This window comes from Dama dama, chromosome 31, assembly GCF_033118175.1.
Source record: "Dama dama isolate Ldn47 chromosome 31, ASM3311817v1, whole genome shotgun sequence".
NCBI lineage: Eukaryota > Metazoa > Chordata > Mammalia > Artiodactyla > Cervidae > Dama > Dama dama.
In genome coordinates this window covers 8,669,995-8,736,403 of record NC_083711.1, presented here as the reverse complement: position 1 = coordinate 8,736,403, position 66,409 = coordinate 8,669,995, and the positions used below count along the sequence as shown (strand labels likewise).

Genomic DNA, 66,409 nt, shown 5'->3' with positions numbered 1-66,409 from the left:
ATGACCAACAGAGACAGCATATTAAAAAGCAGAGACATTACTTTGCAAACAAATGTCCGTCTAGTCAAGGTTATGGTTTTTCCAGTGGTCAGGTATGGATGTGAAAGTTGGATGGTGAAGAAAGCTGAGGGCTGAAGAATTGATGCTTTTGAACTGTGGTGTTGGAGAAGACTCTTGGGAGTCCCTTGGACTGCAAGGAGATCCAACCACTCCATCCTAAAGGAAATCAGTCCTGGGTGTTCATTGGAAGGACTGATACTGAGGCTGAAACTCCAATACTTTGGCCACCTCATGCAAAGAGTTGACTTGGAAAAGATCCTGATGCTGGGAGGGACTGGGGGCAGGAGGAGAAGGGGACGACGGGGGATGAGATGGCTGGATGGCATCACCAACTCAATGGACATAGGTTTGGGTAAACTCCAGGAGTTGGTGATGGACAGACAGGCCTGGTGTGCTGCGATTCATGGGGTCGCAAAGAGTCAGACACGACCGAGCAAATGAACTGAGAGAAACTGAATTCCAACAACAACCTGTGATCTTAAAAGTGGACTTTTTCATATTACACAGGGAATAGGGGCTTCTCTTATAGCTCAGTCGGTAAAGAATCTGCCAGCAATGTAGGAGACCTGGGTTTGATTCCTGGGTCAGGAAGATACCCGGAGAAGGAAATGGCAACCCATTCCAGTATTCTTGCCTGGAGAATTCCATGGACAGAGGAGCCTGGTAGGTTCCCAACCCACGGGACTGCAAGACTGGGACACGATTTAGCGACTAAACCACCACCACCACAGAGGGAATATAGCCAATATTTTATAACTGTAAGCGCCATCTAACCTTTAAAAATTATGAATCATTGTATTGTACACTTGTAATTTATATAATATATAATTAATAATATTGTTTATATAATATATGCATTTATATAATTAATATATATAATTATATATTTTATGGATTATATCTCAATAGAAAATTTTAAATTATATGAAATACATTTTATATAATTATATAATAATTTACATAATATATAATATTGTACATCAGGTATACTTCGATATAAAGTAAATCAAAGAAAAGTGGGTTCTCTAGTGGACCCTCTTCCTGGCTGGCACATTGAGAGACCCTGAACTGAGGATCCAGCCAAGCTCTTCCTGGATTCCTGACTCACAGAACTGAGAAAGTAGGGTTTTGCTTTCTGCTTGTTTGTTTGCTTTTGGTCTTACCGTGCAGCATGCAGGATCTTCGTTCTCCAGCCAGGAATGGAACCCGTGCCCCCTGCATTGGGAGGGCAGAATTTTAACCACTGGGCCTTCAGGGAAGTCTCATAATGTTGTTTTAAGCTGTTATATTGGGGTTACTCGGTATGCCATAGATAACTGACATGGCCCCTGGTGTTTCCACTGCAGCCACAAGCCCGCTGACCATGCACCATGCCAGGCCTCGAGTTCCTCCTCATCTTAGTGAGTGACGGTTCGTTTCATTCATCCACCCGACAGCTATTTACTGAGCATATACGCATATAAAAATACATATGCACTATATATATATATATATATACACACACATACATGTGTATATATGCACATAAACATGCATTTGTGTGTATATAGATGTATGTGTGTGTATATCACATCCTGTGAGTTCTGTTTCTTTGGAGAAATGCAGCAGCAATGGCAGACACGTAAATGAGTCATATGGCAGGTTGCAAGAAGTGCTCTGGAGGGGGAATAAAACTGAGGATTGTGGATAAGGAATGCTGGGAGGTAGGAGGGAGATCACAGACGGCCTCAGTGAAGATAAGACATCTGAACAAGAGACCTGAAGGCAGTGAAGATGCAAGAGCAGAAGGCAAAGGTGGGACAATTTGAGAGAACAGCATTGAAACATGTATATTACCGTATGTGAAATAGATGCCCAGTCCAAGTTCGATGCATGAGACAGGGCACTCAAAGCCGGTGCCCTGGGGCAACCCAGAGGGATGGGATGGGGAGGGAGGTGGGGGGGTGGGTCCGGGATGGGGGACACGTGTACACCCCTGGCTGATTCATGTCAGTGTAGGGCAGAAACCATCACAATATTGTAAAATAATTAGCCTCCAATTAAAATAAATGAATTAATTTTTTTGAAAAAGAGCTGCAGCTATCTGGGGAAGAGCACTCGCATCAAAGGGAGCAGCAAGTATTCCCTTTTGCTGAGCCAGGACGGGCAAGGGGGCCAGTGTGACTACAGTGGAGGGAGGGAGTGATAGGGGACGCAGGAAGTCCTCCAGGTCCCACAGCCGACAGGTAATGGACTGAGACTGGGCAAGCCTGAGTCCAGAGACTGTCTTCATCACCACTGTTCCCTGCTTCTCCTCTGTTGCAATACCCTGCAGATAAGAGGTGTGTGATGATTATACTGCAGGGGTGGGGGAAGATTCCAGTCTTTCTTTACACATATACACAGACACTCTCTTCTCTGCCCTCCACTTAAGCCTCTGTTAACTGATTTGCCCAGGTCCAATGTACAGCTTATTTGCAGTGTCTGCTGGCCAGTTCAGAGCCAGTGGGGGGACCTTGAATTTTAAAACAAGAGTCAGTTGTTTGGTGCCAAGTTGCCTCACAGGTACCTTGATGTTTTTGCTCCATTTGAAAGAGACAAACCTGGCCATCAAAAGTGATGTCTAGGGACTTCCCTCTCTGCCCAGGGTCTAAGACTCCCAGCTCCCAATGCGGGGAGCTAGACTCCACATGCCACAACTAAAACTCCCGCATGCTGCAACTAAGACCCAGCACAGCCAAATAAATAACTATTTTTAAAGTATTTATTTAACTATGTTTGTTTTTGCCTGTGCGTGGGCTCTCACTAACTGTGGTGAGCAGAGGCTACTCTTCCTCGCGGTGCACAGGCTTCTCATCGCGGTGGCCTCTCTAGAGCACAGGTTTTAGTACTTGTGGCACTCGGGCTCAGTTGCCCCGCAGCATGCGGAATCTTCCCTGGCTAGGAATCAAACCTGTGTCCCTTGCATTGCAAGGCAGACTTTTAACCACTGGATCACCAAGGAAGCCCCTAAATATTTTTTTAAGAGATTTCTAGTATGGTGAGTTTGTGCAAGAATAACAATGTAAAACTCCCCTCAAGAATTTCATAGTCAATAGAAAGCCCTGAGCCCCTCGTCATGAAACGCAGCCCACTGGACCCATTTATCTCTAATCTTCCCCTAGGAGGGCAAACAGACCTCCACTCTAATTCTGGATCATTTTCTAAACAACCACCTTGAGGACTTAAGGTGTCGAGTCTGCCTCCAAGTACAGAAAACTTCAACCCAAGTGACATTAACTGAATAAAAAAGCAGAAACCCACATGTACAATAGTAAAGAAGAGCAAGAAGAGTCGAGAGATATTGACACATATTTGGAACCTGACAATTCAATAAAAGAACAGCACTTAGCAGACTGGAAAAACCTGGAAATCATGTATCTAAGCAAGGGGCTGCCCGCGAGAAGCCCCCAGAAAGGCTCTGGAAAGAGATGTGCCAAGTGTCCCAGGAGGCAGGGCCAGAGGACGAAGTTGGAAATGGGGGAGGTGGAGGTGTGTCAAGCAGTTTTTGGTCCTTCCAAGTCCCCTCCCAACTTTTACACAGTCAGCTGTGTGCGTGTGTGCTCAGAGGCTTCAGTTTGTGACCCCATGGACTGTAGCCCACCAGGCTCCTCTGTCCATGCGATTCTCCAGGCAAGAATACTGGAGTGGGTTACCATGCCCTCCTCCAGGGGATCTTCCCAACCCAGGGATCAAACTTGTGTTTCCCGCATCTCCTGCTTTGCCAGTAGATTTTTTACCACTGAGCCACCAGGGAAGCCTGCCCCCACTCAGCTGCACTTCTTCAAATCCCACACTGGTTTATTCTCTTCAAAACAAATTGAGAAGCTGAGAACATCCCATTCTGGGAAGTGGGAGTGAGATACTATATTTAGAGAACTCCTTCACCCAACCCCCCTCCCCCATCACAGCTTTTCTCTCCCTGCAGCACTTAACTTGGCTCAGTGTATATCGATAGAATACATCACTGTGCAGAGGTGCTCTTGAACCTGGGTATCCCCTCTCTGGTGGTCTCTGCTCCCTGACCCTGGCTCTCATGAAATTCCTTCTCCTTGGGCTGAAATACAGAGACCAAAACAAACCAACAGCTACAGACCAAGGAACAGGGCACAACGGCAAACCAACTACAAGGAGAGGAGTGGGGGGAAGGCAGAGGGCAGGAACGAGGAGAGAAAGAGGAGAAAGGGGATGGAAGGAGGAGGAGCAATTGTGTTTGATCCATCCATTTTCCCAGGTTGAAATTTCTGGAACTGTGGAGATTAGAACAGGGGAAATATCATTAAAAATCAATGACCTAATAATCACACTCTTTGGTTTTTACCCAAAGGAGTTGAAAACTTACGTCCACACAAAACCCTGCGCACCTAATGTTAATAGCAGCTTTATTCAGGACTGCCCAAACCTAGAAGCAAATAAAATGTCCTTCAGTAGGTAAACCAGACAAACAAACAAAACCAGACAATGGGATATTATTCAGCACTGAAGAAATGAGCCATCAAGCCATGAAAAGGTGTGGAGGAAACTTAACCACACATTACTTAGTGAAAGAAGCCAGTTTGAAAGGCTACAGGCTGCATAATTCCAACTATATGACATTCTGGAAAAGACAAAACCAAGGAGACAGTAAACGGATTGGTGGTTGCCAGAGGCTGGGGGCTGGGGGAGGGCGTGAGGACAGCAGAGCCCAGAGGGTTTGGGCAGTGAAGCTATTCTACCTGATACAATGATGGTGGATGCCTATCACTCTACATTTGCCAAAACCTGTATGTGCCCAATACTGAGAGTGAACTCTAATGTAAACTATGAACTTTGGGTAATAATGTTGCATCTTTGCAGGCTCATCGATTGTTTCGAATGGATCCCTCTGGTGTGGGACCTTGGTAGTGAGGGATGCTGGGCAACTGTGGGGTCAGAGGGTACACAGGAACTTGGTCCTTTCCACTCGGCTTTGATGTGGATCTAATACTGCTCTAAACATAAAATTCATACTGCAGAAATTAACATACCATTGTAAACCAACTATACTTCAACTTTTTAAAGTTCATCAATTTTTCAAAAGAATCAATGAACATTGGGAAATGACTTTAAGGGAAAAAGGTAAATGCGGAGATGGTTAGATAGCATCACCAACTTAACGGACATGAATTTGAGCAAACTCTGGGAGATAGTGGAGGACAGGGGAACCTGGTGTGCTACAGTCCTTGGGATCTCAAAGAGTCAGACACAACTAAGAGACTGAGCAACAACTTATTAAATCATCTCGTATTCTTGCCAGTGAGTGAGTGAGTGAGTGAAGTTGCTCAGTCGTGTCCGACTCTTTGTGATCCCATGGACTGTAGCCTACCAGGCTTCTCCGTCCATGGGATTTTCCAGGCAAGAGTACTGGAGTGGGTTGCCATTTCCTTCTCCATTATAGAGCTTAGTCAGAGCTCTAATTATCAGTGCAACTGGTGGGCAACTACTAACCTGTTCATCACTGTATTTCATCATTTAAAGGCTCTCAATAAATGTTTGCTTTCTCCCATTTAACTGAGGAAGTTGAGGATTTGGGGGATGTTTTTGAGTCAAAAAACCAGTCATTGGATTGTCATTTAGACTCGGAATAAGGGTGTGTTACCTGCAGTTCAGTTCAGTTCAGCTCAGTCACTCAGTCGTGTCCGATTCTTTGTGACCCCATGGACTGCAGCATGCCAGGCCTCTCTGTCCATCACCAACTCCCGGAGTTTACCCAACCTCATGTCCATTGAGTCAGTGAGGCCATCCAACCATCTCATCCTCTGTCATCCCCTTCTCCTCCTGCCTTCAATCTTGCCCAGCATCAAGGACTTTTCAAACGAGTCAGTTCTTCCCATCAGGTGGCCAAAGTACTGGAGTTTCAGCTTCAACATCAGTCCTTCCAATGAACACTCAGGACTGATCTCCTTTAGGATGGACTGGTTGGATCTCCTTGCAGTCCAAGGGACTCTCAAGAGTCTTCTCCAACACCACAGTTCAAAGGGACCAATTCTTCAGCGCTCAGCTTTCTTTATAGTCCAACTCTCACATCCATACATAACTACTGGAAAAACCATAGCCTTGACTAGACCAACCTTTGTTGGCAAAATAATGTCTCTGCTTTTTAATATGCTGTCTAGATTGGTCATAACTTTCCTTCCAAGGAGTAAGCGTCTTTTAATTTCATGACAGATTACCTGCAGATGAGTCTGCAAACTGCCAAGGGGGTGGAGGGAGGTTGGCAGTACCCAAGGATGGGTTAATGCATGCTGGCATTACCCACAGACACATAGAGGCCTTGATATCTCCTAGGGCCAGAACACCTGTCCTTTGCAAGATTCTGGCATTATCAGAGAACTCTGGTGAATGCAGCAGTAATCAGAAGCCATCTTACTTTGGATTTCCAGAAGTCAGGACTTGGCAGTCAAGAGGAAAAATTCCTTAAGAAGGAGACAGCCTATGTGTGGCTGTCCCCAGGCCCCTGTGGCAGGGCAAATTACTAACACAGAGAAATCAAATGCAACTGAACACACAGTTTGCAAATTCTCTGCCACCTGCAGTGCCTTCAAGTGCTTCTTAGAAGCTGTCCTGGGAAAGGGACCTGCCAGGCCAGGAGTGGTTTGCTGTACAACCTCGGTGCTCACTGAGTGGACTTTGGTTTTCTTGGAGAACTAAAAGGCAAGCCTCTGACTGCTAACCATGTTATCTGTATAAGTGGAGATGATCTCAGTGGTATTTCCCTCTTAAAAAAAGATAAATTGTGCCACTTGAGTGTAGCTGTCACTGCTTGGGTCTACGTGAACAGGATAAAACAGTGATGTCCAACAGCAGCTCTGTGATAAATTGTCGAAGAGCCACAGCAAGAAACAAGAAAAGCTGACCACAGGAATGTCCCAAACAGAAAGGAAAAGGCCAGCAAGGAGGCTCCCCAGGGGGCTGTCATGGTCCCTAGGGGACCGTAGTCAGACTCTCTCCTGTGGTGCAGTGCAGAGACCAGCCCAGGACCACCATCCTCTGGTACCTTCCTACCAAGGGCACCCCAGACCCACCTTTTGCACTGAGCCATGAAAATCAGATTACCTTTGGGAAAAGCAGGTGAATCCCACCATGAAATACTCTTATTAAAAAAAAATCATCTTATTTATTTACTTTTGGCTGGCTGGGTCTTTGTGGCTGGGTGGGCTTTTCTCTAGTTGCGAGAGCAGGGGCTGCTCTCTAGTTGCGGGGTGCGGGCTTCTCACTGCGGTGGCTGCTCGTGTTGCAGAGCAGGGGCTCTAGGGTGCACATGCGCTTCCGTAGTTGTGGTTCCCAGGCTCTGGAGCACAGGCCCAATAGTTGCGGTGCACAGGCTCAGCTGTTCCAAGGCACATGTGATCTTCCTGGACCAGGGATCGAGCCCATGTTTCCTGCATTGGCAGGCAGATTCCTCACCACTGAGCCACCAGGGAAGCCGTCCTTCCAAAGAATGTTCTTGAAATGAACCGAAGTTCACTCTGATATCAGAAGGAGGCAACTCCACACACCACACTCAGGTCTCTTCCAGGACTCCACATCCTTAAATACGAGAGGGTGCAGCCGCAAGCTCCAGAGGCCAAGGTCAGATAAGAAGGGAGGATGGAAATGTGAATCCAGGAAAGAACCTGTGCCCAGCACAGAGGAGCTGGGGTTCCACCTGAGTCTACAGTAGACTCTGTGGGCTGCCCTCAGGGACTGCCCAGCGGAGGGCTCGGGGTAGGAAAGGCAACAGGAAGCCCTCACTACAGCCAGGCTAGAGATAAGGGCAGGGTCTGCTGGAGGTGGGGGCAAGACAGCAGCGGAGGGATTCTCGGAGTCAGGAACAACCGACTGAAAGGGAGAAATCTAGGCTACATCCCAGGCTTCCAGCTCTGGACAACTGGAAAGAAGGGATGCCATTTTCCTCAATGGAAAAGGTCAGTCAGAGAAGGAGCAGCTATAGAGTGAGCTGAGAAACCAAGACATCAGTTCTGGCCATGCTGAGTATGAGATGCCTGTGTGATAATCAGGTTAAGATGACAGGTCGGTTGCTGGTTGTAAGAGCTAGAAGTTTGGAAATAGTTTTGGGCTAAAGACATTAACATTGGCATCAAAGACATAGTTTTTTGTTGTTGTTTTCTGTTCTGTTTTGTTTTTTCTATTTTTTTTTCTGTTGGTTTGTTTTTTCTTTTTTTTAATTTGCCTGCTCTGGGTCTTAGTTGTGGCACGTGAACTCTTAGCTGCAGCATGTGGGACCTAGCTCCCTGACCAGGGATTGGCCCCCTGCATTGGGAGCATGGAGTCCTGGCCAATAGACCCCCAGGGCAGTCCCAAGGATGTAGTGTTGTTTAAACAGATAAGATGGTACAAGAACACTTGAGAAGAAAAACCAGAAGAATGGAATGCCCAAGAGGAGAAAGGGAGCTTCATGAAAGGGCCTGAGCAGAAACAGTCAACAAGTGAGAAAAAAACCCACAAGAGTGTGGTGTTCTGGGAACTGAGGAAGGAACTGGTCAGCAGTGTTGAAAGCTGGTACAGTGGGTGAGATAAGGACAGGAGGTGTAATAGATGTAGTGGCCCAGAGGCCATGTGGTGGACATGGTGGGGTGCCTCCCAGTCCCTCTGTCAGGACAGACGAGCTGAAGGAAGGGCTTTGTGCAAGCTCCCACCTCCCTTGGGGGCAGCACACGTCCAATGTCTGCTTCAAGCAGGAGTGCAAATCCAGTCCTTGCCTCAACTCCAGACAACTCTGAAATATCACCCCACGGCAGAGCTCCCTGAGGGTTTGGCTGAGATGTGACCGAATCCGAGTTCAGCTTCTCCCTCTGCCCAGCCATCCATTCCTCACCCTTTATGAAAGTTGTTCCCAAGATCATTTCCAGATGCCTTTCTCTTCCGGGCCCCTTCTGTTCAGTCTGTTTCCAGGGAAGCCAGCCTAACACAGAAACCTTACAAGACCCGTCTCCAGGGGAGTGATGAGATTCAGATCTAGGTTTCAAGGAGCTTAGTGAAGGGGAGGGTGGGGAAAGTGGAGACCACAGGTGTAGGCACCTCCTTTGAGAAGTATGACTTCAAGGCTCAGAGAAATGTGTCAGTACTGGGACGAGGGTAAGAGAGTCAGGGCTGGGGTCCTAGGATGAGTGATATTCCACCGCGATTGTAGACTGTTGGATGGCCTCAGTACAGAGGACCACCACCACACAGGTGGCCTCGTGGAGTCCAGCTCCTGCCCTAAAACATGCTGTGTGACTTTCAGCCCCAACTATAGGCAATTACAAGGCTTTATTGGCGGGACCTGGGGGAAGCTCCTTCCCTGCCTGAGAACTGGTGACAGCCAGGCCTGAAGTCTGACTGGAGCTTCAGGCTGGGACTCGGGTCCCTGGCTGGCCACACTCTGACACTGTGCTTGCAGCTCTGGCACCTTCATTCCTAGGCCTCTTGGTCTGTGGTCTTCAGGGGCCTCTGCTAAGGCCCCCTTATGAGGGAGGAGGAAAAAGCCTTGAGGCACGGTTGGCCACTGTGACTTGCACCCAGTCACCCTCCCCTCTCTCCAGGCCTAGGTTCGCGAAACTGCAGAAGCCTTTGATTCAGGCTCCCTCAGCAGCTAGACAACCCCCACTGATCCATCTGACCTGGACCAGGGCATGTTCCATGGGAGGATATGGAATGGAGTGCCTCTGTGTATGCTGTTTCCGTGAGAGATGGAAACCTCACTGGTACTCTCGTTCGGGGCTGTTGCTTCATCAGCTACTCCGATCCCTGGCAGCCAGGATCTCCCTCTCCAGCTCAGCTGAGCCCTGGATGCAAACACTGATGATACCCATGGGAGCCGGGAGGATGCCCTTGGAAAGGACAGGAGAGGGTGACAGGACCCGGAGCCCTGGTCCTGGCTTGAGCAGGACAGAGAGAAGACAACATGGGTCATCACAGGCAGGCTAGCCGACTAGGGAGTGGGGAGGGCTATTCAGAAACTCTGGCATCTCCTACGTTCCTAATAAATGTCATCAGCCAAAGGAGGGAACAGAGGAGTTTGGGGGAGAAATAAGGAGATATGAAATGGTTCTCCAGGACAGTGATACAGTGAACTCACTCAACGAGGCAGCAGGCTAACTGGGCAGTGTTGGACGTGTACTTGAAAACCAGCAGCAGACCATCTGCAAAGCGCCTGGCTGTGCAATGGGCAAACAGCAGGAGCTTTGTTTCATTAGATGGAAAAAGGGCTGGAAGAAGAGCCCTCCCGGGGGTGATGCTGGCCTGTTGCTGTGTTTCTTGTTTCCACAACGGTCCTGGGAGAAAATGATCCAGCAAGTAGCAGAAAGTGTGTCTGAAAGTGACTTAGAGGCACCCCGTTGAGGAGCCCATGTCCATAGGTGGGGAAATTCAAATATCAAATTGGCTTTCACAGTCCAAGCAGTAGAAGTCCTGCCGCACCTACTCACACCTTAAGGTTTGTATCAGAAAGTTCTCAAGTGTGGAATCTTGGGGTCTTTCTCTTCTTGACCTCCAGGAAGCTAATGAGACTCAGCACTAAGGTTGTTCTCTTGAAAGCCTGAAATTGCCCCAGGCAGGCTACCCTAAAAGACCCTGTCATTTTGACTGTACTCGCTGCCCTGGAGGCTTCAGGTGCCCCTGAGGTGCTGAGCAGACCCAGAGGTAGAAAGGCCTCTTCTTGTCAGTCTTAATGATTACTGAGAAATAAAAATCATTGTCTATCCCTTACATGTGGAGTCTAAAAAGAAGTGATACAAATGAACTCACACAACAGAGACTCACAGACTTAGAGAACAAATTTATGGTTACCAGGGGGGAAGGATGGGGGAAAGGGCTTCTTAGGGAGTTTGGGATGGACATGCACAGGCTGCTATATTTAACATGCATAAGAAACAAAGACCTACTGTATAGGCACAGGGAACTCTGCTCAACTTTATGTGGCGGGTTGGATGGGAGGGGAGTTTGGGGGGAAATGGATACATGTATGTTCGCCTGAGTCCCTTCACTGTTCACCTAAAACTATCACAACATTGTTAATCAGCTATCAAGTGTTCAAGTGTTAGTTGCTCAGTCGTGTCCGACTCTTTGCAACCCCATGGACTATATCCCGCCAGGCTCCTCTGTTCTTGAAATTCTCCAGGCAAGAATACTGGAGTAGGTAGCCATTCCCTTCTCCAGGGGATCTTCCCAACCTAGGGATCACATTGCTAATCAAGTTAACAATGTTAACCTGTTAATGTTAATCATAGCACAATTTTTTTTTTAATTTTGTAATTTTAAAAATTAAAAAAAATATCATTGTCTAGGTCCATTGAATTGACCATAATTAGTCAATCCTAACCAGGCACTTCTTGGAACAAGCAATTGCAAAATGACTTCTATTGGATACATCATAAAGACTTATGCAATAGGACATAGTCCGTTATCAGCCTTTACTTTCAAGATAAGACCTTCAAACAGTATCGTTTCCCAAGGAATTACAAGACTGAGGACATTAAAAGAAAATCAAACTGAAACTATTTAGAGCCAGTAACCTGGGCAGGGTCTCATGTAATAAACAAAGTCCATGCAAAAAGATAAAGAGGCTCTTCTGCCTGGACACCTCCCTTGGATGGCAGATCCAAGTCTCCTGTCCCTGGTTCTGAGCTATCAACTGATAATGCTATATTGATCATCATGGGCTTCCTATGTGGCACTAAGGGTAAAGAACCTGCCTGCTAATGCAGGAGACATAAGAGACACAGGTTCAATCCCTGGGTCAGGAAGATCCCCTGGAGGAGGGCACAGCAACCCACTCCAGTATTCTTGCCTGGAGAATCCCATGGACAGAGGAGCCTGGTGGGCTAGGGTCCATATGGTTGCAAAGAGTTGGACAGGACTGAATTGACTTAGCACACATGAATGCTTTGATCAGCCTAACTGGTCAGCAAAGGTCATTCTAATTTTGCAAGTTAGGCAGCTGAAATTGTAACCTGATTATCAATCAGGAGTCTAAAAGGAAAGAGATGTCACACACCAACAGAGCAGTTGAAGAGGATCACAAGAAGGGACTATCTGTAGGGGAGTGGACAGGGTAAGGAAAACCAACAGGAAGAATGCTGTAGCATGAGGGTGGTGGAGAGCTTATTAGCTCTAGGCCTGGAGGGGAATGGGAGGAATCATATTCCAGAAGAGAAAGGGGTCGGCAGCCGGGTCTGTAGCCAACCCACGGAGACCCTCCAGGAAGGGATTCCACCTCAGGGTCCCCTACCCTCCAATCTCCGGCCAATGCCCCCTCTGGCGGGACCCAACCTGAATCATAAGGTAAAGGACTCCATGGCTGCATTTTATACAAAGTGTCTCCCAGGGCAGACCAGGGGGAGAGTGGATCTGGAGGGGCAAGTAGAGGGCTCCAGTACCCCAGAAAAGCAATGAGAAAAAGGGAGCTCAGCTTGGTCCTCTGTGGTGGCCCAGATGGGAGGGATGAGGGCTGGCTGGGAAGGAGATCCAAGAGGGGGGGGCAAGGGGCACATGTGGCTGATTCACTTCGTTGTTCAGCAGACACTAGCACAACTCTGTAAAGCAACTATGCCCCAATTTTAAAAAGGAAAATAAGAATAACAACAGAGATAATAAAGGTGAAAATTTAGATATGTGACAGTGGCATTTTTGCCACAAAGTTATGTGTGCTGTATATTGAAAATTTTGTACACATTGCATTTATGTATGTCAGATTTTTAAAATATTTAAGGTATTTTATACTATCTCTAATGTATTATTTATAGATTATAAGATAAAGTCAAGCATGTATCCGCTGATACTTTTTAAGCTGACCCATCTTTATACTTAGAAATGTCTCTTAATAGTAGGCTTCCCTGGTGGCTCAGATGGTAAAGACTCTCCTGCAATGCAGGATCCCTGGGTCAGGAAGATCCCCTGGAGAAGGAAATGGCAACCCACTCCAGTAATCTTGCCTGGAGAATTCGATGAACAGAGGAGCCTGGCAGGCTACAGTCCATGGGGTTGCAAAGAGTCAGGCATGACTGAGCAACTATCATACTATCTCATGGGGACTTCCCTGGTGACTCAGTAGTAAAGCCTGCCAACACAGGAGACCCGGGTTCCATCCCTGGGTTGGGAAGATCCCCCGGAGAAGGAGATGGCAACCCACTTCATTATTCTTGCCTGGGAAATCCCATGAACAGAGAAGCCTAGTGGGCTACAGTCCAAGAGGTTGAAGAGTTGGACAAAATTTAGCAATTAAAGCAGCAGCAGCAGCATACTATCTCATAATTTGGCTTATAATTTTTGTCAAGTTTTCATTTGGAATAGTTTAACTGATTAAGATCACTGTTGAAATGTTTGGGGAACTCTTGTTTGTGAAATTCATGTTTTTGATATAATAATCATCTAGAGAGAATGTGACTATTTAGATAATTGTTAACTTTAAAAAAACAAATAATTTAATGTGCATTCTTATCAATATACAAGAATCCCTAGGACATTAAAATGTTTAAATGGGGTAAGTGCAATGTCATTATAAGCCAAGAAGGAGGTAAGTGTCAGGTGACCTTGAAAATCTCTTTTCCCAAGTTCATAGCTGATTCTGTCCTGGGTTGGCTTTCAGAGCCCACTTCCAGAGCCCAGTTTTTTAACCTGAGGTCTTATACAAGTTGTTCTAAGTAGAAGCACTGGGGCTTTCAAGAACCTCACAGGGAATAAAAAGACAAATAATCCAATTTAAACATGGGCAAAAATTCTGAACAGACATTCCTCCAAAGAAAAACCACAGATAGCCAAGATGCACATGAAAAGTTGCTCAACATCATTAACCATCAGAGCAATACCACCCAAACCACAGTGAGGTACCACTTCACAGCCAATAGGATGGCCATAATTTAAAAGACAGATAATAATAAGTGTTGGCAAGGATGCGGAAAAATCAGAACTCCTGTTCCCTGCTGTTAGGATTGTAAACTGGTGCAACCACTTCAGAGAAGAGTCCGGCTGTTCCCTAAACAGAATTACCGTTTGACCCAGCAGTTCCACCTTTAGAGATATACCCGAGAGAAAGGAAGATGTGTGCCAATATAAAACCTTTACTCTTGCTATTCAAAATAAAAGGAAGGCAGCTAGTAGTTGACCCTCCGGATATGCTAGGGTTATCTATGACCTCACTTGCTCCTCACCACCAGCCTCAGATGGGTGCATTTCACAGATGAGTAAACTGAGGTTTGGTCCTTCCATTTCTGTGTATTGTTAGTGTATTGCTAGTGTTCCTTAGAATCTTGGACTCTCAGTGCTGGAAGGAGTGTTAGACATGGCCTACTCAAACCCCCCTCGCTTTATATATGAAGAACCAAAGACTTACAGAGTCAAGGACATGGCCAAAATGTTGGAGTCATTCTTTTCTCCTCTAGTTGTCTCTCACTCTTAAATACAATCCATCGCCAAGACTTGTATGGCTTACCTCCAAACTAGTCCAATGTGTAGCTTTTGGGGGGGAGGGAAGGGTGCTGTGCAGGGTCTTCGTTGCCTCTCATGGGCTTTCTCATGTTGTAGCAAGTGCGGCCTACTCTTCGTTGTGGTACTCAGCCTTCTCCTTAAGGTGACTTCTCTTGTTGGGCTCCTTATGATGGCTTCTCTTGTTGGGGGGCACAGGCTCTAGGGTGCACAGGAGTTACACCTTTCAGTAGTTACAGCACATGGGCTCAGTAATTGTGACTCCAGAGCACAGGCTCAATAGCTATGATGCATGGGCTTAGTTGCCTGGAGGCATGTGGGATCTTCCCGGGCCAGGGATTGAACCCATGTCCCCTGCACTGGCAGGCAGAATCTTAACCAGTGACCAGTGGTCCACCAGGAAAGGCTTTTTTGTTTTTTCCCTTTTTTGCTGCAATGTGTAGCAGTTCTGTCCACGATAATTGCTTCTACCCCAAACAGCCCTCCTTCAACCAATCACCTGGATTACTACAGGACCCTCTCAACAGGTTTCTTTACTTCTTCTCCAGCCCACCACTCAAAACTGTAATCAACATACAGAAACCAGAGGGATCCTTTTGAGACACGAGTTCATTCTTCTGTTGAAATCTCTAGAACAATATCCGTCTCACTCAAGACAAAACCCAAGCCCTCCCCAGAGCCTGCAGGCCCCACAGACTACTTGTCTGGTTCCTTTCTTCTGCACGCCTCCTTCTCTGCACTCCAGCTCCTTCATCCTCCTTGCTGTGCCTGGGACATGCCAAGCACACGTATGTCTCAGAGCCTTCACACATGTTTCTCCTTATGCCCAGAACATTCTCTGTTTACACAGCCGTCTCTTCGTGTCCTTGCATTTCTCAGCAATGTCTCCTCTTTGGGGAGGTCTTCATTATCTCTGCCCCTTATCTTGCTTGTTTCTTTCTCATAGCAGGCATCATCATTTGACTTTCAGCTCAGTTCAGTCGCTCAGTCATTTCCGACTCTTTGCGACCCCATGGACTGCAGCACGCCAGGCCTCCCTGTCCATCACCACCTCCTGGAGCTTTTACATTATTTCAGTTCAGCTCAACAAATACTTGTTCACAGAGCTGTTTGTGTCCACATTAAACTGCAGGCTCTGGGAGGTCAGAGACTGTGTGTCTTGTTCGCTGCTAGATCCCCAGCCCTTAAAACAGTAAGCTTAGCATTATAGTTGAATCTGATGCACCAAAGGCAATTGTTTTTTCTTTCCTCCGCACTGAAGTGAAATTCACATAACATAAAATTGACCTTGTGAAAGCGTACACTTGAGTTTCATTTAGTACATTCACAGTATGGAGCAATCACCACCCGTATCAAGTTTCAAACCACTTTCATCACCCATACCTACCACCAATCGGCTTTCTGTCTCTACAGATTGGCTTATTCTGACTGGAATGTGTATAAATGGGGTTACACAATATGTGCCCTTTTATGTCTAGCTTCTTTCACGTAATGTGAAGAATAATATTCATATACACACACGTACACAGCATTTGTTCATTCACCCATTGATGAATATCTGGGCAATTTCAGGCAATGTTTTTTGCAGGGGGTCTGTAAAGATAAAGCTAAGACAGGAGTTTAGTGCTTTCTAAGTAATGAAAGAATCTCGACCACAGTGAAGAATTAAAATAACACAACACTGGTTTAGCAGGTCAGTTAGTTTGGGCACAGATTAGAGCGGTAGGTTAAGTATGACAAGTATTTACCATATTTGGAGCAAATTCCATTTCCAAAAACAAACATACCTCATGTATTTGTCATCAAATACATTATATTTCTCCAGAAAGGCTCATTTCCTTTTTCATCTTAACTCTTGATAAACTTGAGAAGATTTGGCATGGGAGAATGGATACACATGTACGCGTGGCTGAGTCCCTTTGCTGTCCACCTGAAACTATCGCAACATCATTAATCAGCCCTATTGCAATACAGAATGAAACATTTAAAAAAATAAAATAGCCTCTAACCTTTATTGTATCTTGCTCTTCAACAGAGCAGTTGAAGCGTACAGTGTTTCTTATTACAGAAAATCGTAGCCTATTTCCTGATGAGGGCCCTTCAGAGACAATTTCTGCTTAAGTCACACTGGTGACGGACGCTACAAGCAGCTACTTGCTGCTTCCAACTCAGGGAGTTCTTCTGGTTTCCCACCCCAACTCCCAGGACCACTTTTTTTTCTCTCCAGCATCTGTTCCTTGCTCTGCGCCTCCCTCCTCAGAGCTGCCTAGTCCCTTTCCTCTTGCTCATCCTCTCCAACCTGCTGGACCATCTGGGTCCCCACAGTGCATAATTAAGCTCTGCTGGTGGCCTTCCTGTTTGCTGGCCACACTTGCCAAGTCCTTGCAGCACAGGTCTTCCCTTTCCTCTCTCCTCCCCATTCCTGGTACCAATTTTCCACCTTCCGGAAACACTGTAGTCCACAGACTCCTTAGGGGACTTTTGTTCTTTATTCTGGGAAGTACAATACAAATGCTTCAGACTCAGGACTATCAAGAGTTTTTCCTTCAAAGCCAATCACTTTATGCAGGTAAAGAGTGTCCTAAAAATTTGGAAACTTTGTACCTTTGACAGAAACTGAACTGCCTTTTCAATATATTTGGCTATATTCCTTGTCACGTCTGAGAATAATGAGATTTCCAATGGCATTTAAAATTCAACACAGTAGGCTAATATTTTACTGGGACGAAAGAACTGCTAGTTGAAGAGGCTAGCCTGATATAATAGAAAATTCTGTGTATCCTATCGTCCCTAATAAGAAACTTTGAATCCACTAGATGCTGGGTTGGCCAAAAAGTTCGTTCAGATTTCCCATCACATCTTACAGGGAAGAAAAAAAAACAAAAACAAGCAAACTCTTTGCCCAACCCAATACAATACAATCACATGAAAAACTACAAAGATTGTGTTAGAAAATTCCATGAAAGGAATAGAGACTAAAAAAATATAATCACCTTAGCTAGGCTGGGAAGAGCCTCAAAATTTCTTAAAGCAATGATTCTCCAAGTGTGCTTGTTGGACAGCAGCAATCACCTGAAAAACCTATCAGAAACGCAAACTCTCTGGTCCCAGCCCGACAGTACTGGATCTAGGGGTGAGACTTATAATTAAGTCTGTGTTTTGACAAGCCCTCGGGTGACTCTGAGGCACACAAAAGTTGGAGGACCTCTCCCTTAAGTGATGCATCAATTATTAATTTATTATGAACTTTGCAGATTTCTGTATTGTTGTGACTTCTTATTTTGCAGGACTCAAAAAGTACCCATTGTGGTGGAGATAAGTGGATGTGAAACACCAGCATCAGCAGAAGAGACTCTTTATGACAGCTGAGGTCTGTTCCCCTGCCCGTCTGGCAGGTTTGTGTTCTTTGTGGTTTAACAGTCTTAGAGACAGATCTGCCACATTCTGAGCACAGACATTCTTCCTCCTGTTCAGTTCAGTTCAGTTCAGTCGCTCAGTCATGTCCGACTCTTTGCGACCCCATGAATTGCAGCACGCCAGGTCTCCCTGTCCATCACCAACTCCCGGAGTTTGCTCAAACCCATGTCCATCCAGTCAGTGATGCCATCCAACCATCTCATCCTCTGTCATCCCCTTCTCCTCCCACCTTCAATCTTTCCCAGCATCAGGGTCTTTTCCAATGAGTCAACTCTTCACATCAGGTGGCCAAAGTACTGGAGTTTCAGCTTCAGCATTAATCCTTCCAATGAACACCCAGGACTGATCTCTTTTAGGATGGACTTGTTGGATCTCCTTGCAGTCCAAGGGACTCTCAAGAGTCTTCTCCAACATACACCCTCAGAAGCACAAGAGTAGAAATCTGTCCCTCCTCACCAGACTCTCTTAATGAGTCTCCAGAGAGAAAGGAGTGGGGCTTTTGGTAGAAGTAGAAATGGAGAAGGTGTCAGCTTTTGGTTCACATTATGATCTATCTTAATTGGATTCCCCCCAAAGAAGATCCTAAGGTGATGATTGAGAGCATGTAGTTTCCTGACAGGTGAAAAGACAAGAGCAGTGAGAACATGATACAGGGAAATGAAGATTTCCAATAAACCAGCTCTCAAAGTGGATGAGTAAATCTTAATGCCATGGAGAAGCTCAAGAAAATGGTGTAGCACACATTCTTCAGCAGTATCCTGTCTAAGGGGTTAGGGAGCTGGGGTATTTATACCCCCCACGCATCATTCCTGGCAACTTCTAGGCTGAATCCAACAAAGGTATAGGTGCTCTTGCCATTAGCAGATGCTGGCTGATATACACAGACAGGTAAAGGGATCCCGAAGGGTCATGCTTTACCAACAGCATTGGCATATGCAAGGCCAGGCAATAATGTCTGGCCCCAATTCTAAGATGGAAAAATAGGACTCAGTCCCTGCTTAGGATGGAGTGCTATTTTAGTTTATTCCTAAAGCAGAAAATAAGCTTTGCAAATGATCAAAATAAAAAACAGGTGGGTACACATAGCTCTCAGTGGCTTCCCTTATGAATCACTTTCATAATTCTGTGGTCTCAGCAGTTGCACTGAGATGAGCCAGCTGTTGTGGATTCATAACCTTTTATTACCTCCAACCCAGACACAATGTACTCTATTCAATAAGACATCAGTTATGATGCTCAAGAACGATTTTTAGTGCATTTTGAAAGGAAAAAAACAACTTTTGACCAGTTAAATATATTCCCAAAGATTACCAGACAATGAGAAAAGCTAGTGGCATAAAAGAGAAGTATAAAGATAAGCAAATAGAGCAAATTGACTCTTGACAAAACAGACTATCGGAACAGAAAAGAATGTCACAAAAACCCAAGTTCAAAAGATTTGAGATGCTTGTGGATCCATAAAACAAGAACAAGGTGCTACTTTAAAAAAAAATCAGAATAATAAAGTGCTTTTGAAAGTTAAACACACAATTGCAGAAATAAAAATTTCATTAGAAGTCAAATAAGTCCTCCAAAATCAAGCACAGAAGTACAAAGAATTTTTAAAAAAGACAGAATGAGCAGATTAAGAGACACTAAGGGTCAATGAAGAAAGTAAAATGTCCTAATAATAAGAAAACAGAGAAAATGGAGAGGAGAAAGTAGCTGAAAAACTACCGGTTCTGGATATCTATCAAGACACAGTCAGGACAGCGATCCTTGAGAGGAGAGAAACAACTGAGATAAGCTCTGTGATTGCCCAAGCTGATTTTCCAGAGAGAATTGCCAGGCATCAGTACAGAGACGAGGATAGGAACCCAAAGCCCCTGTGGGTTGAAGAGGTGGAACTAGGAGCCCACAAAGACTGAGGCAGCTAGATTTCACAGGGCAGGATGACAGGGAGGAGAATTCTGACAGAGAAAAAGCTCCGGATATCTGCAAAGGGGCTCCCTCAAATGTTTGCTTAAGTACTGATCAGAGCATGTGTTATCAGAAAACTTGAGGCTATGGAAAGACCCACCCAAAGAAACAGTGAGGTCAATACCTAGGGCTCACACAGAGCAGGGATAGTTCACCCACCAGAACAGAAAACCTGATGACTCATGGGACTTCAGGCAGTCAGACAAATTTAGGACATACCGAACACTTCCCCGCTCCCACCTAACAAAACCAAGCCTCAAAACAACCCAGCTCATCCAAAATGCCTTAACTGCATCTCAGAAGAAAACTCAAGCATACTTACGGGAACACAGAAATTTCAAGCACCAAACAATATAAAATTTACAATATATGTCATCTGATCAAAAATGACTAGGCATGCAAAGAAGCAGGAAAATATAACCCACGATGAGGAGGAAAATCAGTTTTTAAAAAAGCATGAATAGTGTTAGTAGGTTGGAGCATTAAAACCATTCAAGGAAGAAGGAAGCATTATTATGTTAAAAAAACAAGATGTGAGAGCTATACAAATTCAGACTCCTGATGATGAAAAATACAGTGTCTGAGATGAAAAATATACTAAATTAACATTAACAGCAGATTAGACTCTGCAGAAAAAAAAGATCAGTGAACTTGATGACATAGCAACAGAAATTACCCAAAATTAGAGAGAGAGAGAGAAGATTGGGGAAAAAAGTGAAAAGAATATCAGTACGCTCTGGTACGGCTAATACATGTGTGTTTAGAAAGAGGGGGCAGTAAAGAAAAAAAATCTTTGAAAAAAATCATGCCAAATAATTTCCCAGTCTTGATGAAAACTATGAACACACATAGATCTAGAAGCTCAACAAACTATTTCACTGAAGAGAGACACAGTTTTCAGATCGAAAGGGCCCAATGAATGATGTCAAGCAATCAAAGTGTCCAGGTAGTCCATTAGGGCAAGAGCCAAACTGAAAGTAACAAGGAAGCCTTAATTCATTTAATTCTATTGAGCCTGCCAAAGAGGTACCATGGAGGCTCTCCTGTGTTCCCTTTCCCCACAGCACTGCTCAGGCCAGCCAGGTTCCCGACCCAGGGATCGAACCCAGGTCTCCTGCACAGCGGGTGGATTCTCTACCATCTGAGCCACCAGGGAAGTCCCAGATACAGTGCCAACAGGAGGAATGTCTCACTGCCATGGACCCCTGAACAAAGCAGGTCGGTGAGCAGGAGAAGGTCTGGGAGAAAAAAGGTACTGAATCAAAGCAGAGAAAAGGCGACTTCCCTGGTGGTCCAGGGGCTAAGACTCCACGCTCCCAATGCAGGCGGCCCAGCTTCAACACCTGGTCAGGGAACTAGATCCCACATGCCGCAACTCAGAGCTCCCGTGCTGCAACTAAAGATCACGCATGTCACAACTAAAAAGACCCCACGTGCGGTAACTAAAGAACCTGCACACCGACACAAAGGTCAAAGATCCTGTGTGTCAAAACTAAGACCCAGCACAGCCAAATCAATCAAACAAACAAACAAAAAAAGTAGACAAAAGTACCTCAGCTGAGACCTCTGAACAGACATGCCTAGAATGCAGATATGCCTAAGAACTCAGCTAGGCTTGCTGGAGGTGGGGGGCTGGTGTATGGAACTCAGCTTCCTTTTACTGAGGCTCCCCACCACCCTCACCCAAGCAAAGCTATATTCTTGCCTGTGGTCTGGACTGAAAAGTCACACATAGGATTTTGACCTGGAAGCAGAATACTCAAATGGGATGCAGAACGACTGAGAAATAGTTCTGATATGCTGCTGGGTATCAAATCTGGAAATCAGGAGAGAGATCAAAGCTGATGACAATTTGGGGAGCTATCAATGTATATGACAGTCAATAATCTCATGGGGGGGAAGAGATCACGAGGGGAGGTCATTTAAAATGAGTAGAAAGAGGGCCCAGGACAAAGCAGTTGAGGACACTAATATTAAGTAAAAAGCAGTGGTGTGAGTTTGCAATGGAGATTTGAGAGCGGCCAGAGGGACGAAAGAAACAGCAAAAGAATGTGAAATGAAATGAGGCCTGAGAAGAAAGGAACAGGGAAAGACAGACAATGCATCAATTCTTCGGTGGTCAGCTTTCTTCATGGTCCAACTCTCACATCCATACTTGAATACTGGAAAAAACATAGCCTTGACTAGATGGACCTTTGTTGGTAAAGTAATGTCTCTGCTTTTTAATATGCTATCTAGATTGGTCATAACTTTTCTTCCAAGGAGTAAGCGTCCTTTAATTTCATAGCTGCAGTCACCATCTGCAGTGATTTTGGAGTTCAAGAAAACAAAGTATGTCACTGTTTCCATTGTTTCCCCATCTATTTGCGATGGGATTGGATGCCATGATCTTTGGTTTTTGAACACTGAGTTTTAAGCCATCCTTTTTACTCTCTTCTTTCACTTTCATCAAGAAGCTACTCAATTCCTCTTCATTTTCTGCCATAAGTGTGGTGTCATCTGCATATCTGAGGTTATTGATATTTCTCCCAGCAATCGTGATTCTGCCTTGTGCTTCATCCAGCTCAGCGTTTCTCATGATGTACTCTGCATAGATGTTAAACAAGCAGGGTGAAAATATACAGCCTTGACATACTCCTTTCCCAGTTTGGAACCAGTCCATAGTTCCATGCCTGGTTTTAACTGTTGCTTCTTGACCTGCATACAGATTTCTCAGGAAGCAGGTAAGGTAGTCTGGTATTCCCATCTTTTGAAGAATTTTCCACAGTTTGTTGTGATCCACACAGTCACAGGCCTTGGCTTAGTCAATAAAGCAGAAATAGATGTTTTTCTGGAACTCTCTTGCTTTTTTTGATGATCCAGTTGGATGCTGGCAATTTGATCTCTGGTTCCTCTGCCTTTCCTAAATCCAGCTTGCACATCTGGAAGTTCTTGGTTCACATACTGTTGAAGCCTGGCTTGGAGAACTTTGAACATCACTTAGCTTACATGTGAGATGAGTGTAATTGTGCAGTAGTCTGAACATTCTTTGGCATTGCCTTTCTTTGGGATTGGAATGAAAACTGACCTTTTCCAGTCCTGTGGCCACGGCTGATTTTTCCAAATTTGCTGGCATATTGAGTGCAGCACTTTCACAGCATCATCTTTGAGGATTTGAAATAGCTCAACTGGAATTCCATCACCTCCAACAGCTTTGTTTATAGTTGTGCTTCCTAAGGCCCACTTGACTTCACATTCCAGGATGTCTGGCTCTGACTGAGTGATCACACCATTGTGGTTATCTGGGTCATGAAGATACATTTTTGTACAGTTCTTCTGTATATTCTTGCCACTCCTTCTTAATATCTTCTTCTTCTGTTAGGTCCATACCACTTCTGTCCTTTATTGTGCCCATCTTTGCATGAAATGTTCCCTTGGTACCTCTAATTTTCTTGAAGAGATCTTTCACATTCTATTGTTTTCCTCTACTTCTTTGCATTGATCACTGAGGAAGGCTTTCTTATCTTTCCTTGCTATTCTTTGGAACCCTGCATTCAAATGGGTATATTTTTCCTTTTCTCCTTTGCCTTTAGCTTCTCTTCTTTTCTCAACTATTTGTAAGGCCTCCTCAGACAACCATTTTGCCTTTTTGCATTTCTTTTTCTTGGGGATGGTCTTGATCCCTGCCTCCTGTACAATGTCACGAACCTCTGTCCATAGTTTTTCAGGCACTCTGTCAATCAAATCTAATCCTTTGTATTTATTTGTCACTTCCACTGTATAATCTTAGGGAATTTGATTTAGGTCATCCTTGGATGGTCCAGTGGTTTTCCCTACTTTCTTCAATATAAGTCTGGATTTTGCAATAAGGAGTTCATGATTTGAGCCACAGTCAGCTCCCAGTCTTGTTTTTGCTTTACAGAGCTTCTCCATCTTCAGTTGCAAATAATGTAATCAATCTGACTTCAGTATTGACCATCTAGTGACACCCATGTGTAGAATCTTTTGTATTGTTGGAAGAGGGCGTTTGCTATGACCAGTGTGTTCTCTTGGCAAAATTCTGTTAGCCTTTGCCCTGCTTCATTTGGTACTCCAAGGCCAAATTTTCCTGTTACTCCAAGTGTCTCTTGACTTCCTACTTTTGCATTCCAGTCCCCTATGATGAAAATGACATCTTTTTTGGGTGTTAGTTCTAGAAGATCTTGTAAATCATCATAGAACCATTCAACTTCAGCTTCTTCAGCATTAGTGGTTGGGGCATATACTTGGATTACTGTGATATTGAATGGTTTGCCTTGAAAACAAGCAGGGATCATTCTGTCATTTTTGAGATTGCATCCAAGCACTCTATTTCTGACTTTTTTGTTGCCTGTGAGGGCTACTCCATTTCTTCTAAGTGATTCTTGCCTACAATAGTAGATATAATAGTCATCTGAGTTAAATTCGCCCATTCCATTCCATTTTAGCTCACCGATTGCTAAAATGTTGATATTCACTCTTGCCATCTCCTGTTTGACCACTTCCAATTTACCTTGATTCATGGACCTATCATTCCAGGTTTCTATGCAGTTTTGTTTTTTACAGCATCAGACTTTACTTCTATCACCAGTCACATCCATAACTGGGCGTTGTTTTCACTTTGGCTTATGCCCCTAGCATATCGGGCACCTACCCATCTGGGGAATTCATCTTTCATATTTTTTTGCCTTTTCATACTGTTCATGGGTAGCTAAACTTGGCTGTAAATGACAGAAAAGAAAACAACTTCTGGGGGAGTAATGAATATATACTTTTTGAGGATGGGAGAGACTTGGGAATGTTATATTGTTGATGAAAAGGCGTCAAAGAGAGAAAATGGAAGTCATGGCACTGTTGTTCAGTTGTTATGTCGTGTCTGACTCTGCGACCTCATGGATGGTAGCGTTTTAGGCTCCTTTGTCCTCCACTATCTCCTGGAGTTTGTTCAAATTCATGTCCACTGAGTCAGTGATGCTATCTAACCATCTCATCCTCTCAAATAAGCCCCACATTTCTTACTTTTCTTACTAGAAATTCAGCCTGATTTAAATTCATCTGAGAAAGATAAATCTTGAAAACATATCCAAGTTAGTCTCTGGGCCATACATGCAAATAAAGCTGGATTAATACTCAGTACAGACATGAAAAGATGCTCAATGTTGCTAAAATTAGGAAAATGCAAATTGAAATTATATTGAGTTTTTTCACCTCACACCGGTCAGAATGGCCATCATTTAAAGCTCTTCAAATGACAAATGCTAGAGCAGATGTGGAGAAAAGAGAATTTTCCTACAGTATTGGTGGAGATTAAGTTGGTACAGCCAGCATGGAAAACAGTATGGGTTTCCTCAGAAAACTAAAAATAAGAATATTATATGATCCAGCAATCCCACTCCTGGGTATACATCCAGACAAAACTATTGGGCTGGTCACAAAGTTCATTTTTCACTAAGACTAATGTTATGGAAAAACCTGAACAAACATTTTGGCTGATGTTGGGAAAGACTGAAGGCAGGGGGAGAAGGGGACAACAGAGGATGAGATGGCTGGATGACATCACTGACTCAACGGACATGAGTTTGAGCAAGCTCAAGAGTTGGTGATGGACAGGGAGGCCTGGCGTGCTACAGTCCATGGGGTCGCAAAGTGTGGGACACAACTGAGCAACTGAACTGAACTGAATATAATCCCAAAAGATTCATGCGCCCCTATGTTTATAACAGTGAGGTAGAAATTACTAGGCAGTCAGTGCAGAACTCTGAGACCTCAGTCTTGTTTTCAGTAAGCATCCTGCTCCATTTTCCTGAATTCCTGGAAAGTGTCTTTAGTCTGATAAATTATCAGCACTCAGATCCAGGAAAGGGCAGTAATTAAATTCTGTTCCATATGCTTGAGGGAAAACAACTGGTGATCATTAACCTTAAGCCCATACATCAGGTCCATGGTAAAATGGCCAGAGGTCATGAAAAAGGGTGGTGACTTAATCCAGTGATCAAGAGAAGATATTAAGTATCTTGACCTTTAAACTGATTGGTTAGAAATAATGTGATTTAAGGAAGGATATAAAAACTGCTATAAGTCCCACCATGGAGGGACCCTTTACCCCCTTCTCAGTGTCTATGCTGAGAGTTTTATACTTTCCTCCTCTTTAATAAATCTTATTCACTTGCTACTGTGAATGTTTGCATGTTCATGGATTCCATTCTTTAGCTCCTCAAACAAGAACTCAGATTCCCATCTCAATAGCACTGTTTACAATAGCTAAGACATGAAAACAGTTTAAATGTCCATCAACAGAGGAATGGATAAAAAAGATGTGGCATGTACATACAATGGAACATTACTTGGCCATAAGAAATAAATAAATAATGCCATTTGCTGCAACGTGGATGGACCGAAAGATTATCGCACTAAGTGAACTAAGTCAGAGGAAGACAAATATTGTATGAAATCGCTCATATGTGAAGTATACTTTTTTAAATTATGCAAATGAACTTATTTACAAAAACAGAAAGACTTACAGATGTAGAAAACAAACTTATGGAGACATGGTAGGAAGGGGTGAATCAGGAGCTTGGGATCAATGTGCACGCACTACTATATAGAAGATAGAAAACCAACAAGGACACTGTACAGCACAGGGAACCCTACTCAATATTCTGTGGTAGCCTATATGGGAAAAGAATATGAAAAAGAATGAATATATGTTTATGTATAACTGAATCACTTTGCCGTACACCTGAAACTAACACATTGGTAATCAACTGCATTCCAATAAAACTTTTTTGAAAATTGTCCAGCTGAAGCATATAACATTCTACATCAAATATACCTCAATTTTTTAAAAAATTTAACAAATAAGTAAACAGAAAGAAAGACTATGCCACTCCCTTGGTTTCTCTTTTTTCTCTGGATGGCCCTTCTGGGACCCATTTGCAGACTCTTCTTTTCCTTTCTGATTTTACGTGCCTATGTTCCTCAGTTTTCTGTCATTCTCATTCTATGCACATTCCCTCTTAGGGACCTCATACACATGCATGGACTCATTTAATAAAATATAAGGTTGATGACTATGAAATCCATTTTTCCAACTCAGACTTCTACATACAGCCATTACCTGCTTTAACAGGTCTCAACATAAACTCATGTTTTCTGCCGGGCCAGCCGGAAGATTTCAGCGAGCAACACGACGCGTTCCTTTAGGCTAAGAAATAAAGACACAGAACAGATGGGGTCGAGAGGATCGCTGCAGTCAGCAATGATTCTTTATTTCTCAGGGTTACATTTATACTAAACCAAGAGGAGAATCTTAAGAAGAGAAAATATTTTTCCATAAACATCACCAGATAACAATCTGGTGAGATAACAATTGAGATAACAATCACCAGAACTCTCTGATAACGTCAAGGGATAAGAAGGTCATCTCGTTTATCTTAAGGGTGGTCGTGAAAGGCTTATCCATCTGTGTCATGTGTGCATTCAAGGCTTGCTAATGTTCTGTTAAGATTTAACTTAGATAATAAATTCCAGAGAGGGGTGGCGGGACAGAGAGCTATGTCTGCGAACAGACCCTTGAGGACCAAGGCAGCTCCCAGAGTCAGCCTTTTGGTTCAGGCCGCTCCCCGCAGTTTTCCACCTTTTTCTTTATTCCTTTTCTATCTCATGTCTTGGTTATGGGCTTGCCATCAAGTCATTCTTCAAGGTGGAAACTTAGGAGTCATCCTTGTTGACAGAAACAATCAATAAACAATCTATAATTGGAATAGAAAATAGTTTTATTTGAGCCAAACTAAAGACTATAGCCTGGGAGATACAGATTCTAGAAGCACTTGAATTGTGCTCTGCTGGATGATAAGATAGGGGAAGCTTATAAAGGCAAAACCCACAAAATTATATAAGTTTGTCAAGAATTATAATTGAAACTGGCAAGAAGTATGGGTGCTTGTCAAGCAAGGATTGGCTGGGGTCTGAAACAGTTGCCTAGTTACAAGAGAAGAACTTGAGACCAGAAGGCTCCAGCTGGCAGCTGCTGGCAGATAATTGTTTTGAGAATGGTCTGATGGTATCTTCAAGTTAAGAAAATTCAAGTTCCCAGTAATGCTGGAACATGTCTGAAACCACATCCACAGGAACTACCCAGTTCCATTTTCAATGCTTGAACTACAACTACTCCATATTGAGTTTTAAATGCATTCTTTTCCTTAATGGTTAAAGCAGGTGTACAATGCATGTTTAATAGGCCACAAAACAAGCTGTTCTGATTATCATAAAGTTAAATCATGTGTAAGCTAGAATGACTTCCATATTCCTCAATATGTGAACATTTCTTCCATCATCCTCAACTACAACCTCTTCTACAGCTAATTAGCAAAAGATAGATGCTACTCCATGATATTCACTAGCTCTTTCCCTTATCCATGACTCCAGTCCTGCCTTTAGAGGCCAACCCTTTCATTCCAGCCTCACTGTAACTGTATTTTTTTAACTCTTTATTTTATATTGGCACATAGCTGACTTACAATGTTGTGATAGCTACACAGTCTGGTTTCTCTTCAGATCCTATAAATCTTTCAGCTTTTTAACAATGTTGTGATAGTTTCAGGCGTACAGCAAAATGACTCAGTTAGTTACACACACACACACGTATCCATTCTTTTTCAAATTGTATTCCCGTTTAGGTTGTTACACATGGAGAGCAGTATGGAGGTCCCTTAAGAAACCACAAATACAGCTACCATATGATCCTGCAATCCCACTCCTGGGCATATATCTGAAGAAGACCGTGGTCCAAAAGAATGCATGCAGTCATACTTTAAGAAACCTTTCATTCTCCCACTATTCTCTCTAACTCACTCTCCACCCTGCTGCCAGAATGTTTCCACGTAGAAAGTTGGAGCAAGTTATTTCTCCTTTTGAAGAACCCCTTTCAGATGATCTCCAAAGCCTTCAGTCTAAAAATTAAACCTCTCAACTTAATAAAGTACTTAGAGAGAGAGAGAGAGAAAGAAAGAAGGGCTGCAGTTTCAGGTGTGTGTGAGATTTTGGTTGTGAGAAACTGCAGTCTGATCTGTTGCTTGCTTGAATTTTCCAAGAAGGTAGGAGTTGGGTGGGACATCTGTTGAAAATGGAAAGCAGTGGGGCAGAGATTTGCAGTGAGGGCAGCAGGTTTTCAATTTCAGCCCAGATGAGGTTAGACAAAGAAGTTTTGATCTTTGGGGCTATGTGATCCTTCAGAATAGCAGACTGAGATGCTCCCCTGAGCCAAAAGAGAAGTAGCCAATGCAAGGAAAAAACTGACCCTCCTCTGACCCCTTGAAAGCAGGAAATAAGTCTCCCATGTGAAAAGTAGACGGAGGATACCTTTATCAGGAGAGATAGGGAATTCAGAAGACAGGGAATCCAAGAAACCTATACAAACCAACCTTGTTATTTCCTTAATTTACTACCCAAGCCCAAATTCTGTTCAGATTTGTCACTAAGCACCTAAAACTAAGTTTCTTTGTCCTGTTATTCCTCAGAGATTTATTATTTCTTAATTGAAAAAGTACAGAAGCTGCCTGCTTTGGCCACTTCTTAGGGTGCATTTCCCTGAGAACCCCACGTGCATGAATTAACGTTTGTTTCTCTTCTCCTGTTAACCTGTCTGTCGATTTCCTAATGATCCACCTGCGAGAACTCAAGAGGTCGTTTCCTCCTCTCTGACAGTTGGTAAGCCAGCCAGGAGACTGGCCAGACTGCCACCCTAAGACGGCTACAGCTGAGAAATCCTGGGACACATAACGAAGACCAGCTAAGTGGCTCAGAGGGTAAAGAATCTGCCCAAAAGGCAGGAGACCTGGGCTCAATTCCTGGGTTGGGAAGATACCCTGAGGGAGGAAATGGCAACCCACTCCAGTATTCTTGCCTGGAGAATTCCATGGACAGAGGAGCCTGGTGGGCTACAGCCTATGGGATCACAAAGAGTCAGATACGACTGAGCAGCTAACACACACACACCCAGGTCTCTGCCTACAAGGCATGGCTGAAGGGAAAGTGGTGGGAGTCCCTTTTCTCTCTTCTGTTTAGATTTGCAGGAGGTAAGTTTTGGAGCCAGTTCCTTATGACATAGAGCCTTCACCATTTGGTAAATGAGTATTCTTGCTTTACATTGATCCCTTCCTCCCAGATGGTCACTGTTTTCCCTTGTCTCTATCTGTTGTGTCATTTGTCAGAAGGAAGAAGAACTACAGGCCAGAACACATGCATAGGACAAGTAAGTCTGCTGTTCAAGCAATAATAGAGGCCTTTCCCCCAGAATTACTTGGGCTGAGGTGGAATTATACACTCAGAAGAATGGAGAGCATCCAAAAGCATTTGTTAAATGTTTTATACAAACTTTTCAAAGGCACACAGCACTGAACCCGAAAGCCCTAGAATACAGGAATCTCCTCATATCTGCTTTAGTGGGAAATTTTTTACTTATTATTAAAAGCAAATTAAAAATAGTGTGGCCAGGGACTTCCCTGGTGGTCCTTTGGCTAAGACGCCACCTTCTCAATGCAGGGGGCCCAGGTTCCATTCCTGGTCAGGGAATGAGAACTCTGCAACTAAGGGTTCACATGCCACAACTAAAGATCCCACAAGCCTCCAAGAAGATAGCAGATCCCGCATGCCACATCTAAGACCCAGCACAGCCAAACAAATAAATAAATAAAACATATTTTTAAAAAAACAAAAAAAGCACATGGCACTAAAAAAATGGTATGACTGGTTTGTCTGGGAAACTGCTAAGCTAATAATGGAAGCTGCAGCCAATTCTTTGAAAATAGTCTCCAGGAATAAATGCTGCAGGGGAAAAAAGAGTTATTAATAAAAGAAACAGTTCTTGCTTTGCAACTGGAATCTCCAGAAAAACAAAAGCATGACTCTAAGAGCAACTCCAAGACTGCTCAGAGATCTTTCTATTTGCCTCCAGACAATTGCAGATATTGTAAGAAATCCAAACACTGGAAGAGAAATTGTCCTGCACTTAAGAAGGAAGGTTTGAGACCCCTCTAGGCCTCAGTACTCCCAGGTTCATTTTTCTCCTCCTGAGGGACAAAAATTCCCTCAAATGACAGTGTCAGCTGATCCTCAGTTCAACCCCAAAAGCCTACCATTAAGCTTAAAATAGAGGCTTCTAATTGGATTTCTTAATTGACACTGGTGAGACTTTCTCCCATCCACTCAAAGGTCTTCTCTCTACCTGTCACTTCTGAATCTATTCAGCAGCTGGAGTCTGTGGGCATTGTCTCATTGCCCACGTCTCAGTTTTCCCTAATATCTGCAGGGCCTCTTAACACCCACCATGCCTTTCCAGTTTCCAGCTCCTCACCAGCAAGCCTTTTGCTACTTCTCTGGCAGCCTCCAGATATACTGTGGCTACACCTCCAGCTGTTGGCTTACCTCCTTTTGACAGACCTTTTCATCATGCCGCCATGAAATCAATGGAATTGCTACAGGCATTATAGGATAGGCTTTTGCCTCTTGGATGAGTCCTGTCGCTTATCTCTCATGCCAAATAGACGCTGTAGCATTAGGGAAGGCCCCACGCTGACATGCATGGGCACAGCTGCCACCTGGACTCACAAAGCTAGTACTCTAGCCCCGCCAGGCTCCTCTGTCCATGGGATTCTCCAGGCAAGAACAGTGGAGTAGCTTGCCATGCCCTCCTCCAGGGGATCTTCCCAACCCAGGGATCGAACCTGTGTCTCTTACATCTCTTATGTTGGCAGGCAGGTTCTTTACCACTAGTGCCATCTGGGAAGCCCCAGTACTCTAAGAAGAGGCTCCCAAATGCAGATTTCTGTTCCCCACCCTGTGTCCTCTACCTTACAGTTCATAGTACGCAGCATCTCCCTACAAAAGGAACCCCACCCATGGCCCTTCTAACTACCCCTTCCTTCATCTTCCACCATCGTAATACTCTAATTTCAGCTACTTCATGCCCCTCCCTGGTGACGGAGAGCCCAGTTCATTCCACATGATTGCCTTGCAGCCACAAAACAGTCTCAAAGCCACAGGAAGGCCTCTCAGACATCCCTCCAGATAACCCAGACTTCTATTTTGTGATGCCTCTTACAAGTGAAATTTTCACAGAAACATAATAGCTAGTTATATCATAGTCTCTCCACAAGAAACACTTGAAGCATGATCTTTGCCCACTGTAAAACGAGTCCAGGCTGCTGAACACTTAGCCTTTACTAGAGTATGCACAGTAGCAAAAGGGAAAACCGTCACTTTCATCAGAGTCCGCCCTGCTGCTGGCTCAGCTGGGAAACCCGCTGGATTCTCAATCTGCGCAGGCCCTCCTGCTGCTAATGGGCGTGTGACTGCTGCCCTATGGCAAACCACCCATTCCCTTCTAACACTGCCACCAGTCACTGTTCAGCCATACTAAGAAGACAGATTCTACATCTTTAGGGAACAGTAGAGTCCGCCTGCAATGCAGGAGACCTGGGTTTGATCCCTGGGTCAGGATGGTTCCCTGGAGAAGAAATGGCAACCCACTCCAGTATTCTTGCTTGGAGAATCCCATAGATAGAGGAGGTTAGTGGGCTACAGTCCAGGGGGTCGCAGAATCAGACACGACTGAGCAACTAACACTTTACTTTATCTTGGAGAATCATTATTTGTGACAAGTATTCAGTTCAGTCACTCAGTCGTGTCCGACTCTTTGCGACCCCATGAATCGCAGATGCCAGGCCTCCCTATCCATCACCAAGTCCCGGAGTCCACCCAAACCCATGTCCATTGAGTTGGTGATGCCATCCAACCATCTCATCCTCTGTCGTCCCCTTCTCCTCCTGCCCCCAATCCTTCCCAGCATTAGGGTCTTTTTCAATGAGTCAACTCTTCACATCAGGTGGCCAAAGCATTGGAGCCTCAGCTTCAGCATCAGTCCTTCCAATGAACACCCAGGACTGATCTCCTTTAGGATGGACTAGTTGGATCTCCTTGCAGTCCAAGGGACCCTCAAGAGTCTTCTCCAACACCACAGTTCAAAAGCATCAATTCTTCTGTGCTCAGCTTTCTTCATAGTCCAACTCTCACATCCATACATGACCACTGGAAAAACCACAGCCTTGACTAGACGGACCTTTGTTGACAAAGTAATGTCTCTGCTTTTTAATATTCTGTCTAGGTTGGTCATAACTTTCCTTCCAAGGAGTAAGCGTCTTTTAAGTGTACCATACAAGATATTAGCAATAAGGGAAACTGAGGGGTGATGGAAGGAGATGGAAGGGAACTGCCAGGACTTTCTGCTCAATTTTTCCATAAATCTAAAACTGCTCCAAAAAGTGAAGTCTAATTAATTTTTAAAGTTTTTAAATAAATAAGGATAGTAATAAACTATAAACATTGAATAAATTAAGAATCTATAAATCCATGTTGTTGCTGTTGTTATTGATCAAGTCATGTCTGACTCTTCGCTACCCCATGGAGGGCAGCACACCAAGCCTCCCTGTCCAGTATCTCCCAGAGTTCCCTCAAGTTCATGTCCAGTGAGTCAATGATGCTAGCTAACCATCTCATCCTCTGCCACCCTCTTCTCCTTTTGCCTTCAATCTTCCCCAGATTCAGGGTCTTTTCCAATGAGTTGACTCTTTTCATCAGGTGGCCAAAGTATTGGAGCTTCAGCATCAGTCCTTCCAATGAATATTCAGGGTTGATTTCCTTTAGGGTTGGCTGGTATGATCTTCTTGCAGTCCAAGTGACTCTCCAGAGTCTTCTCCTGTCGGGGTCCAGCCCCAGCAGGATCCAGGGGAACCCTCAGGATGAACGGCGTCGGCGAATGAGAGAGAGAGTGAGACAAAGCTCGGGGCTGAGTCTGGAGTTTATTTTTGCACTGCCCCTTTATACCCTTAACTACATCTTTTTGGGGGAAGTGCCTATTGCTTACACACAGGTCATCTCAAAACATTACAGCAACTTGACCTTCAACAGAAACTGGATGTCACCCACATACTTTTTCGTTCACAAGAGTCTTTCTTATCATTTGGCCTTCAGGCCTGCTAACATTTTATGGCTTGCACCTGGTGTGACTTAAGCAACTTCAGTAGCCGACCCTGTTTTTCTTATAATTAATCTATTTTCTTTCTAATAAGCGTCATCTCTATGGGAACTAGATAGGATTACATTTTTACAGAACAGAAGTGCGAAGGACTGCAAAAACAGCAGATATGGCACAAAACAGGCTCTTGGTCTAAAAGTTAACCACCTGCAAGAAGTCACCAGCTAATCTCTATCTAAAGTATTTTCTATTAGGCACATTTGTGGCTATAATATTTGTGGAGCTTTTCTCACCCCGCGAAGGGGCCTATGCTTAATAGTTTCTTTTGTCAGCGTACTGTGCTTAGGATGTTTAGAACAATCAGGAGCATTTTTTGCAATGAGAGCACATTATTTATCACACAAGCCAGAATGCCAGCAAAAGGGTTTGAATTGAAGCATTTCCCTCATCCCTGGCCCCTTCATAGGGTACCAGCGTCCAGGAGATTTATTAGTTAGGGTTTTAAGTTGGTCCTCATTTAATGAAAGAGGAGCAGGAGAACTCTCGGCAGGCAACACAAGAATCTGCAACAGGGCAAACAAGAACAACAGCAGAAAAAGGGGGGAGGATACAGGGTGGGGTAGAGGCTGAGGCCAACCTGGAGGGCCCCTTATCCTAGACGGCCTTGCCTGTCAGGTTTTTTCCTCGTGACCTCGTCATGGATGGGGTCCCAGACGGCCTTGCCTGCCCGGTATTTTCTTCATGACCTCGTCACGGGCGGGACCCCCCATAACGGCTCCCGGCATTCTCCAGCACCACAGTTTGAAAGCATCAATTCTTTGGCACTCAGCCTTTTTTAAGGTCCAACTCTCCCATCCATACATGGGACTACTGGAAAAACCATAGGTTTGACTATCCAGACCTTTGTTGGGAAAGTGATATCTTTTGTTTTTTATACACTATCTAGGCTTGTCATAACTTTCCTTCCAAGAAGCAAGTGTCTTCTATTTCAATGGCTGCAGTCACCATCCACAGTGATTTTGGAGCCCAAGAAAAGAAAATCTGTCACTGCTTCTAGTTTTTCCCCATCTATTTGCCATGAAATGATGGGACCAGATGCCATGATGTTAGTTCTCTGAATGTTGAATTTTAGCCAGCTTTTCCACTCTCCTCTTTCACCTTCATCAACAGACTCTTTAGTTCCTCTTCACTTTCTACCATTAGAAAGTGAAGTATCATCTGCTTGAATGAGATGGTTGGATGGCATCACCAACTCAATGGACATGAGTTTGAGCAAACTCTGGGAGATGGTGAAGGACAGGGAAGCCTGGTGTGCTGTAGTGCATGGGGTCGAAAAGAGTCAGAAGTGACGTAACAACTGAAAAACAATCTGCATATCTGAGGTTGTTGATATTTCTCTGGGCAATCTTGATTACAGTTTATAAGTCATCCAGCCTGGCATTTCTCATGATATACTCTGCATGTAAGTTAAATAAACAGGGTGACAATATACAACCTTGCTGTACTCTTTTCCCAGTGAATCCATACTGATAATAAATGTAAAGAAGAGAAATCTCTCTCCAACAATGTGTCAACCAATACTTGCATTTGGAGAGACAGAGTTGAAAATGACCATTTCCCCCATCAGAGTAGACTGTTTCAGGCAGAGATCATGAAAGGATGTTCTTTCCAGATATAAAAGTTTGTTAAGAGCTGAGTATTTGCAGGATCTAAGGGCATCTCTCCACAGATTATTGTGAGGAGGCAATAGGACATTGGATAACACCTTGACCATCTGCTCAAAATTAGCATCACCAATTAGGCACTAACGAACATAGTGTGGCTTCAGGTGGAATATCATAGGACACAACACAATTTATGCAGTATTCTATCCAGGAATGTGTTGTTATTACTGTTTAGTTGCTAAGTCATGTCCGACTTGTAACTCACCAGGTTCCTCTGTCCATGGGATTTCCCAGACAAGAATACTGGAGTGGGTTTGCCATACACTTCTCCAGGAGACCTTCCCAACCTAGTGACTAAACAAATAAAATAATTAGTCTGTATTTTAAAAAGTAAAGTAGGTGTTGTGAAAGACCAAGGCCAGGTAACTGCTCCAGATTAAAGAAAGACTAAAGATGTTCAGTTGTGTCCAACTCTTTGCAACTCTATGGACTGTAGCCCACCAGGCTCCTCTGTCCATGAGATTCTCCAGCCAAGAATACTGAAGTGGGTTGCCATGCCCTTCTCCAGAGGATCTTCCCAACTCAGGTACTGAACCAGTGTCTAAGTCTACTGCATTGGCAGACACATTCTTTACTGTTAACACCACCTGGGAAGCTCCAAAATACCATGCTCTATAGAAAAACTGCAAGTGTCACTGATGCCAAATCTCAGCCTCTGTATATACTGGCATTGGATTACATTTTGGAGACAGAGTTTGCAATGAAATAGAAAGAAAGGGCTTTACTGCTTTGCGGGGCAAAGGGGACCACAAAGAGCTAAAGCCCTCAAGACTCTGTGCCCCTCCCTGGTGGAGGGAGATGGTGAGGAGTCTATCCTGTTCTAGGAGCAGGGTGTGATTCACTTGCGGACATTCTTCTGGCTGGTTGGTGGTGAGGAAATCGGGGATCAGCATCATCAACATTCAGTTCCAAAAGGTCTGTAGTCTATGTGCTTGTGGGCAGCTTACGGTTAACTTCTTCCACCCAGTGGGGGTTTCAGTATCTGCAAAACAGCTCCAAGGACGTGGCTCAGAATATTATCTACAGTCCCTGAGGAAGAACTAAAGGTCTTTGACTTTAATGGCTAAAGTATTAATACTACTATTTTGCCTTGCTTGACTGTTTTCCTTCCTTTCTGCATTTTCTCACCTCTCTGGCCAATTTTATTCTTTGACCAAAGTTTTTCTACAGACAAAGGGCAGGTGGAGAACACAGAGGTCGGGGCTGTACTCTGGGAAGGCCCCAGGGTCCTGCTCAGTTATCTAACCTCAGATGGATTGTTTTGACTTGCATAAAAGGGGTTAAGAGAGGTTCTAGGTTAAGGTTACAGAGCTAGCACCACACAGGAAATTAGTTCATGCTTCACCCAGAGACAAACTTTTACAGCACGTAAGTTGAAAATGAAGTGCACAAAGTAACACAGGGTGTCATGCCTGTGGTCATGTTTTTTAATTCAATTTTATTAAAATACAATTCAAACTTTACAGTTATTGTATTAAGATGGGAAAGACCGTGAAAGTCTTCTGTGCCATGCAAATACTGTCAACTTAAAGCTGAATTGTGGTTTTATAAAATATGATTGACCTTTCTTTAACAAGTGGAAAACATTAGCATGCCATGCGGCAATACTGAAAAACAAAGCATTAAATCGCCTAAAATTGTTTTTATTGTATAAAAATGAAAATCAAAAGAAACTCTATAGGTATTCACTAAATATAATTCTTGCATTTAAAAATGCATTTGGAAGTACTTCCATTTGAATGTGATTCTCATTGCCAAATGCTATGTGCATCTAAAAAACCTCTATCAGTAGAGTCACTCAGTTGTGTCTGACTTTGGGACCCCATGGACTGCAGCACGCCAGCCTTCGCTGTCCATCAGAACTCCCAAAGCTCGCTCAAACTCATGTCCCCGAGTCTGTGATGCCATCCAACCATCTCATCCTCTGTTGTCCCCTTCTCCTCCTGCCCTCAATCTTTCCCAGCATCAGGGTCTTTTCAAATGAGTCAGCTCTCTACATGCCTAGGCTTAATTCTGGACACACCTTCCCAAACGGGAAACCACTCCAGTTAATTCTTGCTTGGGAAAACCCACGGACAGAGAAACGAGCCTGCTGGGCTACAGACCATGGGGTCGCTGAAGAGTTGGACACGACTTAGCAACTAAACATAAGCCTGGGCTCACAGAAAGAGAAAGTGAAGTCGCTCAGTCGCGTCCGACTCTTTGCGACCCCGGAGACTGTACCATCCTACCAGGGTCCTCCATCCATGGACTATTCCAAAGCAAGAGTATGGGAGTGGGTAGCCGTTCCCTTCTTCGGAGGATCTTCCCGACCTGGGGATCCAACCCGGGTCTCCCGCATTGCAGGCAGCCGCTTTCCCGTCTGCGCCACGAGGGAAGCTCTGCACTAAGGAAATGGCTTGACCCGCTCGGAGCGTCTTCACTCCTTCCTCCCTTAGCCTCCCCGACACCACCCCCCCAGGCTCCCCAGTCCGCGACACAGCCCCCCAGCCGCCCCCCACCCCGCCCCTAGGGCCGAGAGCGCCCCAGGGTGCCCTCCCGCTGCCACTAACAGGAAAGGCGGACTGCGGGCCTCGAGGTTTGCGCAGGCGCACTGGCGACCTCCGCGGTCCCGCCAGGGGTCAAGGCCTCCAGGGAGGCGCGGTCTTCCGGAGCCCGACGTAGCACAAATGAGAGAGCAGTCACTGCCGGGAACCCAGGGGCGGGCGGCGGAGGAGGGGCCACCCCGACCCCCCGGCCGAGCGCTCCTTGCCGCCCCGCGCGCGTGCGCGGACAGGGACACGCGTGAGGAAGGCACGGCGCATGAGCGGGCGGCCGGAGGGCTGAGCGAAGGGCGGACGCGGAGTGGGCGGGGCCAGAGCGGCTCCGGCGGCCTGGGCGCCTCAGTCTCCGTTGCGCCGTGCCGTGCGGGTGGCGGTGGTGGGTGGCCGAAGGATGTGACTGGAGGGCTGCCGGCGGCCAGCGGACGATGCTCGCGCTCCTGGGCGCGACGACCCTGATGCTGGTCGCTGGGCGGTGGGTGCTGCCAGCCGCCTCAGGTGAGAGAGAGGGGTCCCGGCCCTGCCCCGTCAGCTGGACTGCGGTGGCGGCGGCGCGGGAAACATCGGCCCCGGGGACGGGGGTGGAGGGACAGACGCCCTCGGTGGGGGACCTCTGGTTGTCCGCGGTCGCAGCGCCTTATTGAAACGGACTCAAAAATCAAACTTCAGTTTCAGTCGCTCAGTCGTGTCCGACTCTCTGCGACCCCATGGACCGCAGCATGCCAGGCCTCCCTGGCCTTCACTATCTCCTGGAGCTTACTCAAACTCGTGTCCATCGAGTCGGTGATGCCATCCAGCCGTCTCATCCTCTGTCGTCCCTTTCTCCTCCCGCCTTCAATCTTTCCCAGCCTCAGGGTCTTTTCTAAGGAGTCAGTTCTTCTCATCAGGTGGCCAGAGGATTGGAGTTTCAGCATCGGTCCTTCCAAAAATGAAAGAACAGAAAGTGATGTTCGAAATTCTTCCCCAGCCGCTTGCTCGGGGGCGCCGTCGTTGCCACCCCTGCCTGCCTGTGCCTGCCGCCCGCCCCGAACCCCCGCAGGGCTGGGTGTGCACAGCTCTGGTGACCAGTTTGTTTCCTTCCGAAAAGTAAGGCAGCTCCACTGCCCCGTTTCATAATAAACAAGGCTTAGAGCTGCGCTGCTGGTCTCCTCCATTCAGTAGACAGTTCTTGATCCCACGGGTAAATGCCCAGTAAGGTGTGCAAGGATTTCTGTGCCCTCAGGATTCAATCAGTCTAATAATAATAATAAAAATATGGCCAAATAGGAAGGCTGGGAGCCACCAAGCTAATTTGCCGCCTTTCTTAATTTAGCGGGGAGATACATGGGGGAAATAGCAGCTATTATAAGATTGACTTTGTAGCGAGAAGAAATACCAAAGACAAACCAGGGCCTCGCAACAGAGCAGAAATCCGGGAGTTAGTGAGGCCACCTGCATGCTTGCTAAGTCACTTCAGCCCTGTTCAACTCTTTGTGACCCCATGGACTGTAGCCCACCAGGCTCCTCTGTCTCTGGGTTTCTCCAGGCAAGAATACTGGAATGGGTTGCCATGCCCTCCTCCAAGGGATCTTCCCAACTCAGTATCTTTACCTACATTGGCAGGTAGGTTCTTTACCACTAGTGACACCTGGTAAGCCTAGTGGCTTAAATACTTATTTGCTCTGAAAATCATACCCTGATTTTTCTGGGGTACATGGTATCCTATCTATCTTGTCCAAAAAAATATGTTGTTTTTACCAGCATAACGGGTTTCTTCCAGAATAGCAGAGGAATTGCAGTTTAGGGCAAGCAAGCTTACAGCAAGGGCTTCTCAGATGGCTCACTGGTAAAGAATCCACTTACCAGTACAGGAGACATGAGTTTGATCCCTGGGTCGAGAAGATCCCCTGGAGAAGGAAAGGGCAGCCCTCTCCAGTGTTCTTGGCTGGGAAATCCCATGGACAGACGAGCCTGGTTGGCTACAGAACACCTAATCACAAGAGTCAGATACGATTTAGTGACTAAAAACAAGAAGCTACAGCAAAAACCATAGCCAAGTGCAACAAGGAAAGGAGAAGAACATTACTTTATAGAGCAAAAGAAGGAAGTTGGGTGGGTTGTTTTAAACGAAATTCCATTGATTGAAGGTGAGAGTTCGGGGTCGTGCTATTTTTTGAATTGTCTGCACTGGTTGCTGGGAGAGGAGAATTTTTCCTTTTGGGGTCTGGAATTGCTGGTGAGTGAACATACTTGAGGGCTCTGGCTTTTGGCCTCCTGACTTCATTTTAAATGAGGTTTCCTTTATTATGTTTCACACCTATTTCTTAGACTGTCTCACAAATATAGTATATAATATATGGGTTCTAGGGTCCTGGTGTAACCCCTGATAATTTCTTTGGAGTCTTTTGTTCATGAATATTTTGCATTAACTCATGTTTGCTTTCATATCAAAAGAATTTCCCCAGAATTTTCGTGTAAAATTAACATTCCAGGAAGCTGTTCATTAGATCATAATTTTTTAATCTATATTAGAGGAGAGCTAAAATAAACTTCATACACAACTGGCATTTTTTGCTCTCAACTACGTACCAGACACTACTCTTAAGTGTTTTATTATTTTTTTTTTGTAATCCAGATAATATATTTTTTTCCCATTTATTTTTATTAGTTGGAGGCTAATTACTTTACAATATTGTAGTGGTTTTTGCCATACATTGACATGAATCAGCCATGGATTTACATGTGTTCCCCATCCCGATCCCCCCTCCCTTAAGTGTTTTAAAAGTACAGACTTATTTAGCTTTCAGAATAAAGCTGAGCACCATTATCGTCATTTTATAGAGGAGCAGGCTGAAGTCATATAGCTAGCCTGTGCTTTAGGGGGAAATCAGACCCTGAAAATCTGGCCCCAAAGCCCTGGGGCTTACGGCTAGCTATTTTCTGAAGACCACACAATTTGGTTCTTGATTATCCACCTATATGTTAAGGACTTAGTTCTCTTTCAATTAACTAATCTACTTTTTTCACAAAGGAAGAGTAATGTTCAAAACTAAATGTAATGTTAACCCTGACCTGAGATCATAATATTGCTCTGTGTTTCAAAGTAATCAAAATATTTGTACTTTCAAACCTAGTAAATGCAGCTCTGAGATCCTAGTCTAAGAAAACTGTCCAAAATATGGTAGGAAATTTATATTTGTATAGATGGTATGTGTTTGGGTTTATGTCAGACTTGAAAATACAGTAAACTGTTTCTAGTCATCAATAGGAATCTGAAGGGCTGGAAACAACCAATTGTATAAAAAGTATTGGATTACATGCCCATTTAGGGCTTCCCTGGTAGCTCAGTACATAAAGAATCCACCTGCACTTCGGGAAACTCAGGAGACTCAAGTTTGATCCCTGGGTCAGAAAGATCCCCTGGAGCAGGGTGTTGCAACCCACTTCAGTATTCTTGCCTGGGAAATTCCATGGACAGAGGAGCCTAGCGGGCTACATGGGGTCACAGAGAGTCAAACACCACTGAAGCAACTGAGCACACACGCATGCAGCTCCCCATTAATATATTTTACATGCTAGAGGTTGAAGTAAACTATTAGTAAAGGGCTATTGCTAATATTTTACTGAGCCACTAGGGAAGTCCAATAGAACAAAATCTATGAACTCAAATCTTATTTAATAACTATTTCCAAGTCCCTGTCCATGCCTGGTAGCTCAGCTGGTAAAGAATCTGCCTGTAGTACAGGAGACCCGGGGTCGATTCCTGGGTTGGGAAGATCCACTGGAGAAGGGAGTGGCTACCAGCTCCAGTATTCTTGCCTGGAGAATCCCATGGACATTTGTTGGTCTCGTAAAAGCCAAGATGTCTGTAACTCCAGGGTCTCCTTCCATTAGAACAGAAGGATTTCATCCCTAAGGAAATGTCTGGCTGTACCCTGGGTATCAGATTTCCTAATCCTCTCTCAAGGCCGAGAACTACTAGAATTAGAGTATTCTGGGCTGGAGACTAAAAATGCCATCAAACCTTTTATTAATGCCATAAACCCAGTTGCTCTCTTTTGGCTGCATAAAATCTAAAATTCCAACAGCTTGGCATGGAATTAAGTTTAGAGTGTGATAAAGGGAAGTAATTCTATTTGGTAATGAAGCCTCGGAGAATACAAGTGTAAAATACGTAATTGAGGGTGGGGAGACTCAATAAATACCTCCCCAAATTAAAAAATTCAGAAAATGTTTTCTCAGGCATCTCCCTCTTTGACTCCATACCATAATAACTCTTAACTGGAAAGTAGAGGCAGCAATCCATTTTTTTTTTATTCTTTTTTTCAGTTCAGTTCAGTCGCTTAGTGGTATCCAACTCTTTGCGACCCCATGGACGCCAGGCCTCCTTGTCCCTCACCCACTCCCGGAGTTTACTCATACTCATGTCCATTGAGTCAGTGATGCCATCCAACCATCTCATCCTCTATCGTCCCCTTCTTCTCCCACCTTTACTCTTTCCCAGCATCAGGGTCTTTTCCAGTGAGTCAGTTCTTCACATCAGGTGGCCAAAATATTGGAGTTTCAGCTTCAGCATCAGTCCTTCCAATGGATATTCAGGACTGGTTTCCTTTAGGATGGACTGATTGGATCTCCTTGTTGGATCTCCCAACAATTCTTCAGCACCCAGCTTTCTTTATAGTTCAACTCTCACATCCATACATGACTGGAACAATGTATTTCTTTATGTATATATTTATTTTCATGTGTTTTAACACCAGAAACATTTTATATTGGGGTGTAGCCAATTAACAATGTTGTGATAGTTTCAGGTGAACAGCGAAGGCATTCAGCCGTACATATTCCCGTTCTTCCCTAAACCCCTCCTCCTATCCAGGCTGCCACGTAACACTGAGCAGTGTTCCTGTGCTATACAATAGAACTTTGTTGGTTATCCACCCCTATAGTAGAAAGTCTGTAAGGAGATAGCATCCTTGTCCTGTGGCAGAAATACTGTATGATAAATTGCAATTTATCATAGTGAAAGATTAGTCTTCTGTGATGTGGAAAAAGTTCTTGTGAACTCAGCATTAGTCTGAGGACACTGAGAAATGCTGATTAAGTTTGAAGCTATATAGACCCTGCCTTAAGGAACTTGCGTTCTGGTTGGAGGTTGTGTTAAACATAAGGAAGCAATTTTTTAAAAGACGTCTTCACCTTCACGCATCAAGTTTTGAGAGCCTACTAGATGTCAGTACCATGCTGAGTACATCTGCTTCAGTGTAAAATTGAGTGGTGCAGATTGATGGTGCAGAGTGTGAAAAGAAAGCAAGGTTGGCATTTGCTGCAGTGTTTGAGAAAGGTTTTCTCTTGGAGGGCAAGCTTGAGCTGGGTCTTGGAGGGTTTGGGTGGTCAGGAAGAGAAAAGCTGTTTGGGTGGGGGGCCAAAAAGGAAGAGCCAGAAGAGAGAGAGCGTCCAGCTGGCAGCAGCTTTGTACTAGAAGCATAAATATAAACATGTACATGTCACCAAGTCATGCGCTGTCCACCTGAAACTAACACAGTATGGTAAATCAACTATACTTCACATTTTTTTTAACAGTATATGAAATAAAATAGATCTCTAGATGGAAGTCTGTAAAATAAACAGAAGGGCTCAGACTTGATATGTTGAGCAGGCAAGGCCTTTTCAGGGTTTTGTAGGACCTGGCTGACATAATAAACTTTCATCTCTTATCAATTTTGTATGTGAATGTTTGGCTTCTGTAAATAGTTGTCAGTTCTGAAACCACATCTGTTCAGTTCTGTGTCAGAGTATATCCCTGTCTGAACACAGTATGTGAGAAAAACCAAGTTGAGGCTGTTAAACAGTCGAGCCCATATCCTTTACGTCAGTATCACTTGTAAGACAAAAGAAAAATACTATTTTTATACACAGACTTTTTTTCCCAGTTAAAAGACAATTACCTTTTTACATTTCGTTCGTTTTTTCCACCTTTATGGAGATATAATTGACATATAATATTTTCTTTTTATAGATTTTAAAAACCTCAACCAAAAAAATAAAAATAAAAACCTCAACCATTTTCCAGTTCTCTTGAATGCAGAGGTAGATGTAATTAGCAGCTTTCCCATGCTGAGAACAAGCACTAGGTCTTTTTTAGATTTATCTACTTAATTTTGTTATAGTTAAATGTATTCACTGTTCAGTCAGTGACGTCAAGGAAAGAATGATATTTTAAAAAATATCTATAGCATGTATGTACGTATAACTGTATAGTGTGTCTGTGTAACTGTCTTCTGTCTTATTATCTTGACAGGGGAAGCAAATCTGAAGCCTGAAAATGTCGAGATCCACATCATTGATGACAATTTTTTCCTGAAGTGGAACAGCAGCAGTGAGTCTGTCAGGAATGTGACTTTTTCAGCGGATTATCAGATGTACGTTACTCTATACTCGGGGATCTGCTGAATAATTTTTATCATTTTTACACCATAAATTTTCAAATTTGGGAAACATTTGGTTTTCCCTCTTTTTTAAAGAAAATATATGGCAGTTTCGCATAATAAGTATAACTTCTTTTTTACAATTAGAGACTTAGTCTAAGAGTTCAGACTTCATCTTCAGGTTTTGAAGCAAGAGATTTCGGGTACTGTGCTAGCAGACTTCTGTAGCCCACAACCATAACTTCTCTGTTCTGGATGCTCCAGCTTCTTTAAACAGAAATTAGGGTCTGACCTAGAGCATACCCTGAGAATATGGGAGACTGTCCCTAAAAGCCTAGCCACTGTCTTGGAATCAGCCTCGAGGTCTTCTGTGGTCAGGTTTTCCTCTTTTCTCCATCATGCACAAAGTCTTAGTTCTAGATACCCTGGCTGAGTATCAGTGTACTGCGTCCTGCACTTCACAGTGTTTCTGGAGTTTCTGCCTCCTCCCTGGGGTTAACTTTCCACCTAACGTTTGCCAGGAGGATAGGCAGACGGAGTTGGCAGAAGAAAGGGTTGCTGAAGGAAAGAGGAAGGTCCTAAAGGCCTGTCTGCTCACTGTGACCCCTGTCCCAAGAGCAGGCAGGGAGTCAGGCAAGAAGAAACAGGGTGTGGTCTCTAGAATCAGGGTTCTGCCACTTCAGCCGCAGCCCTGCTGTTCTCTGCATGTGTGTGCGCTCAGTTGCTCAGTGTCCAACTCTTTGCAACTCCACGGCCTGTAACCCGCCAGGCTCCTCTCTCCATAGGATTTTTGTAGGCGAAAAGACTGAAGTGGGTTGCCATTTCCTTCTCCAGATGATCTTCTTGACCCAGGAATTGAGCCTGCATCTCCTGTCTCCTGCATGGGCAGACAGATTCTTTACCACTGAGCTACCTGGGAAGCCCCAGTTGTTCTCTAGTTGATTGTGAATAAGCTGTTAGTGTGTGTGTGTGTGTGTGTGTGTGTGTGTGTGTGCAGCTGACCCTTGAACAATGGCGGGAACAGGGGTGACTAACCTGCTGCTCCTACTCACTGCCCCTGAGTATAACTTCACAGTAGACTCTTCATATCTGCATCCATGGATTCACCCACCCCTAGATCTTAGAATACTGTAAAGTGTGTATTTACTGAAAGAAATCTGCGTGTAAGTGGGCTCGCATAGTTCAGGCCCATGTTGTTCAAGGGTATATATGTATACACACACTATATATTGTTTTCCTCAGAACTGATCATGTAAAATTTTTTATCTCTAGAAATTTTCTTTAAATTGAACTTTGAGTTTTGTTACCAATTTTGTTCTTTGTCTTAGTTCTTATTAAAGTATTTTTTAGGCATAATGGAGATTATTTCATATTCCTTTATTTAAAATGACCCTTGTATTAAAAGAGCAGAGCCATAAACAGTGATCTCGTGTTCTTGTTCCCTCACACATTCTGTTGCTTTTATTAACTTCTCTAATTCATGATAATCTCCTACTCTTCGTTTTGACTTTGGTCCAGTGCACTATCTCAGTGTTCTTATTCTGTTCTTTCTCTTTTCTGTTCTGCTAGCTCTATAAGCACTTGCCTTGTAAGAATATGCCAGGTTACAAGTTTGGAGAGCCAGTTCAGCAGTTAGTATGGTATAGTGTAGTATGAGCTTGAGCCAGGCTTGTTGAGTTGCTCAGTCAAGTCCAGTTTTTTGCAATCCCATGAACTGCAGCACACCAAGCTTTCCCTGTCCTTCACTATCTCCCTGAGTTTGCTCAAATTCATGTCTATTGAGTCTGTGATGCCATCCAACCATCTCATCCTCTGTCACCCACTTCTCCTCCTGCCCTCAGTCTTTCCCGGCATCAGGGTCTTTTCCAATGAGTCGGTTCTGCTTGGGTTTTAGTCCATCCTCTGCTACTTACTCTATCAGTTTCCTTATCTGTGAAGTAAAGATAAAAAACTCATATGACCACATGTAATTTATCTTTCAAACCAAGATACTTCTGAGAGTGAACAGAAGCACTTGATTTTAGATAAGCTGCAACAACAAATTTAAAGCAGGACAGTGCCAGGCAGACTGGTCTGGGACACCCCAATGATGAAGCATCTAACACAGAAGCCTGTTGCAAGTGTTGTTAATTGTGTATAAAGTACACAGAACAGTGGTACAGAGTATGTGATCAAGAAAAGTGAGGTTAATATCAGCAGCAGACACACTTTTCAGCACAGTATTTCTCAGGACATAAGACACATCACTGGTGATAAATGATGCACAGACCCATGAATAAGCTACTGGGATGCCAGTGCCTATAGAATACACACCACCTAAGACATCCGTGTTTGCATTGTTATTTAGTTGCTCCGTCATGTCTGACTTTGCAACCGCCAGGACCCTAGCCTGCCAGGCTCCTCTGTCCATGGGATTCTCCAGGCAAGAATACTGGAGTGGGTTGCCATGCCCTACTCCAGGGGATCTTCCAACCCAAGGCTCAAATCCACGTCTCCCGCATTGTGGGGGGCAGATTCTTTATCGCTGAGCCACCTGGAAGCCCTCAGTGTTTGTGACTGACATCTAAAATGTATTATGACGGGGCTTCCCTGGTGGTCCAGTGGTTAAGAATCCACGGGCAGTGCAGGGGACACTGGTTTGACCCCTGGTCTGGGAAGATTCCACGTGCTGTGAGGCAGCTGGGCCCGTGCGCCACAACTACTGAGCCCACACTCTAGAGCCCCAGAGCCACAACTACGAAAGCCCACAGGCCACAGCCTGTGCTCACAGCAAGAGAAGCCACGGCACGGGAGACCATGCACCGCCACTGGAGGGCAGCCCCGTTCTCCACAACCAGAGCAAGCCTGCAGGCAGCAGCGAAGAGCTGGCACAGCCAAAGCTTTTAAAAAGCTTTTTTAATTGTAAAATGTATGATGATGTTAGGTAGCGTGGCGTGTTCATTCAACAAATACCGATTGCCTTTTATGCCGAACACTTTCCTCAGTACTTGGGATTACATTAGTGAGTAGGAGAGACATAGATGGCATGAAGTTTTATTATGACACTGGTTTCATGAAAAGAATTTTCTATTGGTTGCATATTTATTTTTCAAATTATGTTTCTACTCTGATCTAAGTACTATATATGATAAAGTTTTTTAAAAGAAAATGTAAAAGAAGCTGCAATAGCTCCCTTACATGCAGAAGCAATTATAATAGAGCGAGTAGCTGTGTCTCCCCGAGCAGGAAGGACAGACGTGGAGTGAGGGTGGGTTGAAACCATATCAAGGCTTAGGTACAAACTTTTTATAAGGTTTTCTGCTCATAATAAGAGCTCTCCAGGTAACAGGAGAAGAGATGCATTACTGGCTTTTTGCCTGGAGCTCATTTTATTTCGACTGTCTGTCCCCATGATTGAAAGAAGTCTGCGCACCATTCCCACTTCCCAGACGTCCTTATATCTCCTGATTTCTCTAGAACTGTATTTTCTAATAAATGACATGGGGGGTACTGAATTTTGGTTTAGATGTTTAAAATCTAAATTTTTAAAATAGATTCTGTATGGCAAAACCAATACAATGTTGTAAAGTAAAATAAGTTAATTTTAAAAAAATAAAAATAGATTCTGATGTAGAGAAGTTTCTTAGGAAGATTTGCATGTAAATTAAGGTGTTATTACTGCTTGTGAAAGGGAAGTCACAACTTCTTGACGCAGGTCATTCTGTTTGGGAGCACTTCTTACCACTGTGATTTTTCTGTCTAAATCCAGACTTGTCCACATGTTGCGTATACAGTCTCAGGAGACTGACGTTTCTAGGCAAAGGATGTCCTGAGTGAGGGAGTATCATGTGTGCCGCATATGCAAACAACTGGCAATCAGGCTGCCAGTCATGATTTCCAAAAGCTTCATGAAGGATTTCTATCCAGATGAGTTATTTTTCTAAACAGAATTGTAGCAGTGCCATAGCATTTTTGTGTACTCCGCTGTTGTGCTGTTATTTGTGAGTTATTTTTGATAATTTAATAAAAGGTTGTGAGCATTAAAAACTTAATTAAGGTGTTATTAATGCCAAGTCTAATCTCAGAGTTCAAGTAGGTAAAGTTAGAAGGGCAGACTCACCAGGAATGAAGTGTGCCCATATGGTAGTGTTTATTATTGGCAACTTCTTAAAAATGTTTCTTTTTTTTGAAAAATAAGGTATAATTGAGTTGGAGTCAGCACAAAAAAAATCACTCCTAGTTTCTATTAGCTTTTAGTAAAGAATATACTTAGCTTTTTAAACAATTTTTATTAATTTTTGGCTGCACTGGGTCTTTGTCGCTGCACATGGGTTTTCTTTAGTTTTGGCTAGTTGGGGCTATCTTTTTGCAGAGCACAGGCTCTAGGTGTGAGGTCTTCAGTAGTTGTGGTGCATAGGTCCCAGTTGCCTTGGAAACTTCCCAGACTAGGGATAGAACCCATGTACCCTCCACTGGCAGGCAGAGTCCTAACCACTGGACCACCGGGGAAGTCCATCCTTTAGTTTTTTATTAAAGACACTTTAGCATCTTTAAAATGAGGTCTATAATATATAAAAATGAGTTAATGCCAGAATTATGAATTAGGCTTAACAAAAATGTCTTCTCAGAGGTTAGTTTCCCTGTTTGGTATGAGGCAGACAGGGCTCATATGAGGCAGACAGGTATGAGACAGGGCTTTCCATAAGCAAAAATTTTGGAATCTAGTATTTGTTTTCTGTTGCTCACCTTCACTTCAGCCTCCTCTCCTCTTTGTGGCAGCATGGCCTTTTTGTTTTAGGCACCCTGTGTCAACTTGATTTCTTCAGGTGCTTTAAAAAAAAGTCCAGTATCAGTCACTTAAGCTTGCTTCATGATGGACTGAGTACACGTTGAGAAGTTTGTTAGCTTATGTTAACATGGTAAGTTCTTTGTTTCTGGTGGTGTAATAGAAGGAATTACAGAGTTCAGTATGCAGAGGGATGGTTTGGTTTTGAAGAGAGCAGAGGAAATTCTCAAACCATACTGATTCTGAGGTCTTGCTTAGGGCTAGTAAATCTCTTCCTAGGAGAAGATCAGAAGGGAATCAAATCCAGTTTCCAATTTTTCAGTAAGGAAGAGAGGATCCAGAATAGAAAGCAGTTGGCCAAAAGTGACGCAACTGTTTTTAACAGAGCCAACACTAAGTCCTCTTTCATCTTAAGGGTTCTTTCTCTGTTTCTTTGAAATCCTAATGCAACCACCCGCAGAATTACAGAACTTTATGAAGTTAACTGTATGTTAGAATGACTCCACTGTATAAATAATAACTTGGTTGTATATGCAATGAAAAAGAGTAGTAGAATGTTACCCACAAAAATACTGTGAAAACATTAACTCAAGTAGAAGAAATAACTACTTCCCCCAGCTTAGAGCCTTCCCTAGTGGCTCCAGTGATAAAGAATCCACCTGCCAATGCAGGAGACACAGTAGACACAGGTTCCATCCCTGAGTCAGGAAGATCTGGAGGAGGAAATGGCAACCCACTCCCTTATTCTTGCCTGGAGAATCCCACAGACAGAGGAGCCTGGTGGGCTACAGTTCATGGGATTGAAAGAGTCAGACACGACTGAGAGGCTAACACACACACTAGCTTTATAACGTTAATGTCAAAACAAAACATGTTTGTCACTCTTGTATTTATAATGTTCATTCATTCATTTGCTTTTTTATTTTGAAGACTAGGGACAGATAACTGGAAAAAATTGCCTGGGTGTCAAAATACTACCAGTACCAATTGCAGCTTTTCTTCGGTTGAGCTTAAAAATGTTTTTGAAAAAATTGAATTGCGCATAAGAGCAGAAGGAGGAAACAACACGACTATGTGGTATGAGGTTGAACCATTTGTACCATTTCTAGAAGGTAAGAAAAAGTTGCCAGCTGAATTATATTGAATTCTTTATTAAATATTACCAGCACAGCTCACTTCCCAAGCCCATTCATTTGCATAATATAAAATCTCCCATCTTTAAAAAAAAAGAACAAAGATTCCCTTAAACTGGTATCTCCTTCTGCTGTGACTTCATTTTCCTGCTTTCCTTCTAGTGGTGGTTCTCAGAGCGTGGTCTCCAAGAGATCTATCAAGTCAAAACCATTTTCCTAATGGAAACTTACTTAATAAAACTTACTTGCCTTTTTCATCTTCATTCTGTCGTGGGTGTACCCTGGAATTTTCTAGAGGCTGTTTGATATGAGATGGCGACTAACTGGTGATGGCAAAAGTAGGTGTGAGACACAGCTGTCTTCTTTATTAGGCCAAACATTAAAGAGATTTGAACAAAATGTGAGATGAACACCACTCTTCTCACTAAGTTTTTTGGCTTGTTTGTTTCGAAAAATGCAGTCATTTATTATCATGCAATAGGTTTCATCATTACTGTTTTTTAATGAATTGATAGATGTTTTACATTTTTATCCATTTTGACGTCTGGTATGCTGAACATTCAAAGACACAGCCCGTGTAAACAAGAGCTCTTTAGGACCCTCAGTTTCTCTTAAGAGTGTAAGGGATCCCAAGACCAGAAAGTTCAAGAACCACCACCTATTCCATAACTCACACAAGGATGATCTGTACCCCCTCTCTGTGCACTTTCCCTCCCACTCCCGCCCCAGCCCTCCCCGTTGGAGCTTTGTTCCCCATCACGACACCAAGACCACTCTTGCCGAGGTCACCGTGACCTCGGCAGTGCCAAGTGGATTCACTCCCTTCCGCGCGAAGCCCTTCCCTCTCGGTTCTCATGGGCCCTGCGCTTTCCAGGCTCTCCTCCTGCTCCCTGCTTGCTCCTTTGCCAGTTTCTTGTCCCCCAGGTCTTAAAATGTTGGGCGGCAGCGGGCCCCAGCCTGCAGGGCTCCGCCACTGAACCTCTTCTCTCAGCGCCGCCTCCACCCGGAGTCGCACGGCTCTCAGTGCCCTCCATGCTCAGCCCCTCAGTTTACACCCCTCCCCTGACCCTAGAGGGCCGCATCACCCACTCTCTAGTCAGCATCTCACTTACAGGGCTAAAAGTCCTCTCAGAAAACTCTTAAAGTTTTTGTTTACTTATAGTTGGCCATGCTGGATCTTCACTGCTTCTCATGGGCAGGTGGGGGCTACTCTTCAGTTTCGATGCTTGGGCTTCTCACTGCGGTGGCTTCTCCTGTTGCAGAGCACAGGGTCTAGATGCTCAGGCTTCAGTAGTTGCGGCACACATGCTTAGTTACTCCAAGGCGTCTAGAATCTTCCCGGACCAGGGATCAAAGCTATGTCCCCTGCTTTGGAAGGTGGATTCCCCCCCAGGGAAGTCCCTCGTCTCAAATTTAAAATGGCCAGAGTTCTAGCTTTCCCTTCTCCAGACCTGATCTTGCAGTTTTTGCCATCTCTGTTAATGATGTCACCTAATATTTGCTCAGGCCAGGAGCCCTGGCATCACCTTTGATACCTCTCTTTCATCCTCCATCCAGTCCATCAACAGATTCCAAGCGATCAGATCGCTTCTTACTTCCAGCCCGGCTATCAGCCGTCCCCGGCCGCTCTCATCTGCCCAGGAGCTTTCCCGCTTCCTGACATGCTACCTGGGGTGGTCTTTCCCAAATGTAAATCAGGTCTTGGCGACCTTACAGATCCAGACTACAAGTTCTGCCTGTTACCCAGAGTCTAGCTGCCTCTCCGATTTCATTCTCTACTACCCAGGTACTCAAGCGCCCCCTAGTGTCTCCTGAAAATGGTGAGCATGTTCCCATCTCAGGGTCTCTGCCCTGGGGCCCTCTCAGCCTGCCATGTTTGACCTCACCTCCTTCAGACCATCTCCTTCAGGCCTCAGCTCGAGCATCTCGGGGAGCCTTCTCCTCGCTTGCTCACCTAAAACAGTCGTTGCTGCCCTTCTCTGTCCCTTTATATTACTTCATTTCTTCTTACAGCATGCATGGCATTATAACATTATATATATTTGTTTATTTGGGATTTTTGGCCACATTTCCCACTAAAGTGTAAGCTGCATGAGGGATTGTCTCCTTTTTTAGATGCCAGGCACATATTTAACTGCTTAGAATTATTTATTGTATGAATGTTTTGACTTGTATTAGTGAACTTACATAGTAAATGTTTTGATTTTCACAGCTCAGATTGGTCCCCCAGATGTGCATTTAGAAGCTGAAGATAAGGCAATAATACTGAGCATCTCTCCCCCTGGAACAGAAGATAGTATCATGTGGGCTACGGATCGTTTAAACTTTAGGTATAGCGTCGTTATCTGGAAAAACTCTTCAAGTCTAGAAGTAAGCATTATTTTTATCTTTGATGTGAGAGAAGAATGACTTGAATTAATTGTAAAATTTGACTTTTTTTAAAGAACAGACTTCTTTTTTTTATAATTATAGGAAAGAACTGAAACTGTTTATCCTGAAGATAAAATTTATAAACTGTCACCAGAGATTACTTATTGTTTAAAAGTTAAAGCAGAACTGCCTTTACAAAGTAGAGTTGGTTACTATAGTCCAGTGTATTGTATAAATACCACAGGTAAGAAGGAAGTTTTGCTTTCAATTCAGTTACTATATATATATAAGTTGTTTGTTGTTGTTCAGTTGCTAAGTTGTGTCTGACTCTTTGCAACCACATGGACTATAGCCCACCAAGCTCCTCTGTGCTCCACTACCTCCCTTAGTTTGCTCAAATTTATGTCCACTGAGTTGATGACACTAACCATCTCATCCTCTGCTGCCTTCGTCACCTTTTGCCTTCAATCTTTTCCCAACATCAGGGTCTTTTCCAGTGAGTCAGCTCTTTTCATCAGGTGGCCAAAGTGTTGGAGCTTCAGCTTCAGCAACAGTCCTTCCAATGAATATTCAAGGCTGATTTCCTTTAGGATTGACTGGTTTGATCTCCTTCCAATCTATTAAGTAATTGGCAGTGTTTTAATTTTGGCATTTTTCCCATAGTTGCTGCATTTTTTGTGTTGGTTTAGTAGACATCAAAACAAAAACATTCTCATGTTGATGTATGGCAGAATCCAAAGCGATATTGTGAAGCTGTTATCCTCCAATTAAAAAGAAAGACTTTTTTTTTCAAAAATATTTTAACAGCATTTACACAAGCAACAGTGTTATTTGGGGTTTTTGTCTCAAGTAACAGTAATGAAAATTCTGTGTCAAAGTCCAAGTATTTTCTAATTACAGAAACTGTTTTTACTTGTTCAGAATCCATGAGAAGGGGAGATAGTCATTAGAAAAGCAGTTAGTATTCCAAAAAGCATATGTTTATAGGTGAAATGTTAAATTATGAAAGCATCCTGATACATTTTATCTGTGGCATCTTGCCAACAATTAAGGTTTAAGGGTAGGAATTTGAATTTATTACTTTAATTATAGATTTAATATGCTTTGTTCTTAAAATCAAGAGTTAAAGGAAAGATCTCCTCTCCTGCTTCCTGACCCCATTCTGTTCACCAGAGTCAAGCATCCCCAGCAGTGTATGTACAACCTTTCCTGCGTTTCTTCAGGGCTTGTACTAGCATATACTCAGACGTCCAGTTTTGGGGTGTTCTGTCATTTGAATTAAGGAATAAGGTTCTGTGTGCACTCTGCTGTATGTAAAATGGGTCACCAGCAAGGGCCTGCTGTGCCGCACATGGAGCTCTGCTCAGGGTCACGTGGCAGCATTGATGGTAGGGGAGTTTGGGGGAGAGTAGATAATGTGCATGTATCTCCAAGTCCCTTCACTGTTCACCGAAACTGTCATAGCATTATTAATCTGCTATACCCCAAACAAAATAAAAAGTTTAAAAAATAAAGTCCTGTCGGATATATTTTAAACTTGCTTGCCTAACCTAATATATTGAGGCTCTCTTTTTATGTCAGCACATATAGATCTATCACATTCTTTTAAATGGCTGTGTAGTATTACCTTGTGTGAATACACACCATAATTTATTTAGCTATTACCTCATAATGATAAGATACAAGCCTTTTCTCTTCTTGCCCATGCTATTAAGAATTCTTGCCATCTGTTATCTCGCTAGAGTAAATATGTGTGCTTTCTTGTCTATTCCTTGTTGTCTAGAGAGACATAATGTGCCTTCACCAGAAAATATACAAATAAATGCTGACAACCAGGTCTGTGTTCTTAAGTGGGATTACCCGTATGAAAACACAACTTTTCGAGCTCAGTGGCTCCGGTAAGTTCTGTTCCATAAACGTCCTTTTGCAGCTTATTTTTGCCCAGTGTGTGAGGTTTCTTTTCACTCTGCTTCAGCATTCGGCCTGATGGAAAGGTGGTTATGATGCATTTGAACTGGGCTGTTTAATTCTAGTCCCAGCTCTGCCAGTAACCATCTGGAGTATCGCTGAGACCCAATCACTTCTTTGGGCCTCAGTTTCTTTACTTGTGAAATGGGTGCATTATAATATCTAGTGTCCTTAGTAGATGTTAGTCGTTCAGTCATGCCCAATTCTTTGTGACCCCGTGGACTGTAGCCCACCAGCCTTCTCTGTCCATGGAACACTCCAGACAAGGATACTGGAGTGTGTGGCCATTCCCTTCTCCAGGGGATCATCCTGACCCAGGAAATGAGCCCACGTCTCCTGCATTGCAGGCAGCTTCTTTACCGTCTGAGCCACAGGGACTTACTGGCTCTTTTTTTTAAGGTATGATTCTAATTACATGTGTTATTTCCTCGGTCTGGAATACTTGACACATGACCGAGATACTTTCTTCAAAACCCACTCCTTCCATGAGTCTTTGAAATGATCTCAGTCCAGTCACTCAGTCTAGTTCAGTTCAGATCAGTCTCCTACTGTCTTGATTGTTGTAGTGACTTTGGCAGATTCCTTAGTGATTAGTGGGAAACTAAGGAAGTCGGAGAGAACTGTGCTCTGTGTGCTTGAGTAGAGACCAGCCAAACAGGAGTAAAGCTCAGCACGACATGAGTGAAAGAGGACTGGGTATATATAGTTCATGTTGATTGGAAAACTGGAGAGGGTAAAAGGAGAGGGAGAAGAGAAGAGGATAATCAAGTGGAAGGTGACGTGAACTCTGGCAGGAAAGGGGGACCACAAAGAAAGAGGTACCGAGGGCAGAGGAATCTCGGGACCAGAGGCGAGTGTAGGTCAGGTAGGGAAGAAAGAGTGAGAAGAAAGAGACTAAAAAGACAGAGAAAAAGTGAGGGAGAAGGGAAGTCGATACTGCTGCAATTGATTGCTCTCCACCCTGCAACAATGGTCTGGATAATAAATGCATTCATGTGTGGAGTACAAATAACAAAGTTGCAAGAGGTCAGAAATGTAGAGGTATGTGCAGGACCAGAGAGTCTGCAGAAGCCACTTGGAAGGAGAGGTTTTGTGAAGGAGGCCTTGATTGTTGTTGAGTCATGTGTTTTTCAATGATGAGAGAGGGCGTTCCAGGCTGGGGCTACACTACACGGGAAAGCTCGGATATGAAGAGACCAAATCAGATCAGGGTAACGAGGAGGTATCCATTTCCTTTTGCTCTGTAGTAAACTAGCACAAACTCAGCAGCTTAAAAGACACAGCTTATCTCTCGGTGACTTTGGGTCAGGAATTCAGGTGTGGCTTAGCAGGGTCCTCTGCTCAGGGTCTCACAAGGCTGTGATCAGGGTGTCCGCCGGGACTGCTGTCTCATCCAGGCTGTCTCATGGTGTCTCCTAAGCTCATGTGGTGGTTGGTAGATTCCATTTCTGACAGCTATAGAACGCATGGTGGCCTGCTGCCTCAGAGGCCGTCAACAGAGACAATATCTGCCCCCTAGACCCTCCTTCAAAGGCTCATCTGATCAGGTTAGGCCCCACCAGGATAGGCTCTCATGTGATTAACTCAAAGTCCACTGGCTTGGGACCTTGATTTCATTTGTAAAAGCCCTTCACCTTTGCCAACTAATGTAACCTAATCAAGAGTTCATGGGTTCTGCCTGCCCACACTCACGAGGAGGGGATGACGTCAGGCTCGTGCACCAGAGGGTAGGAATCTTGGGGGCCGATTTGGAATTTTGCCTACGAGAGGGGAAGACCTGCTTCGAGAGTAGCAGAACACTGGGCCTGGGAGAGCAGCGAGAGGAAGCGTGGAGTTAACAGGATGGAGTAAAGTCAGGCTTCGCCTTAGACTCTGCTACAGGCATTTGAGTGCCACTGGGACTCTGGTGTTGAGCGATGGGTAACATGAGGTCTGTGTTCGAGGAGCGTGACGATGGCCACATGGTGTGTGGTGCAGGGGACTGAAGACGAGGGAGCCAGCTCGGAGGCTGCCGTGGTTCTGGGCTTGAACTGAGATGCTTGGAGCTGTTGGTCTCTGAGCAGTCTGTTAACTTCTCCAGGCCTGCTCTGACTGTTCAGACTCACTCTCAGAACCCTGGTGTGTGTCTCAGCACTCACCCACGGGTACACGTCTAGCAGCTGGCCTTCCAGAAGGAAAAGCTTTACTTTAGTGTTTGTGGGTTTTATAACACAGCTAATCCTGCCGTGGCCACTTTCAGGCTCCCAGCAGCGTGTCTGTCCACTGGACATGGAGTTGGAAAGAGGCACAGTAAACCCTCCACCATATTCCACTGTTCAGACATGATAGATGTAAATAGCATTGAGCATAGATAAAATGTAGGGAAAACAATTAGGACAAGATGAGTTTTGCATTTTTATTACTTTAGTTTTTCATACAACATATTTATTTGTAAGTTTATGTAATTTTTAACAGTGGCTGCATTTAACAGCTAGCTGGTAGCATTCCTGAAAATTTAGCAGTTGTTTTTGTGCACCAGCATGAGCCAACCCTTCACACTACTTCCTTATCACATGCTTGAGCAAGGTCTTTGCTTTTCTTTTGTGCACGTATCTTTTCCACTTTGCTGAGTTTCCCAAGGGTGAGGACAATTTATCTCTGTAACTTTGACCCCTAACAGAGTGTCTGGCCTATTACAGGTACTCAGTACATGTTTACTGAACTAATGTGTTTGGAATGAAAAACATCTTTTTGTCTTAAAGTGCCTTTTTTAAAAAGATTCCTGGGAAACATTCAGACAAATGGAAACAAATACTGAACTGTGAAAATGTCACAACTACCCGCTGTGTCTTTCCTCGAAATGCTTTCCCAAGTGGAATTTACTATGTCCGTGTACAAGCATCTAATGGAAATGGTACATCTTTTTGGTCTGAAGAGAAGAAATTTTATATTGAAATGAAAAGTAAGCCAATAGTTTTTATTTTATTTTGTGATTCTCCAAGTATGAACTCTTAACGATTGTTTTGTAGTCTAATTTGAACTTTGTGTCTTTACACATTTTTTTTCCTAGCTGTCATATTTCCTCCAGTCATCAGCTTGAAATCCATTACTGATGATTCACTGCATGTCAGTGTCGGTGCGTCGGAAGAGTCTGAAAACACATCTGTGAATCAGCTCTACCCACTAATTTATGAAGTAATTTTTTGGGAAAACACTTCAAATGCTGAGGTAAATAGACTGTGTAGTACAGGTTTATAACTCAGAGTTATGACTATGATTTGAGTAAGCAAAGCTTGAAGTTAAAATTGCAGGGAAATTTTTAAACTTTTAGGCTATATGATTAACTCAGATATTTTCGACAGGAAGAAATTGGCATTTCATGTTTTACGCGGTAAGAGTTACGGTCAGCTGCACCTGAGCCCCAGTTAGTTGTTGGTTTGGGGGGGTTTTGGCCTCACCAAGTGGCATGCGGAACCTTAGTTCCCTGATCAGGGAGGGGAACTCGTCTGCCCTGAAGTAGAAGCGTGAGGTCCTAACCACTGGACCACCAGAAAAGCGCCCCCAGTTACTTTCTGAAATTCAGACCCTGAGTTCATTTGTGCTCGGTCAGAATCTCTGAGGGTGGAACTCAGGAATTTTTATCGTGATCCTCAGGGTTCATTCATGAACCAGGGTTTCTCAGCACTGCTGACATTTGGGTTGGACAATTAGTTGCAGGAGCTGCCTTGTGCATTATAGGATGGCGAGCAATGCCCCTCCCCACTCCTCCCTAGGTGCCGGTAGCCCTCCCTCCCAGGTATGACAACCCAGACTACCTCCATGTAGTGCCAGACATCGGGGCACCTCCACGAGGAAAAAACTGGTTTTTAGGGGACAAAGACTCTTAGCTGTTATCATGATTTGTGACCCTAAAATTCAGAAACCACTGACAGGCTAATGCACATCAGATAATCCATATTATACCTAGATCACTTTTCCCTGTGGAATTACCGTCAAGGAATCAGCCTTTAAAAATCTGGTACAGTTAAGTTGGTGAATTTTGTAACTTCATTTTCTGTCGAAAATCTACAAAAAAGTCCAGTGATTTGGATACTTTGGTTTTAACTATCTGAAGACTCTGTAACCTTAGCACAGTTTAGCCCTGTTGAGTGTTATGGTTAGTTCTAAGTCCTCCCTGGTGGCTTAGACAGTAAAGCATCTGCCTGCAATGCGGGAGACCCGGGTTCGATCCCTGGGCTGGGAAGATCCCTTGGAGAAGGAAATGGCAACCCACTCCAGTACCCTTGCCTGGAAAATCCCATGGACAGATGAGCCTGGTAGGCTACAGTCCATTGGGCTGCAAAGAGTCAGACACAACTGAGAAACTTCACTTTCACTAAGTCCTCCCTAGATCTGGAAAACCTAAATTTGTGTCTCAGACTACCAAATGGTGTAACCTTAGGCAAGGTGCTTAACCACTGCAACTTCGTTTTCTCTTCTCTAAAGTGGCGGGGGTCATAGCAACTTAATTTTTTTTGAACAGATGTTTATAAGGTTTAAAATGAGGTAGTATTTATGGAAATACCTACCACATTGCTTGACAGAGATTCAATAACCTTTGTTTGCCATCCTGTCTTATGCTGGGTAAGACATCAATAATTACAGTCATAATAACAGCTCATATTTATTGGATACTCATTATGTATCTGGTACCAGGATAAGTATTTTATATGAATTGTCTCAGTCGGTCTTCCAAGCAACCCTGCCAGATAGTTGGATCGATTAAATTACTCTTCAGCAAATACTTGGGATGGAGTATCCATTACTGCTTCGCTGATGCTAGGCTGTAGGCAGTGAAACTCGAGTGGATGTGGTATGACTGAGGCCTTAAGTGCACCTTTGTGTTTTGACTTGGCTCTTGCGCTTCTCCCATTTGCCAAGAGGAAGGCAAGCTCCACATGGCCTGTGGGCCAAGGCGGATGAGAGACTGTAGAGCACACCTGAATGTGATCCACTGCCTCAGAGGGAGCTCCCCCAGCCAATCCGCTCACGAGTAATAGAAACAAATACGTTCTGTACACATGTGCATGTGTGGCTGAGCCCCTTTGCTGTCCACCTGAAACTCTCACAGCACTGTTAACTGGCTGTACCCCAATACAAAATAAAAGGCTTAATTCTTTTGGGGAAAAAAAAAAAATGCGTTTTGAGCCGGGGCTGTTCTGTCACACCGCGTCGCACACTGGGGTTTTGCCCTTGGCATGTTTGTTACACCACAGTAACAGGACAAGCGACAGCGGGCTCATACAAAGAGGAGTAGTGATCTCCCTCACTTTACAGATCTGGGGATGGGGCCCAGGGAAATTAAATAACTTGCCTAAGGCTACATAGCTCTAAGTAACACCTTGATACAGGCAGTTTGAGACCAGACCCCCCTGCGCTTAATTGTTCTGCCACTAACCAGAGGTAACACGATGGTAATTCAGCCAAATCGGTATGTACTGATAAAATAACTTCGAGTTGTCTTAGGACTATATGGTATTCTTTTGGCAGCAGCATGTTTCACTTTTGAGTTTGGTAATAGTTTTGTTGTCCAAAATAAATTTATATTTCTTAAAATATACCAACCAAGTGTTTGGGAGAGGCTAATCTTAGAATGAATATATAAAGAATTCGGAAAACAAATATCCCCTCTATGATTTCTCGGGGTTCTAAATTTTATCAATGATTTACTTATTTTTTTATAGAGAAAAGTTCTAGAGAAAAGAACCGAATTTACCTTTCTTGACTTGAAACCGCTGACTGTGTATTGTGTCAAAGCCAGAGCACTCATTGAAAATGACAGGCGGAATAAAAGCAGCAATTTTAGTGATACTGTGTGTGAGAAAACAAAACCAGGTCAGGATCTTTTATTATACTTTTTCTTTTTTAATGTCACCAGATTTAATTAAAAATAACCAATTTATTGAAAACTGTAAAATATTTGTGTTTTGCCACAAAAATACAGAGAGTATCTTCTTCAACTATGTGAGTCAAAATCAGAGCTTCACACTGACCTTCACAAAACTTCACACTGAGTTTTAGAAAATATTTTTAATACTCAACTTAGTTCAGTGGTTTTTGCATGCTTTATATTTCATGCATACCCACATAATTAATTTCTTTTATTACTCTTAGAATTTAATGAGACTTTTATTTTTTATATAACCTTTGATATAATTATCATGTGGAAATCCCTTAGTTGTGAATTTTTTATGTTAATGGTATTATTTAACAGAATGTAAACTTCCTTCCACATGGCTGTATTTCTTTCACACACACTGTCAGCAGTCTTAATGTAGTTGGGTGTCAAAACCTATATTGATGCTAAACACTGTTTGTTTCTTTTTTAGGAGACACTTCCAAAACCTGGCTTAAAGCTGGAATTTGCACTGCATTGTTTTCTATTCCTGTGGTCATTTATGTTGTGAGACTCTTCTTGAGATGTGTCAATTATGTGTTCTTTCCATCAAGTAAACCTCCTTCCTCTGTTGACGAGGTAGGTTACTTTTCTTGGTCAACAGCTAGCTGGATTTTTCTAAAAATGAAAGGGAAATATATTTGATTTCAACAGAATATAAATGTATTCCTGATATTCAAAAAATAATACAGACTGACCTGGGTTTTTTCCTTCAGAGTTTCAGAAAACTGACTTCAGAAGCAGTCATTTAATGGACTGTAACATGGAATAGTAGGATGTGTCCTTATTTGCTAGCAGTTTGGCTGCTGTGGCGCTTGTTTTACCACCTGTATTCCCAAAAAGGTTAAAACATTGTTGTCAGTGCAAAAACTTTATTCTGTGGATGAAGTCACAGAAAACGAGATAGAGAAACATGCATCTCCTCTCGCAGCACCCCGGTGTTTTGGTTGGCACGTCCTTGCTGTTGGCATAGTTAGTGAAAGCACGAAGTGATGACCGTCAGCGTGGACACTGCCCCTGGGGGTGGCGTCTTCACCTGGACGCCTGCCTTGTTTCAGGTTCACAGGCTTTAGAGCTGGAGGCTGTAGTGTGTTTGCACTGACTGGCTGTGAACCTGCGTAGCTCAATTGTGAGCACTTGCACAAGTGCCCGTAGCTATAAAGCAGCGCCATCCCGTGGATCTGTGAGGGGCGAGGGGGGGAGACCAGAAAGACCCGCCACTGTGCCCGTGCTCTGTGCCCGCGCGCTGTTTCACCCTCTTATCCCTGAGTTTTCTAGTGTCATTTCTATATGCTCTTCTATTCAGAGCTGTTCTTTAAAGAACTGTAAGATTAGCAGGTTACAGCAGCTCATTACTCCTAGCCCAACTGGGGAAAAATTAACTTCTCCCTTGTGCTTCTTCTGGATGTTTTCGGATTGGGTACCAACATTTTTATTATTTCACAATAAAATGTCCCCAATCCCAGTGCCCTCCCATTCCTTCCTTACCCACCACGCTCTTCCACCTCCTACCCCTCACAGCACAGTAGCCTTTCTTAGAAACTCTTTGGATAATTCCCAAAACAGTACTGAGATGCATGTGACCTCACTGGTGGTGCTTTTATTCTAAACATGATAGTGCAGTGGATATGCTCTTAGCTCACTTTTTAATCTGCATGTCTAAAGATAGATAAAGGATTTCTAGATAAAGGATTTAAGAAACTGAAGCTTATTAGAACTTGAAAACTACTTTTTGTTCTTTTAAATAATCTGTTTCTGTTCTTTCCCTTTTGAATTAGTATTTCTCTGATCAGCCATTAAAGAATCTACTCCTTTCCACTTCTGAGGAACAAACGGAAAGATGTTTTATAATTGAAAATGCAAGCATTATTACTGAAATAGAAGAGACTAATGAAATTGATGAAGTTCACAAAAAGTACAATTCCCAAACTAGTCAAGATTCAGGAAACTATTCGAATGAAGATGAAAACAGTGGAAGTAAAATAAGTGAAGAGTTTCTGCAACAGGACAGTGTGTGACCAGGAACAAACCCTAAAACATTAGGAAGTCTTACAAGAGTCAGAGTGGGAGCCTGGGCTTTTTCCTCTTCTCAGTAACTGTCAAAAGAAGTTTGCCCATGTAGGGGAAGAAAAACCGTCTTCAGATCGCAGGTCCTAAAAATACAGGCAAGCCCTTCACTATTTAAAATGAGTTTTGAGAAGTTTTCTGCATTCTTTGCCATATGTCACGTCTTGAAAGACCTGTCATTGGACCTGCCTTGGATGAGAGGCGTTAAATCCAGAAGATGCCCTCTGGCTCCCTTGCGTTAGCTTAAGCACCACTGTCCTGTCAGGGGTTTGGGGGTGCTTGTGTTCCCGTCAGCTGGTGTGGTCACTGTGCATCATCGTTCCTTCTCCCTCGCAGCATTACACTTCACTATTTTTCAGGAGGTATTTAGAACATTTGGTCTTGTTCAAAGAAGAACCTGAATACCACCATCACTTGATTTTCTGAAAAAGTAGCTTACTCTGGAAAACAGCTACAGATGCCAGAAACATGGTCCTTATAGATTTTCAGGGGAATTCTGTTTATATCAATCACATTTATACCAGTTGGAAGAGATGTGGGTTCCGTCCTTGGGTTGGGAAGATCCTTTAGAGGAAGGCATGGCAACCCACTCCAGTATTCATGCCTGGAAAATCCCATAGATGGAGGAGCCTGGTGGGCTGCAGTCCACAAGGTCGCAGAGAGTCGGACAGGACTGAAGCAACTGAGCGTGCATGCGTGCATACCAATTACGTTGGCCTCTACGTCACAGTCACCCAGCCCTTCCACAGTTTAGGATTGAAACCATGCCATCTTTTACTATAGGTATGTTAAGCCTTCCTGTTTCAGAACATTAGGACAGCAGCTTCTGATTAGAAGGCATAACCCCTAAAATTACAGAGAAATGGGAAACAGTCTGAGTAGAGAAGTTACTGTCATCTCAAGGTATGGGAGTGTGTGACATTAGTGACAGTGTATATAAAGTCTTGGGATCAGAAAATGCTACTGACAAACAGAGTAGAGAGTGTCAGTGGGAAAGAAGCAGGTGGCTTTAGTGAAGAATAAGAAGAATGTGTATCGTCAACTTTTGATTGCTAACATCCTGAGGGGCGGCGTTTGCTTTCATGGCTCACCTGTGTCATTTCTTAACAGCAGGCCAGCCTCTGTCCGCTGTGGGGCAGTATTCAGGTATCGCTTCCGCTAGCCTGCATGCACTCAAGGAAATGCAAGTTATTTATCATCAAAGTGTGGGAGGAAATGAACTAGGAAGGAAACCTAATTTTTTAAAATTATGTACTACCTCTTAAAGGCATCTATAGCTTATGTTTAAATGATTTTGCTATTTGGGCTTATTCGTGGAGCTCCTGCAGAGAAAGGAAGCGTAGGAGTTCTGGCTACCTCTGACGCCAAGTTCTCAGCTTCAGTCACTGCAGCGGAACTGAGAGGGACGAGAGATGGCACCATCCAGCGCATCAAGTCCGGCTGGGCTCGTTTAGAGTAGTCCGCGGGGTCTTCTGGGAGGAAGAAGAGGTTGAAAGCAGCCGCGCTGGGAAGGCCCGTGACGCCCGCCTGTCCTCTCCAGAGCACCCTGTGCTCACCTGGGCCTCCCTCCAGCCCCTCGGGAAGCACATGGGTCAGGGGACCCCCACCAGGGCCGTTCTCTGCTGCAGAATCCTTCCAGGGACCCAAACGCACCTCGGATCCTCTGGCCAGAGGCAGTTGGTTTACAGCAGATCAGGGTTGGCCCTTCGCTGGGAAAGGCCCCGTCCATCCGTGGGAACTTGTCACTGTCGAGAGGACCCCGCCCCCAATGGCTTCCGCGCTGGGTCAGGGCTGCCGGCCTGCCCCGCACTCAGGCCTGGGATTTTCCACAGGAAAAATGCTGCTTCGGACTGGGAACAGCGCCTTTGTGGGACGTGGCAGAGGGAAAACTAGGGCATTATAAGGCAGAGACGCTGCTGAATTCGCTAGGTCCCTGGATGTGGGAGTATGTGTGTCTTTGGGATTTAAGATGCCCTGTGGTTTTCAATGAACAAGCATCTGAGCGGCCTCGAACAAAAACCCCTCCGTTTTGCTGCATCTTGCAGACCTGAAAATGCAGTTCCATCCCATTCTTCATTGTGGTCCACATGTAGCTTAATCAGGATGTGCTTGCTTGTAAGATGGTATTTTTTTCTGAAAGAATAGTTTGCTCGCAAATACTATATACTTGAGACCAGCAATAAATTTCCTCAGATCTGTGATACTGATAGCTCTTGGAGAGGCTGGATATAATCTAAGCATTTATGTAGAAGATTTGTGTCATTACAGCCAGAAATCATGTATTCATATGTAATATAGATTAATACATACATAGTGACATGGATCTGTAAACATACATGTACACATGCATGATACTGCCTACTATGCCACTAGTACATCCATAAAGACTTAGCATAGGTTCTAGTTAGAAAAGGGTAAATGCTGCTCTAGAACTATGAACTTCAAAATCTTGACCAGAAATTTGCAACATATAAAGTTATTTCAAAAATATAAATTTAAGGACTTCTTGGTGGTCCAGTGGGTAGGACTCTGAGCTCCCAATGCAAGGGCCCCAGGTTTGATCCCTGGTCAGGGAAACTAGATCCTACATGCCACATCTAAGACCCAGCACTGTCAAATAAATTTTTTTAAGTATATGTATAGAGTTTGTATAACATCTTTTCCCCAAACCTACCTTCAAAGCAGCCTCAGATTGCTCCTAAGAATTTGGAAGTGTACAGAAACTTTTCCTACCTCCTCCCCATCCCTGTAACCCTTGTACTACCTGACACGTTTGTGTTCTTTTCATCTGGTGTCTGTCTGCCCCTGCCCGGGCACCAGAAGCTCTGTGAGCCCAGGAATATACACTTGGCACTGTATCCCCAGTACCTACCAGAGTGCAGTGCCTCGTGCGGAAAAAGTGCATAGGAAATAATTGTCAAGTGACGGAAACCTAAAATTTGAACCAAGCGGGTGTTTCTGTTTGTGTGTCTTATTGAGGTATAGAAGGACATGGCTTTATTTCCAGTGTTCCTATGAAAGCACAGCCAGTGTTGCCAGTATTTGTATCTTATTTCGTGTGTATTTTGTCTTAATGCCCACTGCCGTTCTTTTTTAAACAGTTTAACAGTTTCTGTAATAAACACTGAGGCCAAAAGTCTTGGGTTCCATGGTGGTTTTGCTTGAACTGATTGAACTTAAGCATCTCGGGTGCTGTGGCTGCTGCCTTCATGAGGTGTTCATAACAGAGGGGGCTGGTCCCGTGCCGGGCGGGCCGCACGGCGTTGGTGTCCTGAAGGGGCCACCCCCGGGCGGGGAGCTCTCACACAATCTTTGCTTTTTTTCCACCACCTCGGGTCTAGACTTGGCCGGGACACAGCCTTGAGCCAGTGGGTCTGCAGCCGTAATGCAGACCTTGCCCCCTCAAAGCATGCTGTTCCCTTTTATCAACGTTTCTTCTCTGGGTATGCTCTTGAAGGAGACTCCCCAGTTTACTCCCCAATTTACTCCCCAGTGTAAATTGATCTGAAGTTAAAACACCATTGACATTCAAGCTGAGAACTCTCATCATGTGTTTTTAGTAAGCGTCCTCAAATATTTTCCCAAAATGTACAGGGAAGTGAATGTTAATAATTTCATCT

At 44.0% G+C, this 66,409-nt stretch overlaps 1 protein-coding gene and 1 long non-coding RNA gene across 3 annotated transcripts; one reads left to right on the top strand and one right to left on the bottom strand.

The window, feature by feature from the left end:
* Nucleotides 1-37,046: 37,046 nt before the first annotated feature.
* LOC133050008 (uncharacterized) lies at nt 37,047-44,434 on the bottom strand. The gene is made up of 2 exons (XR_009691511.1): nt 40,011-44,434; nt 37,047-39,087 (listed from the first exon to the last, which is right to left on the bottom strand). It is a non-coding gene; the product is annotated as an uncharacterized LOC133050008 (long non-coding RNA).
* On the top strand, nt 38,465-65,925 carry IFNAR1 (interferon alpha and beta receptor subunit 1). Of its 2 annotated transcripts, XM_061134096.1 has the most exons (11): nt 38,465-38,666; nt 44,446-44,566; nt 50,268-50,449; nt 52,683-52,840; nt 52,943-53,084; nt 54,624-54,738; nt 57,550-57,749; nt 57,858-58,015; nt 60,511-60,661; nt 61,156-61,301; nt 62,501-65,925. In XM_061134096.1, exons 1-11 carry the CDS (start codon nt 38,597-38,599, stop codon nt 62,738-62,740), a joined length of 1,683 nt encoding a protein of 560 aa, XP_060990079.1. In that variant the 5' UTR covers nt 38,465-38,596; the 3' UTR covers nt 62,741-65,925. The 2 variants fall into 2 exon arrangements, with proteins under 2 accessions (XP_060990079.1, XP_060990078.1); XM_061134095.1 differs by lacking the exons at nt 38,465-38,666; nt 50,268-50,449.
* The last annotated feature ends 484 nt before the right edge of the window (nt 65,926-66,409 follow it).

Excerpts from the sequence above, each read along its gene's own strand:
- IFNAR1 (XM_061134096.1), top strand. The coding sequence starts at position 38,597 with ATGCTCGCGCTCCTGGGCGCGACGACCCTGATGCTGGTCGCTGGGCGG. Across the intron at positions 38,667-44,445 it reads GGTGCTGCCAGCCGCCTCAG|GGGAAGCAAATCTGAAGCCT; the intron begins GTGAGAGAGAGG and ends TTATCTTGACAG. Across the intron at positions 50,450-52,682 it reads ATTTGTACCATTTCTAGAAG|CTCAGATTGGTCCCCCAGAT; the intron begins GTAAGAAAAAGT and ends TGATTTTCACAG.